The sequence below is a fragment of the Buteo buteo genome, chromosome Z (assembly GCF_964188355.1).
Source record: "Buteo buteo chromosome Z, bButBut1.hap1.1, whole genome shotgun sequence".
NCBI classification, from domain to species: Eukaryota; Metazoa; Chordata; class Aves; order Accipitriformes; family Accipitridae; genus Buteo; species Buteo buteo.
Genome location: NC_134204.1, coordinates 65,503,920 through 65,575,538, shown reverse-complemented (window position 1 = coordinate 65,575,538; position 71,619 = coordinate 65,503,920). Strand labels below are relative to the sequence as shown.

The following is a 71,619-nucleotide window of genomic DNA, read 5'->3' as shown; positions in this document are numbered from 1 at the left end:
TGTCCAGGGCAGAGGTCTCCAGGCGCATGCGGCAAGAGGGTTCACCGGATGACACCTCGTGCCTCCCCGGGAGGCTGCAGGACAAAGTTCCCACAGGCTCTGCCCACACCCCAGCACTGCTGGCCAGCCCCCCGCGCTCCCCTGCTTCCTCCCACGGGGGGTCACAGACAGCACTTGGCTCGCCCTCGGGGGACTTCTCCTGTCTTTCTCCCCTAGCCTCGAAGGCACAAGAGTGATCTGCCTCTGCTTAGCACCCATCCGGCCTCATCCGGGCACTACGTCCTCTTTGGGGTCCTGGGCAGGAGGGAGGCTGACAAAGCAGAGGGGCTCAGGGCAGGCAAGGAGGGTCTGTGGGCCTGGGGCTGCTTCAGCGTGGAGCAGAGCAGGCGTCAGGGCTGCTGACAGCACACGCCAGTGCCCACGGGGAAGGCGTCAAGGGGATGGGGGCAGGCTCTTCCCAGCCCTGCCTGGTGGGAGGGTGAGAGACGGTGGCATCTCCTGGAACTCGAGGGGTTCGGGCTGGAGATACGGAATCAAAACCAAAATCCCCGTGAGGATCATGAAGCCCTGGAGCAGGTTGCTGTATTGGGTCCGGCTGAGATGGAGTTAATTCTCCCCATAGCAGCCCTCGTAGCACTGTGCTCTGGCATCAGTAGCCAGAAAGGTGTTGATAACACACCAGTGTTTCGGCTACTGCTGAGCAGTGCTGGCACAGCATCAAGGCTGTCTCTCCAACATTTTTGCCCCCCTCAGTGGCAGGCTGGGGCTGGGCAAGATCCTGGGAGGGGACATAGCCAGGACAGCTGACCTGAACTGACCAAACAGATATTCCATTCCATATGACGTCAGCTCAGATATAAAAGCTAAGTAAAGGGAGACGGAAGGGGGGGCATTTTTGTCTTCCAGAGCAGCCACTACGCCTACTGAAGCCCTGCTTCCCAGAGGGTGACTAGGCATTGCCTGCTGGTGGGAAGTAGAGAATAACAGCATTTGGTTTTCTTTGCTTTCACGCGTGACCTTTGCTTTCACTTTATTAAACTGTCCTTATCTTGACCCATGAGCCTTTTGTTTTATTTTCTCCCCCCTGTCCAGCTGAGGAGGGGGAGCGATAGAGCGACTTTGGTGGGCACCTGGCGCCCAGCCAGGGTCAACCCACCACAGTTGCCCAGAGAGGAGGTGGGATCCCTGAGCCTGGAGATCAGCCTGCAAGACCTGAGCGGCCACAACCCGGAGCATCCAGGTCTATATTCATTGTTGGCCCCACCCTAGGCCAGTGCAGTTCTTTCCTCAACGTGGCATCAGATGAAATGCCAACAGGCCAAGTACTGGTTTCTAACACTGTTCCTTTCTGGTCTCAGGGGGGCTGCCGCAAGGCACCCTATGGGCCAGCAACTTCTCTGGGCCCTGCCAGACTCTGGTGAGGCTGAACTGTAGCCTCTGAGTTTCTTAAAATATCCAGTAGCGATCAGAACTTCAAAAGTGCTGCAGTTCAAAAGTGAAAAGTCAGGAAGCTTGCATGTCCTCAAAGAGCAAGGCATCCAGTTAAACTGCATGCCATGTACTTCAGGAATGGCCTTGGGAAACGCTGACACACTCTTCTTCCCTTCTCCCCTAGCAGCTAGTGCTGGGACATTTCAGGCAGCCACATGGATTCTACAGACAGGTGCCATAATTTAAGTCTCGACGTTCCAGTGTAGACGATAAGCACAGTAGCTCACGCCAAGACACAAAAGCAGAACGGAAGGGATTAATATTTTTTTTTTACCCTGACAACATTTGGCCACAAAACATCTTTCTCGTGGTTTTGCAACTAACCATTCTACCCTGACATTCAAGACCTTCTTAAGCGCCCACTTGGCGAAGAAAGGTAGCTCAATGCAAGGCAGTCTGTCTGTCTGGACTTGAACGCAGTGGTTCATTCGGTCAGCAGCATTCGGTCAGCGGCGAGGCCAGCAGAGGCAAGGGTAAGCGTGCAGCCCAGCGCCGGACTGAGGCGGAGCGGGAGGTTCCCGGAGCGCCGGGGAAGAGCGGAGGGACCGGCCGGAGCTGGCGGCTCTCGCCAGAGAGGAGACTTGAACGGCCCCGTTCTGCTCAGTAGCTTTCCCGAGGATTTGCCAGGGGCAACCGCGGGAGACTTGAACGGCCCCGAGGAGCACGGGCGAACGGGAGCGCGGCGTGGCAGCTGGCACGGCAGTTCGGGCAGGCAGGGTGCCGCCCCCCTCTTCCTCTTCCTCTTCCTCTTCCTCTTCCTCTTCCTCTTCCTATTCCTATTCCTCTTCCCCTTCCTCTTCCTCCTCTTCCCGGCTGGAGAAGGCCGCTCAAGCGGTGGGCGTGAGACCCAGGTAGAGTTGCCGCTCGGGGGAAAGCCGTTGTCGGGAAAAACGCAGCGACGCAGGCAGAGCTCCCGTGCAAACGTGCAGCTGTCCGGGTCTCTGGCTGCAGGGAGTGCCTGCGTCTGTCACCAACGATGGCGGTCGGCGGGGACGCCTCTTGGGTGAGGTGTGACCGGGTGAACCATCTGCTCAGCCGGGTGGCGGAGCTGAAGGAGGCAGCGGGAAGGTTGAGGAGTATCAGGGAGCGCGAGAGGGAGAGAGATTGGTGGGCCCACGCCCTACCAACCGTCCCTGGGGCAGAGGCAGCAGACGGCAGCTCCGCAAGAAGCGGAGGGCCCCCGGGCAGGAGGGGACCTGAGAGCTGGAGGGGGACGGATACAGGTCCCTGCTCAGGGAGGCAGGCGAATCCCCTCCCGGTCTCCCTCACCTTCCCAGTTGCCCCCTACACAACAGGTATGGGGCTCTGGCACTTGCGGACCAGGCCCGTCAGGATCAGGCCGTAGAGGAAGGCCTACCTAGGGAGGTGCCTAGGCCCGGTCGGGCAGCCCCGCGCATCCTCACCACCTCCGAAAAAAGAAAAGGGAGGGTAATGGTCGTAGGCGACTCCCTTCTGAGGGGGACGGAGGGCCCAACAGGCAGACCTGACCCATCCCACAGGGAAGTCTGCTGCCTCCCTGGGGCCCGGGTAAAAGACATTACCGGGAAGCTCCCGGGTCTGGTTCGGGCCTCTGATGATTACCCGTTGCTGGTGGTGCAGGTTGGCAGCGATGAGACTGCGGAGAGAAATCCAAAGGGACTTCAGGGCACTGGGACGATTAGTGGAAGCATCGGGAGCACAGGTAGTGTTTTCCTCAATCCCTTCAGTGGCAGGGAGATACACTGAAAGGAACAGGAAAACACACCTGGTTAATACGTGGCTCAGAGGCTGGTGCCATCGGTGGAATTGGGGGTTTTTTGATCATGGGGAGGTTTACACAGCACGGGGCTTGCTAGCGACGGATGGTGTCCAGCTGTCTCAAAGGGGTAAGAGGATCCTTGCTCGTGAGACGGCAGGGCTCATAGAAAGGGCTTTAAACTAGGTTTGAAGGGGGTAAGGGATAAAACTAGGTGCACCAGAGGTGAGCCTGGGGGCAGCGTGCCAATGTTGGCAGTGGATTCGATAGCCCAGCTCAAATGCATCTATGCCAGGGCACACAGCACGGGCCGTAAAGAGGAGGAGCTGGAAGCCATTGTGCAGCAGGATAGATACGACTTAGTCGCCATCACAGAAACATGGTGGGACAACTCCCATGACTGGAGTGCTGCAATGGATGGCTACAAGCTCTTCAGAAGGGATAGGCAAGGTAGAAGCGGTGGTGGGGTGGCTCTCTATGTTAGGGAATGTTTTGACTGTACAGAGCTACACGATTCTGATGACAAGGTGGAGTGCTTATGGGTGAGGATGAGGGAAAGCCAATAAGGCAGATATTGTGCTGGGAGTCTGTTATAGACCGCCCGACCAGGTTGAGGAGACGGATGAATCATTCTACAAGCAGCTGGCAGTAGTCTCAGAATCGTGTGCCCTTGTCCTCGTGGGGGACTTCAACTTTCCAGACATCTGCTGGAAATACAACGCAGCAGTGAGTGAACAATCTAGGAGGTTCCTGGAGTGTGTGGAAGATAACGTCCTGACACAGCTGGTGGGTGAGCCAACCAGGGGAGGAGCCTTGCTAGATCTGTTGTTTACGAACAGGGAAGGACTGGTGGGAGGCGTGATGGTCGGAGGCAGTCTTGGGCTTAGCGACCATGAAATGATAGAATTTTCAATTCTTGGTGAGGCAAGGAAGGTGGTCAGCAAAACCACCACTATGGACTTCCGGAGAGCAAACTTTGGCCTCTTCAAGGCACTGGTTGAGAGAGTCCCTTGGGAGACGGTCCTGAAGGGCAAAGGGGTCCAGGAGGGATGGACATTCTTTAAGAAGGAAATCTTAATGGCTCAGGACCAGGCTATTCCCATGTGCCGCAAGTTGAACCGCCGAGGAAAACGACCGGCCTGGCTGAACGGGGAGCTTTCCTGAGCTAGGACTCAAGAAAAAAAGGAGAGTTTGTCATCTCTGGAGGAAAGGGCGGGCAACTTGGGAGGAGTACAGGGATCTTGTTAGATCATACAGAGAGAAAATTAGAAAGGCAAAAGCTCAGCTAGAACTAAATCTGGCCACTATGGTAGGGGACAACGAAAAATGTTTTTACAAATATGTTAACAGTAAAAAGAATCCCAAGGACAGTATCTTTCCTTTCATGGATACGGAAGGGAACATAGCAACCAGTGATGAGGAAAAGGCCGGGGTACTTAATGCCTTCTTTGCCTCAGTCTTTAACAGTGAGTCCAGTTATCCCCAGGGTACTCCACCCCTTGAGCTGGAAGGTAAGGATGAAGAGCATAACATACCCCCCTTAATCCAGGAGGAAATAGTTAGGGACCTACTATGCCATCTGAACACTCACAAATCTAAGGGACCTGATGGGATCCATCCAAGAGTAGTGAGGGAGCGGGCAGAGGTCCTTGCCAAGCCACTCTCTATCATCTATCAGTGTTCCTGGTCAACGGGGGAGGTCCCAGAGGACTGGAGGCTTGCCAATGTGACACCCATTTACAAGACGGGTCGGAGGGAGGATCCGGGAAACTACAGGCCTGTCAGCCTGACCTCGGTACCGGGGAAGATCATGGAATGGTTTGTCTTGAGAGCACTCGCATGGCAAGTCCAGGATAAGAAGGGGATCAGGCCCCGTCAGCATGGGTTTACGAAAGGCAGGTCCTGCTTGACCAACCTGATCTCCTTCTATGACCAGATGACCCATGAGGGAAAGGCTGTGGATGTTATCTACCTTGACTTCAGCAAGGCCTTTGACACTGTCTCTCATGGCATACTCCTTGAGAAGCTGGCGTCTCGTGGCCTGGACAAATGTACTCTTCACTGGGTGAAAAACTGGCTGGATGGCTGAGTCCAGAGGCTTGTGGTGAATGGGGTGAAATCCAGTTGGCGGCGGGTCACAAGTGGTGTTCCCCAGGGCTCGGTGTTGGGCCCCGTTCCGTTTAATAACTTTATCGATGATTTGGATGAGGGGATTGAGTGCACCCTCAGCAAGTTTGCAGACGACGCCAAGCTGGGAGGCAGGGTCGATCTGCTGGAGGGTAGGGAGGCTCTACAGAGGGATCTGGCCAGGCTGGATGGATGGGCTGAGGCCAGTCGTATGAAGCTCAACAAGGCCAAGTGCCAGGTCCTGCACTTGGGTCACAGCAACCCCACGCAGCGCTACAGGCTTGGGGGAGAGTGACTGGAAAGCTGCCCGGCAGAGAAAGACCTGGGTGTGCTGGTCAACAGCCGGCTGAATATGAGCCAGCAGTGTGCCCAGGTGGCCAAGAAGGCCAACGTCATCCTGGCCTGCATCAGCAATAGTGTGGCCAGCAGGAACAGGGAGGTGATTGTCCCCCTGTACTGGGCACTGGTGAGGCCGCACCTCGAGTGCTGTGTTCAGTTTTGGGCGCCTCACTACAAGAAGGACATTGAGGTGCTGGAACGTGTTCAGAGGAGGGCAACCAAGTTGGTGAGGGGCCTGGAGCACAAGTCTTACGAGGAGCGGCTGAGGGAACTGGGGCTGTTTAGCCTAGAAAAGAGGAGGCTGAGGGGAGACCTTATGGCTCTCTACAACTCCCTGAAAGGGGGTTGTAGTGAGGTGGGTGCTGGTCTCTTCTGTCAGGTGGCTGGAGATAGGACAAGAGGAAATGGCCTTAAGCTGAGGCAAGAGAGATTTAGGTTAGATATTAGGAAAACATTTTTTACAGAGAGGGTGGTCAAACATTGGAATGGGCTGCCCAGGGAAGTGGTTGCGTCACCATCCCTGGAGATATTCAAAAAGCGAGTGGACGGGGTACTTCGGGACATGGTTTAGTGGGCATGGCTGATGGTTGGACTCGATGATCTTGAAGGTCTTTTCCAACCTAAATGATTCTATGATTCTATGTAAATAAATGAGTGTAGCAGTTACTGTAGGTGAACCAAAGCACGCCACTTAGGTTGGCTCCTTTGCAAGTGAGCTTCCATACCAAGTCTACTCTAAAAATTCCGTGATGTGGATTTTGCTCTCACTCACAACAGGGTACCTAAGGACAGAATGTAGCATGGAGCTCACAACGTTACTTGTCAAAAATCTTCCTCCTTTTTTTAGTGGGAAGAGTTTTGCATACACTGACATTTATAACATATAATTAAGAAATATGTGCATTAATGGTAGATCATCCCGCGTTACACATTCTGCAGAAAAATGCTCTGAATTTGGCAGGTATTAAAATGTGACACAATTTGTATAATTTAAAATTTTATTACGTAAATGTATTTTTACAATTCAACAGTAATTAAGGAAGTACAAATGAAATATTTCAGTACAAAACCAAATTGTGTTGTTCATGACCTGCCTGTATAAAGGTCTTTTCCAACCTAAATGATTCTATGATTCAGTGATTCTATAAGCTTTAAATGCCTTAGCACATACTTAAAGGAGAGAAGAAAAATGCCACTGATCTGAAGAATGCCATAATTTATTTTTTGGTTTCTGCAGCTACACACTTTCGCTTACTGTGAATTGCATTAACTATAAATAATTTGCTCTTTAAGAAACGGTTCTTCATGTAATTTTGTCAAATTAAAAGTATCTTTGGATGATGTAAACAGATTAGTATTATAAAGTAGTCTGGCAAGGTTCAAGAGCTGAAGATGCCATTGGCTTCACTGCATGCAAGATCAAATTTTTTACTTGCACAAGAAAACAGGTTTGGATACTATAAAACTTGTATCAAAAAGGCAGCAATCCATTCACTTTGAGAGGAATATATAAAAAGTCTTGAGCAAAAGCAGCTCAAAGGGGAAATTACTACATCTGAAAGGTAAAACTTTTTTAAGCAGGATGATGAAACCTTACATCTACCTGGAGAACACCATCAAGGGAACAGCAGTACAAGCTTTCTTACTGTGCTTTGACACCTTGCTTTTACAACCTTGACCTCAAGAAGGTATCCTACAGATGGTATGGTAGATCAGTCCCCAGAGCTGTCTGTTCATCATCTGGCTGGCAGACCCTACCAAAAACCTGTTGGATAGGTCTCCATTGCACCTGACCTGGAGTAAGCTTCTTTTGATTCAGTGACCCAGAGGTCTGAAGCATCCCTTGAGCTATTCTGTCTCCTGATGACTGTTACTCTTAGTACAAACCTTCTTCTCAGAAAGTTAGTTTAGTATATAGATCAAATATATAGACGAAATAGGCTCCAGCAGGCTGCACAGTGCACAGCAGCTGGTGAAGATGAAGCTGCAGGAGCTCCACATGTGCCTCAGGGAAGAAGAACCTGTTGAGGGAGTACCCCATCCACTTAAGTGAGAGGCCTGTGTGGCTGTAACTCTCCTTGCATAGCGTTCACCAGCACAATAAAAGGCTGGGGGAACAGAAGCCCACAGCTTTATGTTTGAAATCGCCCAGATGCCCATCAGAGATCATGACCTCCGCTGACCCTAGTGAAACTTCATAGAGATCTTCCTCCTAACGTCTGGCTCTGACAGCTCCCAGAGGGACTGCAGGGATATGCTCCAGTGCAAGGACATGGTCTTTCTCTTGGTATTAAGCACCAATGTCATGAACCCACTGCCTCAAGAGCATCAAGGACCTGAAGGCATCAATGAGCCTTAATGGCCATGACCAGCCTTGCGTGGGGCCTCCGTCCCTCACCCCCACCCTCAGGCACCGACTGAAGCTCAGCCCTGTGCCTTTGGTCCCTCTAGCCATGGCTCAGGCACAGCCGTGCCTCTGCTTGGACACGGATGTGGCCAGACAGACCCTGACCTGGGGGCTTCTTTCTTCTGCCCATCACCATGGGATCTGCTTGTCAGACGCTGGCTTGGTCTTGACCCTGACCAGCAGACTGGCTTCCTGGCTTCACCTCCGTCCTGCCTCGCCACCACCATACTACCTCATGATCTGTGCTGTGACATTGGATGGTGAGGCCCCTGCCCTGGCTCCCCGGCTCCCCATCCCCCAGGGAGCAGTGGCCTTTGTTGCTCCTTGACAGAGAGGGTACAGCTGGCTCAGGCCAGTGGTCTTTGAGAGGTACGTTTTCTGATGCATTGCACAATCATCTGCAGACTTTCACCTTTTTTGGCCTTACATATCTACGTATGGTCAAAGGGATATTCACAATAACATAGCTGCAAGATGTCTTCAACTCATGCATTGGGTTCCAGCAAAAAAGTGAGATTCTCAAGTGTTTAGGGCAGTAGCTGAGGCACAGATCATGCGATTTCAATTCCACAGAATTTCTCCGTCACCATAAGCAAGCAGTTCCTCCAGCCATGACTACACATGACTATTGGTACAGTAGCTATTGGTCAAGCTGCAAAGACAATTGAAACCCTGGCACTGTGCCTGGCTTGGGTCTGTTCACCCTTTTTGCTCCAGAGTGTCCAAGCAGATGAAATTGTCACTGTCATAGGTGGTGCCAAAGTCCTTTCAGGAGGGTTGCGGGCCTGACCTGTCTGCATGGTATTGGGTAGTGATCAGATACGCAGGACTAGCTGTGTGAGTAGCATTGCTTTTCATCCATTCACCGTAGTAAAGATGTGGTTAGACCTGTGTGAAACCTTAGTGTGGAGCCCAAGTTTTTTTCTTCCTGCCATACCCAAGTCCACATCTAAGTCTAGATATGCCTCCAGAAGCTACAAATGCAACAAGAGTGTGAATTCAGGCCAGTGTCTGAAACACAGCACAGACACAACCTGTGCTTACGTCCCACACCTGCAGAGCAAAGCTAATCACAGGAGAGTCTGCAGGATACAGAAAGACTGTGCAACAGGAAGCTATATGAGACGCAGGGCGGGAAACTCCGTATCAGACTACAGTATGTATTTTTTTCTATTTGTTCTACATGGTCACACTGAGCTTGATATTTTAAATCTTTATTTATTAAAAGGTATTTTAGCGAGAAATTCGCAGTCTATGATAAGCTTCCTTTGCAGTGTGATCATACTAACATGACAATTTGCATTCCCCTTGATTTGGATGTGTTGTGTCCACTAGTGAGACCACATCTTGGAATCTGTGACACTTTTAAATGGAACATTATTCTGCAGTAAGGATATAATTAGGGTGGCTAAAAGGTTCACTTCTACCAAAGCTTTCAAATAGATGGGAAAAGATCCATTTCAGTGATGCTTGTGAAAGTCAGTAAGAACGTGTCCTTGTCCCTCAAAGTTTCCTTATTTCTAGATCAATCAGTGAGCTGAATCGGCTGACCATACTCGCAGGAGCACTTGGCTCCAGCTCAAGGAAAGCAATATGGTAGTGGAAGGGAGCTGGAAGGGGAGGCAGTTCTACAATACCCCAGTCATAAGCCAGACCATGGATCCTGTGAGACCATGCTCTTGAGTTCTGGATTCACTTCAGTGCTCTTCAGATGTAGCCCTTCATTGCTCTGTGCTTCATTTCCTCATCTGTAGAAAAAGGTACAAGCTCCTTCCTTCTTTAAAGGATAATCCAGGGAGCATTAGCTGCTTGGATACAATGAGGATGGAGGTTAAATGTCCATGTTAAGAAGAGGAGATCTCAGAGCTTTTATGATTATGTGAAGTTAGAGCTGCTTTCGCCCAGTACAAGGAATTCAGAGTGGGGAGGAAAAGAGGAAAAGCTTCCAAACACTTGCTTAAATCTTTCCCCCCTTTCACACATGTTTGCAGCATGACACAGGCTTGCCCCAGAGTAGCAGGTTCCTCTGTCATGTTTACATAACAGCTATCTCAATTTTCAGAAGGAACTGTGTTTTTTTCTCTGTGTTAATGTATTAGGAATGCAATGAATTATGGTGATTCTTCCTCTCAAAACAGTTAAAGCTGGGGGGGGACGGGACACACACACAACACAAATGACAGTTTTTCCCCTGACCTGAGATATATCAAATCAGTGCCCTTCACTTTCGTAGTTTGTCAGTTACTCATATTTTAAAGTTGCCTATTTACACTGCACTGAAAGTGATAGCACTCACAAATCATTTGAATCCCAAGAAATAAGACACATATGGCTGTATAGCCCATAAAGACAGAAAATGGTTTGAGACATTAAAAAAAAAAACCAACAACAACAAAAAAAACAAACCTGAAAGTATCTTGTCATGTCGACAATACGACTTGTAACATAGCATGCACACAAACAACAGACTTCGCACATTTAGCTCCAAGCAATAGTGTAATGGGCAACATTGTATTACCTGACTTCAGTCAGTAATGATTTAATACAGGAAATGATCAGCAGATCAGTGAGATCCGAGGCTGAAAAGGGAGTTGGTTCAGCAACAACCTCTACACTCTGGCTTCTCCTTCTTTCCATGCTCTCTATACCCTGATAACCAGGGAGTTGCACTTTTTCCCAGTAGCCACACACTTAGAAAGTAATCACCACCCTGGAAGAAACATACATTTCCAGACATAAAGCAGCTAATATACAGATACTCTTTGGATGATGCAAATAAAAATCATGTAAAATGAAAGCAAGCTTGGGTGCAGCTTGAGGACCCATTCCATAACAAGATCACTTACCTCTTATACAGCCTCTTCCATCTGCAGAAAGCAGTTTATAAAGCAAGTGAGCATCATTAGAAACATTTTACCAGCAAAGAAATGGAAATCCAGAGAAGTCCCTTCACAAGCTAAAGGGGGACATTCCTTAGAATTTAGGTTTCTGCCTGTTGCTTTAGCCCTGAGGCCTTGCTGCTTTATCGCTATTGATGTACCATTGTGTTACAGCTGTACAGCTTTCATCTAGTCTGTAACTGTACTAAAAGCACCTAGAGAGCTTGTCTTCTTTCCAAAGAACAAACTGTTAGTAATATAAAAAGGACTCACAAGCCCACCTTGCACAAACTTGGTTCGTCATAAGAGTTGTGTACCTCTTTATACTGATGGGTAGGATAAATGGTAATCAATGCATTTTACTCAGGCTGGCAGCCTGACACAAGTGGGGTTCTGCCGGGGACCAATACTGGGCCCCGCACTGTTCAACATCTTCATAAATTGAGATTGAAAGCACCCTCACCAACTTTGCTGATGATGCCAAACTGTGTGTTGAGGTGGACACATCAGAATGGAGAGACATCTTCCAGAGAGACCCCAACAGGCTGGACGAGTGGGCAGGAAAGAACAGCATGAAGTTGAACAAAGAGAAGTGCAAGGTCCTGCACCTGGGATGACATAACCAAAGAGCCCAGTACAGACTAGGATCTTTGTGGCAGGGGAGCAGCCTTGCTGAAATAGACCGAGGGATCCTGGCGGACAGCAAGCTGGACATGAATCAGCTGTGTGTTGCTGCAGCAACAAAGGCAATCGGATCCTGGGCTATGTCTGCAGGGGTATTACTAGCAGAGATAAGAGATGTGATCATCCCACTCTACTCAGCACTTGTCAGGCTGCATGTGGAGTACTGTGTCCAATTCTGGTCCCCACAATTCATGAAAGACATGGACAGACTGAAGAAGGTCCAAAGGAGGGCCATGAAGATGATCAAAGGGCTGGAGAAGCTGCCCTGTGAGGAAAGACTGAAGGAGTTAGGTCTCTTCTTCCTGGAGAAGGGAAGGCAAAGAGGGGACCTCATCACAGTATTCCAGTACTCAAAGGGCAGCTACAAAGCATATGGAGGCTCTCTCTTCACAAGAACCCACATGTAGAAGGCAAGGGGCAATAGGTAGAAGTTGCATGGGCTGAGGTTTCATCTTGACATCAGAAAGACATTTTTTAACAATGAGAACAATTAATCACTGGAACAACCTCCCCAGGGACATGGTAGAGTTCCCATTGCTGGTGGTTTTCAAGATGCAGTTCAACAGGTGCTAGATAATCTCATGCAGGCTCCCTTTCCCACAAAAGGTTGGACTAGGTGATCTTTTGAGATTCCTTCTATGATTCTATGATAAAGGTGGGGTGGTTGCCCTAGAGCCCTATACATGAATAATGGAGAAAAGAACAAAGAGAACAAAAGAATTTAGAACATGCCTGAACAGTTCTGATGGACTTGAGGTACATCTTGAATGATGTTGAGAACTGGACAACATGGGAGAACAAAAAAAAAAGACAATGTTTTATACATACATGTGGATGCTTGAGCAGTTTTGTTATCAGCACAGCGAAAGACTGTTCATACCACGTGGGCATCCCAGAAGGAGTTTCCTCACCAATTTTCATGTTGCCACCACCCCCATTAAACCTGTAACCTTGTCGGGCCAGGTTGCAATTTCTCAGTAACTTTCTTTTGCTTTTTATATTAGTGATGTCTAGAAAGTAGACCACATTGAACAATGACCAATCTAGAATTTTCAAGGTGTGTCTCCCTTCAGACTTTAAATAGAAAGAACATTTGTAGAAAAATTAGGAGAATTAAGGAAGTAGATAACATTTGTTGACATTCAGCCAATTTCAGGAGATGCAAACTACAAAACAGTGTTTTCCCACATTTTCATGCAAAAGGGCAAAAAAGAAACATCTGTCTTCACTTTGAAATAGTACTACCAGCTCACAACTTGCATACCTTTAAGGACAGAAGGAAGATGGTGAATGAGTTAAATACAAGATTTTTTATAAGAGGTTTGTCTCATGCTGAGTCAATCCAAAATTGTTTTCTTGTATCCCCTTTCTTTGCAATCAGCAGAAAGGAAGAATTCTTTTTTTGTTGCTTTCTCCTGACATTTTCTGGCTTAGAAAATATTTTCTGGTTTATACATTGTTTTTTAGTTCTCCTTTTACACAGTTCCTAATACAAGATACTGTGGCCTACCACTGAAGTTGCAAGAAAGAACCAGCATGTAAAACAACAAACCAACAGAACTAACTTGCTTTAACTTTGCTCTTATTTTGGTTCTTGTGATGGAGGAGCATAAATCAGAGGTTTATCTGCTCAAGACAGCAGGACAGCTAATTATAAGTGATTATAAGAGAGATGAAGGACCGGGAATTTCTCAGACTCTGCTGGAAACTTTAGGGTTTCCAAATCTAGAAATTGTGTCAAGGAAAATCAAATGTTTCATCATTTTTTCCATAAAATGCAATACCCTATTTATAAAACAACTAGAAGTATATTAGAGTACTAATAATGCTAAGTGCATTGCTATATTGGTACACGTATTATATTACAGGTGCATTGTCAGTTTGCCAGTAGTTCCTGGGATGCACCAGCTGTTTAAGAGTACACAACAGCCAGCCAGGGCACGAGGAACAGCACCAAACAGGCACAGTGTTGCTGGAAGATTTCACGGTTGGATTCTCTCTTATCTACCAAAGTCTCAGCATTGTTTTGGCAGAGGGGGGATGTTCATGATATTTGATTTGTGTGAATTGTCTTTCATGTACCAAGAATAGAGCTTAGACTGTTGTCTTGTCTTTTATTGAAGGAATAGGGTCTCCCTCTTCATATCTTTTCTCCTTTATTATAAGAGAATGTGCATATACTTTGAAGTTTTCCCATATATCAAATGCTGCTGGAAGTTCAATCTACAGTTCAGAAATTGGGTGATAGTAAGAGGAGTACAAACTTAAACTGTTTATTTTGCACTTAGACAACCAAGCTAAAAAGTAGACTATCAAAGGGGAAGGATTAAAATCCTGGGATAACCCTCACCACCACCATCTCTATTTTTTTCATTGTGCTCCACCAGTGAGGCCAAACCAATATTTTGGCATTGAAGGCACCAGCTTAACTTTTTTCCTCTAATTAACCTGCTGTTATGGATCATAGCTCCCCACAAAGGAAGAGGTGGAGGGCTTGAAAAAAATTAACTCTGTGGGACAGCAGGGCAGTGTGGAGGTACATGGGATGCCATAGCAGCTTTCTCAAGGGTACAGTTGCAATCTGATTACTTTACTCATCCACTGGGAGAGATGATGAGGACAAATCAGTGTGTCTCTTAAGTTTTTCTTTGTTTAGGCTGCTCAAATTACATCTGATTTGGCTTACCATTTCAGGCAAATTTTATTTTTAAATTATGGTGACATTAATACGCTTGTCATAAAATTGGTTTCATTTACATAGCTCTCCATGTGTGCCTCTGTTGAAAGGGAGAAAAATTTATTTAGAAACATCCAGCAGAAACTGTTTTTCCCCATTCACCTTTTCTCTCAGGCTGTAAACTTTTGTGATTCTCAGCTGTGTCTTCTGTTACAAAGGCAATCAAATTACATCCCCATCTTCCCAACAGCAATTAAGAGGGGTTAAGTAAAAGTCTACAGAACTCTGCCCTAGAGCTATTTCTGGAGAATGATCAACATATAAAGGTCTTCATGTCACTATCTGGCATCTGTGTAGGCATAAAGAGGAAGAGGCATCAGGGGAATGGAAAGTGGCTGTGAAAGAGCTTAAGGCTAAGGTCCGAGTTTTATATGTCCTCTGGGATGTAGTCCTCCTTATGACATGTATGTCTGGGGGAGAGTCTCATAAAAAGAAATGTCTTTCAGACTCCTTAGAACAGCAAAATACTACAACCTTTGTTGACTGCTTCAGGAAGGGCCTTGGTGAGTGTTGTGGTTTAAATCCAGCCGGTTACAAAGTACCATGCAACTGCTCTCTCACTCCTCCCCCACCTGGTCCGGATGCGATGAGGAGGAGAAAATATAAAGAAAGGCTCATGAGTCAAGACAAGGACAGGGAGGGATCACTCACCACTTATGGTCATGGGCAAAAGACAGGCTCAACTTGGGGAAGAAACAAAATCAATTTAATTTACTGCAAATCAAATCAAAACAAGGATAATGAGAAGTAAAACCAAACTTTAGAACACCTTCCCCCCACCCCTCCCTCCTTCCCAGCTCAACTCCACTCCCAATTTTCTCTACCTCCTGCCCCCCCAGCAGCGCTGGGGGATGGGGAATGGGGGTTGGTGTCAGCTCACCACATGTTGTCTCTGCTGCTCCTTCCTCCTCAGGGGGGAGGACTCCTCACTCTTCCCCTGCTCCACTGTGGGCTCCCTCCCACGGGAGACAGTCCTTCACAAACTTCTCCAATGTGGATCCTTCCCACAGGCTGCAGTTCTTCACGAACTTCTCCAACATGAGTCCTTTCCAGGGGCTGCAGTCCTTCAGGCACAGGCTGCTCCAGTGCAGGCTTTCCCATGGAGTCCCGGCCATCTTGGGGGGCATCCCCCTGCTCCGGCGTGGGCTCCTCTCTCCCCAGGCTGCAGGTGGGCATCTGCACCCCCGCTCCCCTCCATGGGCTGGGGGGGGGACAGCCTGCCGTCTCACCATGGGCTGCAGGGGCATCCCCTCCTCCGGCACACCTCCTCCCCCTCCTTCTTCACTGAGCTCAGTGTCTGCAGAGGGGCTCCTCTCACGTTCCAATCCCACTACTCACTGCAGGTTCCCCTTCCTAAATCTGTTCTCCCAGAGGCACTGCCACTGTCGCTGATGGGCTCAGCCTTGGCCAGAGGCAGGTCTGACTTGGAGCCAGGGAAGTTTCTAGCAGCTTTTCACAGGAGCCAACCCTGTAGCCCCCCCCCCCCCCCCCCCCAAAACCCCACCACACAAACCCAAATCAGTGAGACTCATTTGTTGCAAGTAGTCCTTGCATGTCATCTAATCTTAAACATAACAAGTGCACATCTACTCATCTTATTAATCCTGAAAATACACAGGGAATTTTTCTAACTCAGGATGATGTGTTTCTGTAGTGTGTAAGATGGAATTATATGTGTAATTATTTTTATTTTTAAAATCTGAGACAAAATAAGATGTTCTAATTGACTTCTACTTGTTTCAAAATTGACTCTTAAAAATATTTTACTCACATCAAGGTTTAGTTATTTGAACACCAAGTACTTGCATTCTCCCAGATCAAGACAGACCTAAGAGACATCCCAAATTAACCATCTTGCTTGTCTGTAAGAGGCAGTTGTCAGCAAAAGCTAAGTGGTTGATCAAAATACTAGCATATGGGAAGGTGCAACTAGGTGTCCCTAATTATGCTAGGCAGGCAGCTGTGACCAGCACAGATGACAGTGTAACACTGTTGATAGCAAATCTATTACTGTCAGTTATTTAAAGCTAATGCTATGCACAATTATTGCAATAAACCTCTACCTTCTCTTTTGTGGTTTTCTTGAGTTAAAGAGGAAACAATGTAATGAAAGACATTTTAAGAAATAGTAGGACTAGGTGTATTATAAGCATTTGTAAAATAATCCTTATTTTGTCTTAGTTCCTGAAAATTCATTATATATTGAATAACACACTGATTTCATTTGTTCTGCAAAGAGATCTAAAAGGTTCTGTTTGAAATTTACTTTCTTCTTTACTTTTTTTTTTTTTGAGGAAAGAAGCATTGCTATGGAAGCATGTAAACAAATCACACTTTTCCCAATTTGTAGGATCATTTACACTGACTCATAGAGTACATAACCATATTAAATTCAGGGGGAATGCCATGGGTGTGTGGCAAATTTGCAACAACAACAACAAAAATCATGCCTGTGTCATCTTATGGCAAAACAGTGGCAAACTTAACTAATGAATTAAAGTTTGTTTTGGCTGATAATAGATCTTCTAATTAGAAAATAAAGGCATTAAATGAGACTGCCTGCCTATCCTTCCATGGCTAACAGTAATAGGGGGGTTTATTACTGCTTTTATTTAATTCTATTTCTTTTCACTAAAATGTATCATTGCTTTATAACTAAGGGAGGTCTTCAGAGAGTGGAGGAGCTTTTGACTTGTCACGGAGAGACCTGTTTATTTGAGGGATCCCATGGGAACGCCCTCCCTCCTCCATAGCAGGGGCAGCTCTTTTAGAGACAGCACTCAAGAAGAGGGAGAGGGAATGAAATTGATCCCTTTTGTGGAAGATTGTTCTGATGAACTGCTCAAGAAAAGCCATAAAATTGAAGACTGTGACGCTTAAAGGCAGCTTTGATTTAAAGACCAGAAGAAATCTGGTGGGTTATGAGCTGTTGCTGGAGTAGGAAAGCTAATGTGATGTTTACACAGTACATATCAGCTGTGGCTTGGAAATATTACTACCTTATAAAAATCAGAAATTAACCAAAATCATTAAACTTCTGTATCTACCAATTCATGAACATTGAGATTTATGAATCTTTAATGACCTGAAGAAATGCCCCATTTCCAAAGCACAGCTTTCTCCACCATCCTTGAAAGCTTGGATCTGAAGCCATGTTTTCCAAACAATTATTAATGAATGGGAGTGTATCATTAGTGTTAGGTATAGCAACCCATAAATGTGTAGATAAATGATGTCAAATAAGAGTAACTTCAATCATCATTTTGAGTAAATTGAATGTAATCAGAATGTATACAGTCCCTAGGGGTATATATATTTCTTCCAAGTACATGTATGTATAAAACCAAAATGATTTTTCCATTATTTCCAGTGTGATTTTCAGCATGACCCTAGGGAGTCAGCAGTATCCAATTAATGTTTTCTAGGAAATTAGTATCTAATAAAGATGATCTGGGAACTACTAGCTAAAAAACATCAATAGGAAATAAATTTTGGCTAAAAAAAGAAATTTCCTGTGCAAATTTTTTTATTTCACTAAATAGCGAAGTATTTTCATTTGTCAGTTTGACCTGAACTGAAGCATTTTGTTGGGAAGTTTGTTTGGTTTGTAGTTTTATTTTGCCTGCACCTGAAACATTTCTTTTTAACATCTTTTTCATGCTACCTCTCTCTTTTAAACTACCATGGACAATTATGGGGATTGTAATATGTGTCTCTTTCCTTTTTCAAGTGGTAAGGACTTTGTCCAGTTTACTCTACTGCTGAAGTACCTCAAGCAGCTCCTGACAGAGATATGTAATACACCATTGGAGTCACCAGCTGACTGTGTGTCATGGGAGAGGGAAGTTAATCAGGGAACTCAGCCTACTGGAAGGAACAAAGAAATAAATTATTTGAACTCTAATTGCCATGTTACTGCCTAACATTTTAGAGACATACAATTTAAAGTGAACGTGCTCCAAAATAAAAAAGTGCAGATCTCAAACTGGTGGCAGGATTTTCCATTTTGCTTCATATAAAGTAGTTATTTGATTTTTCATCTGAAGTTATTAGAATGCCAAATTTTCTGTCCCATGGAAAAGCATTATGTCTGCTCTTTTGCTGAGGCCCTTGAAAATAGTCCATTGTGTTGTACACCTTCCCCCACCCCCTCACATTTTCTTTTCTTTAGAGCATACCAAAGTTTGCTTTCTTAAGGTCTGAGGTCTGTACTCTGCTACTCTGTAATCCTCACTCTCCCCAAGATCTTGACCATCACTATGTCATGGTTCCTACAGCCAAGGCTGCCCTCCATTACCACCTCCCCTAGCAGCTCCTCCTTGTTATTGACCAGCAGGTCCAGCTCTGCCTAGTCCCTTCTTGGCCCCTCCAGGACCTATATGACAAAGTTATCCCTGACACCCTCCAGAATCTTCCTGGCAGCTCGTGTGCTGCTGCATCTCCCTTGCAGCTAACATCAGGGAAGATGAAGTCCCCCAGGAGAACCAGGGTAGGTGACCAGAGACTTTCTCATGTTCTTTGTCCCCTTCTCCCTGACCAGGAGGTCAGTAACACCATACCCCCACTCTGCTGCGTCACCCCTATCCCTGCCATCTCTCCCAGCCCTGACCTCCTCACTCTCACCCTCCTGCCACCCATTCCATAGAGAAGCCCCACGTACCCCAAAGTCTCCCCTTATGTGGAGGGCCAGTCCCTCCTCATCATCCCTACTGACCTCTGCTGGAGGGCTTGTACCCATCCATTGTGACACACATCACAGTACCAATACATCTCAGTTACTCCAGTGATACCATGTGTCATCTGTATGTACAGTGCCTAGTTACCGCAGTCCCTTTAGGTTACTGCCTACACCTCAGCCTTATCCCACTAAAATACATAAGAGAAGTGGCTGTCATGAAGCAACATGTGCCTGTGGCTAGGGAAAATAATTATTCTGCTTCCATTCTTTTTATGCTTCTGTTGCAGAGTGATAGTGTCTACTTAAAAGCCTTTTTATGGCTGCAGAACACTGCACGTCCTGGTAAGCCATCACACAGAAGAATATCCTGGACTCGATGAACTCACAGCTTTGCCTCCCTCTGATCCATCATAAGCCACACAGCTGCCACAGGTACAGGAGGTAAAAAAGTAATTCTGATCTGACAAGAGGATTTGGGGATTTTGGATCTTTCAGGAGCTACACACCACAGGGGTCATAATTCTAACACAATTACGAGACACTTCCAGGCCCTCCCTCAGGTGAGGCAGGTGGGGTTCATTCCATTTCTGACAGCCAGAAGCAAGGCTCATTATCAGTTTTCTCCAAATAGTTATTTAAAAGGCACTGCCCAGGCTGAATTACCCTTTGAAAAACTATTTAAAATTATAAAACCAGAAATAAAAAATAGAGAAATAAATATTACTATTATTTAAATGTCAGTGTTTCCCACCAATTATTCAACAATGAAAAAGCTAATGAACCAATTGAAATAGTACAAATTATTATTATCGGACACTATTCATTAAAACAGCCAATAATTCTCATGTATATAATCTAAATTAGCATTTTAAAGTGCTTTTGTTACAGGTTCATAGAAAGCATTTGGGTCTCAAAACAGATGTTCCAAGGACAGGTTCTGAGCCAGATGAACCATAATTAGATTTCAGTTGTTTATTGGAAAACTTTGTGATGCCTGGTGACTGAAGTGAAAAGAGTCAGACAGGTATCTGAAACAATTCTCAGAGAAGTAGCTTAGCAAGAAAGAGTAGCTCAATGCAGTAATGTAACTCTTTTAATTGAATGAAGGAAAAAATAAGTTGGCTTTAGGAGGAGCAATACATTTGGATATGTGGGAAGACCCTAGATATCTGAAATGGACCACGGGCTTCATAGGGCGCCTTTTGGAAGCGCTGAGGTGCTTACAACTTTACAAGGTGTATTAAGTTCCTTGTTCTGTGTATTTCTTCATGATTTGCATGAATTGCAGTGTAAAGCCAAAAAAGCATCTAACACCCTAGTGCCTTCAAGTCATAGAATAATGGAATATCTCAAGTTGGAAGGGACCCATAAAGATCATCGAGTCCAACTCCCAAATGGTTCTTCAAAGCTAGAACTAGACTCATTAAAGACAGATATGTTTTGAGAAGTGTCACCATCAGAAGAACTGAATAGCCAAAAGAAAAGTTTTGTATCCTAGTTCCTTTTCTTTTATCAGATAATGCTTCTGTCTTGGGAAAAGAACAAAACTAGCCCTATCCATTGCTTGATCTCAAAAAGGCTGATCTCCCACCAATCTGAAAGTAGAGTCCTACCTAGTGCCTCTGTGACACCTCGCTATGCACCTCGTCTCACCAGAATTACATTCCCTTTGTGAGTGGCACTCCCTGGAACAGTGATGCATTTAGATGTACATAGGATATTTTAGATATTTTTTTTGCTTGCTGTAGGAATCCAGTAACCACATGCTGCCTGTATTTTCGTATCACCTAGACAGGCTCTGATTCACATCAGAATCTCACATGCATGTTCCACATTAGGAGCTGTACAATCACCATAATGCCTATGACCCTTAAGGAGAGCGTGGATCCCACCTCACCCAACACTCAAAAGAAAAAAAAAAAGCCAGATCATAAATTATTTGGAAATGTGGCACTTAAAAACAATGGAAAAAACCCCACTGTTTTAAGGGACTTACCTGGAACTTCAGGTAGCCAGAGACAAGTCAGCTTTTGTGTGACCAAAAGGATATTTGTGCTACTAATAGTGCCAAGGCCCTGAGCTAGACATTAGTTTTTAGGTCTACCTGTTGCTTACCAGCTGAGGTCAGGAAGCACAACACCGACTGTTCAACATTTTGCCCATGCTGATAAACTGTGTCTCTTATAGTGTACAGCACAATGCTGATGATGAAGGGAGTTAAAGAAGTGGGGGGTTTGTATGCCTATCATAACAATTTTTGCAAAGGTTTTTCTCAAGTGTAACTTAGCATCTAAATGTCTATGTGGGTAGTAAGATAGCTGTGAAAACAACCTCCCCTCTGTGACTGTAACTATTCAGTGCTTTGCAGATTTGCATTTTTTGTTCTTTCAGTAGCATTGCTTGATGTGAAATGTTGGCTGTTCAGCTGATACAAGCCTTAGGCAGAGTTCTCTGTGATACATTTAGAAAATTACTACAAGGACATTAAAAAATAAAATTTAAAAAATTATCATCCAACTGTTAGCTCTGGTGAATCTGGATTTCATTATGACAACATTCCATATTAGAATAACAGAGTGAGATGGTAAGGGACAAGAATATGCAAGAATGAAAACAACAGTTATTTTACAATAACTGGCTGTTATAGAGGCATCTTATCCTTGAGACATATGCTTAAGTTCAAGCCAAGGAATATGTAAAAAAAAAATAAATTTCATTTTTTATGCTTCAATACCCAGCTGAACCAAAGCCTACAACCACTGGAGACACAGACTTAGCACCAGATCAAAAGAAAAAGGAATTCAAGGGCTTAAATTCCATGTGAAGCCCTACAGGTTTTGACAGGCAAAGATCACCTTCCTAGGAAACCTGGCTCAGCAGCTATCTACACTCGCTCTCCCCCATCTAATATTCCCATGAATATTACAGATTTGGGGCAGAATGGGGCATGTCTGGAAGGGCTTTGGGCTTGTTGGTATGGAATAGTTCAGTGTTAATTCCTAAACCCAATCTGGACAAAACCCAAGCCCTTCCCCTTCCTATCCTGTTAGAGAAAGGAGGTCTTGTATTTGACCCAGTCAGTATCCTTAGAGCAAATGAACCTGCAAAGCCTGGTCCCATGTGTAAATCCAGTGGTTACAGGTCTTTCTAGGCTGAGAAAGGCATTGTCAGAAGGACTCAACTCTTTCTTCCAAAATTAAGGGAAGTTATCTAACCCTCCTTTTGAAGCTGTTCAGTTGTGCAGTGCTTTCTTCTCTTGATATACTTACCCCCAAAATGAAAATATCCACCCCTGTACAGTTATATGAGTCAAAGTCACTGTCCACTCTGGTGCTCAGTGAGACATGCAGGATTAATTAAAATTTCATGGCAACCCTGAAATCCCTTAAGATTGCTGCCAGCATAGAATTGATGGGAAAAAACCCCAACCTGAGTAAAACCATTTAACAAGCTGTTGAAAACAAAATGATGATATCGCCACTCAGCTTTCTCTTGCAGCATAGCATTCATGTTTAATATACATCCTTCTTTTAATCTACACAACCAAACTGATAGTGCATTATTAACTTTCAGTGTTTTGTTGTTTTTACAGCAGACAATACACTTAGATCTAAATAGCAGTAGATCAGATGTGATGAGGTAAGATTTTATTGTGAGATGGAGGAAGCCTACTTTGGTTTTTCAGGTTGGTAAATCACTTAAACACAGGTCAAAGTACATTGATTAAGCCTATACCATTGGGGTTCTGACTAAGGATGTCCTTAACTGCTTTGAATTAAGGCCTTAACTGGTGAATAAATATCTAATAAAAAGCGAGAGGTGAACGGAGCCTTCTCTATTATGATTTTGAGGTTTGTCATGTCATAATAATTTTACACTCTCTGACCCGTCCAAAAATAGCCTAATTGTTGTGATATTTTTAGGAAAAGAAACAAGCTTGATGAGTGTTTTGGAGGCTGCTGACAGCTTGATTTGAAAGCAGTGAAAGATAATAAACTCTTTCATAAGAATTTGACTGGCTTCATTTATATCTGAATGATCATTGAAAGCTTCTGAGAATCCTTCTTTAGTACTATGTGTTAGGAGACTAAGATGCTTTTATAATCATTTTTATGATTGATTACATTAAAATAAATAAGAATATGATGTAGTGGGACTGTGGTAAGCCTAAAGAGTTTCATTTGACACGCCCCTTTAGTCTTTTTATTTTTTGCTCCATCTCTTGTGTAACCTGAGTCACCTCAGAAAATTAAGTCATCCAGATAGATATTAACTGGCTTAGAAAACGCAACAGCAGTGCAGAATAATAATAGTAATGAACCAAAAACAGTATTAAAAAAAAAACAACAACAAACCAAAACCAGACAGGAATTATTTTACCACTTTTGTCACTAACTACTTCAGAAGAGTTTTGTCTAATTAAATCATAGAATCATAGTGGGGCAGGGGAGAGCTTTTTTATTGAACCAGGCAAGGATGATTTTCCCTTGCCCTTTATTCAGCACTTTTACTGTCAGATTTTTAAAGGCGGGCATAATCCTCCCCTATATTGATTTGAAATTTCATGCAGAATGTTTATTTACTGTTTCAGTTACATCAGTTTCCAAACCTTTCCCCATTAATGCGCTGGGTCTAGAAGGGGACAGCTGAAGGTCACCTTCCACAGGTCACTGCAGTTTCCTTTCCTTACTGCCTTGTAGCTCTTTACACTGAATTTTGTTAGTACCTACTAACTCCATACGCATGATCTAAGTAGGTTGTTCTGAATTTGGTTACTGCCCTCCTTTTGTATAAACCCAACCTCGTTACATGTCTGCAGGTGGGCTGAGCTGCACTCGCCAGGGGAGGATCACTGTAGGATCTAAACCTTCCACCCAAGATCACCGTCAACGTAAGGAGGGTGAGGTCAATCTCACTGACCTCACAGCATGCTACAGCCACTGTCAAAAAGGCCTTAAAATCGACACGAACAGCAGGTAAAAGAAAGGTGATCTTTATTGCACCAACATGAAAAGGAAGGACTAAGAGAGGATGCATCCTTCCCAAGCCTGTGGCGGAAGACAGTACACCAGGTCTGCTCTGGCACTGTATTAGTTTTACCACTTATCGTCAGTATCATTTTCTAACACAGATTTTGATTTCCCAGGCAAATCTCCAGCCAGCAGATTGGTACTTGAAACTTATTTGGTCCTTCTGTGCAGAACGATCACATATCTTTACACTCAGGCTTTTGCAGGCCCCCTCAGAAATTTGACGGGTTTGACTTCCTGCTCCGCCAGCAACATACAACCAACGTATTCTAGCCCAACCGGTGGTTACACCACGTTCTGCATAGTCCTCAGGTGGGACTGAAACATCACATAGCAGGCAGTCTCGAAGTACCTGTGTAGATGACAATCAGGGAGACGACAGCCCCGGTGGGACAGACTGCTTCAGACTGGAAAACCAGACCAGCTCTTCCAGGAGCAGAAGAGTTTGCAGGCATCAGCTTTCCAAGATGTCTCTTAAGCCAGTGGCTCAACAGTTTTTTGATTGCATACCCATATCAGTAAAAAATTTTTAAGCATGCACACCCAATATAGGTGTATTTATTTATTTATAAATAATATACATATACTACTGTACTGATATACTAGGCACATTATAAAACATTTACAAAAATAGAAATTAGAAAGGGAGGAGGTAAAGTTGAAATAAACACTATTTTTTAAAGCTAATTTTGTCTTATTTATTAGTGGGACAAAAAACATTTTCTGTCTGCATCCCAGTGGGTTGTCCTGCACACCCCCTGGGGTGCATGACCCCCAACTTTGCAGATCACTGTCGTAAGCTACCAAACCAATGCTAAGGTGCGATACACACAGCAAGCTGTCGAAAGCTGGTAAGAAGGGGAAAGGGACCAAAATAGCACTGTTAATGAACATCATGCTTATGTACTACGTGTCTCTGGCTATTCTAGGGATGAGAGGAATCATAGAGTGCTTTGGGTTGGAAGGGACCTTGAAGGTCCTCTAGTTCCAACCCCCCCGCCATGGGCAGGGACACCTTCCACTAGACCAGCTTGCCCAAAGCCCCATCCAACCTGGCCTTGAACGCTTCCAGGGATGGGGCATCTACAGCCTCTCTGGGCAACCCGTTCCAGTGCCTCACCACCCTCGCAGTCAAGAACTTCTTCCTTACATCCAATCTAAATCTACCCTCTTGCAGTTTAAAGCTGTTACCCCTTGTCCTATCGCTACATGTCCTTGTAAAAAGTCCCTCTTGGGCTTTCTTGTAGGTCCCTTTTAGGTACTGGAAGGCTGCTGTAAGGTCTCCCTGGAGCCTCTCCAGGCTGAACAACCCCAACTCTCTCAGCCTGTCTTCATAGGAGAGGTGCTCCAGCTGCCTGATCATCTTCATGGCCCTCCTCTGGACTTGCTCCAACAGGTCCATGTCCTTCTTATATTGGGGGCCCCAGAGCTGGATGCAGTACTCCAGGTGGGGTCTCATGAGAGCCGAGTAGAGGGGGAGAACCACCTCCCTCGACCTGCTGATCAAGAATCATCATTCTTTTGATGCAGCCCAGGATATGGTTGGCTTTCTGGGCTGCCAGTGCACATTGCTGGGTCATGTTGAGCTTCTCATCAACCAATACTTCATGCAAAATATTCAGTTAGTGACAAGAGTTACAAAACAGAGTGACAGAGTCTAGTTCAAAAGAAATCAGCACATGACACACTGTGTTTTCAAAATTTGCCCCTAATTACCTGTTGTATAGAAAAAGGACTCGAATTTAAGCAAGGACTAAAATTCTATTCAACTGGCCGAAGTCCTTAGGTGGTAATCAGTGAAAATGGTTACTTTTAAGACTTGTGTATATCCTAGACAGCCAGGGGCTACTCAAAAACATTGAAAATATAACATTACCTTGATCATTGTCTTCCACGTTATTGGTTACTGTATGATGAAGTTGACTTAGTGGGAACTTTCAACAAAATTCAGCTTTATACACAGTGTCAGTTTGTTCAGTTCAAACTGCTGTAGCTGAAACACACCTTACATTTGAAATTCTGAGGAAGTCAGGAGGTGGTCCTAATGGACCTAAATTATATGAGAAACCTGAGCTTCCTAGGGAGACCTGTGAAGCAGACTGCCATAAACTTCAGATCTGTGAGGAGCCAGGCTTGAAGGCAACGCATACTTCCAAGGGATCTCAGTTCTCAGCAGCTGTGGGACCGAGAAGAGCGTCACTTCCACTGGGCAGCAGCAGTGCCTGTGGGACCACAACAAGAGAAACACAAAATCTGTATGTATGTTTACATCACCTAAAACAGCAGTCGAGTGGAGGCCTGCTGCAGGTTAGTAAGGCTTGATCTTACTCAGTGGCATGATGACAGTTCACTGGAGCCAAATCCTGCCAGTCATAACCTGGCACTGCTGTTCTCTACTGGTGGAAAGACACCCTGTGTAAATTAATGACCTGTTTCAGCACACACAAAAGCTGTTTAGTGAGGAGCAGGTCTTGCCAGGCCGGGGAGGGAGTAGAGACAAATTCTGCAGACGGTGGTAGGTGCCTTTGCCAGAGATCTCGCCCATGCCAGGCACCCACCTGGCACCTGTGGCAGCAGCCATAAGACCTTCATTTCCTTTCACTTTCTGAAGTATTTACTGCAGACAGATGGTCTGCTCCAATAATCTTTTAGATATTCCACATTAGAGGAGTTGAATGTTTTAACACAAAATTTGCTTATTTGCAGATATTTGACATTACATGGGATTGTGATTAGGAGACTGTATGGTGGTTTGACCCTGGCTGGATACCAGGAGTCCACCAAAGCCATTCTATCACTCCCTCCCCCCCTCAACTGGACAGGGGAAAGAAAATATAACAAAAGGCTCATGGGTCAAGATAAGCAGAGGAAGAAAACACTCACTAATTACTGTCACAGGCAAAACATACTTGACTTGGGGAAAGTTAACTTAATTTATTACAAATCAAATCAGAGTAGGATAATGAGAAATAAAACCAAATCTCAAAACACCTTCCCTCCACCCCTCCCTCCTTCCCAGGCTTAACTACTCCCAAATTCTCTAACTCCTCCCTGCCAGCAGCACAGGAGGATGGGGAATGGGGTTTGGGATCAGTCCATCACACATTGTATCTGCCACATCATTCCCTTCAGGGGGAGGACTCCTCACACTCTTCCCCTGCTCCAGCATGGGGTCCCTCCCACGGGAGACAGTCCTCCATGAGCCTCTCCAGCATGGTCCTTCCCACAGGCTGCAGTTCTTCACGGACTGCTCCAGCGTGGGTCCTTTCTACGGGCTGCAGTCCTTCAGGAGCACACTGCTCCAGTCTGGGTCCCCTGCGGGGTCACAAGTCCTGCCAGAAAACCTGCTCCTGCATGGGGTCCTCTCTCCACAGATCCACAGGTCCTGCCAGGAACCTGCTCCAGCGTGGGCTTCCCATGGGGTCACAGCCTCCTTTGGGCACCCACCTGCTCCAGTGTGGGGTCGTCCCTGGCTGCAGGTGGATATCTGCTCCACCGTGGACCTCCCTGGGCTGCAGGGGGACAGCCTGCCTCACCATGGTCTTCCCCACGGGCTGCAGGGGAATCTCTGCTCTGGTGCCTGGAGCATCTCCTCCCCCTCCTTCTTCACCATCCTGGGGGTCTGCAGGGTTCTTTCTTTTACATGTTCTCACTCCTCTCTTTGGCTGCCATTTCTGTGCCCACTGTAACATTTTTCCCTTCTTAAATCTGTTACCCCAGAGGTGCTACCACTGTCGCTGATGGGCTTGGCCTTGTCTGGCAGTGAGTCCGTCTTAGAGCCAGCTGGCATTGGCTCTGTTGGACATAGGGGAAGCTTCCAGCAGCTTCTCAGAAAAGCCACCCCTGTAACCCCACCCACTACCAAAACCTTGCCACAGAAAACCAATACAGACTGATACAGCAATGCACTGAAATCACAACCTAAGCACAATATAGTAATTGCAATATACAATTGAACCATAATGCCAACATGATTCCCATTACTACTCCCTATATGTTCCTGTATTGGGTTTGCATGGCAACGTTTTGGTAGCAGGGGCCTACAATGGCACCTTCTGTGAGAAGCTGCCAGAAGCTTCTCCTATGTCTGACAGAGCCAATGCCAGCCAGCTCCAAGGTGCAGGTGCCACTGGCCAAAGCTGAGCCCATCAGCAACAGTAGTAGCACCTCTGTGATAACATATTTAAGAAGGGGAAAAAACTGCTGCACAACAGCAGCTGGAGAGAGGAGTGAGACCATGTAAGAGAAAGAACCCTGCAGACCCCCAGGTCAGTGAAGAAGGAGGGGGAGGAGATGCTCCAGGCGCCGGAGCAGAGATTCCCCTGCAGCCCGTGGTGAAGACCATGGTGAGGCAGGCTGTTCCCCTGCAGCCCAGGGAGCTCCACAGTAGAGTAGATATCCACCTGCAGCCCGTGGAGGACCCCACGCCGGAGCAGGTGGGTGCCCAAAAGGAGGCTGTGACCCCATGGGAAGCCTGTGCTGGAGCAGGCTCCTGGCAGGACCTGTGGCCCTGTGGAGCGAGGACCCCATGCAGGAGCAGGTTTTCTGGCAGGACTTGTGACCCCGTGGGTGACCCAGACTGGAGCAGTCTGTGCCTGAAGGACTGCAGCCTGTGGAAAGACACATGTAAAGGACCCACACTGGAGCAGTTTGTGAAGAACTGCAGCCTGTGGGAAGGACTAGTGTTGGAGAATTTCATGGCGGGCTGTCTCCTGTGGGAGGGACCCCACGCTGGAGCAGGGGAAGAGTGAGAAGTCCTCCCCCTGAAGAGGAAGGAGCAGCAGAGACAACGTGTGATGAACTGACCCCAACCCCCATTCCCCGTCCCCCTGTACTGCTGGTGGAGGAGGTAGAGAAAATCGGGAGTGAAGCTCAGCCTGGGAAGGAGGGAGGGGTGGAGGGAAGGTGTTTTGAGATTTGGTTTTATTTCTTATTATCCTACTGTGATTTGATTCATAATAAATTAAATTAATTTCCCCAAGTTGAGTCTGTTTTGCCTGTGACAGTAATTAGTGAATGATTTGCCTGTCCTTATCGCAAGCCATGAGCCTTTTGTTGTATTTTTCTCCCCTCATCTGGCTGAGGAGGGGGAGTGATAGAGCGGTTTCGTGCGCACCTGGTCTCCAGCCAGGGTCAACCCCCCTCAGCTCCACTGTCATGATGCTGGGCATCCCCAGTCACTGGGAAGGCATAGGTCTGTTGAAGCCAGCTCAAGCCCATTGCTTTCTTCAATGTCCCTTTTGTCAGTTGTTTGATTTTTGTACTCTATGTTGGGCTAAGCCACATATACACTCCCTTCATGTTGGTCTGGCTGGCTCAGGAAAGTTATACTTTCTGTTGTTTATTTTAAAGAAGGCAATTTAGATAACCAGTTGACCCACTCAACTGATGAAACCATTTATTGACAACAAAGTCACTTGTTGATCCCCTTGGTGTTTAGTTCAGCATCTTTCACAATAGCTGCGGCTACTTTCTGAGCCTTGTGAGCACATTACCCTTGTCTATCTTCTCTGAGCCTTATCCCATTGTACAGGTTTGTAGACTGGTCACAGCTAAGGACAGCACAATAATAAGTGCATGTTACCTTTGTGCCTCATTGCCATCGTAGTGTAAAGGCGTAGTGAGCGACAGGGACGTTTTGGAGTGTTTCGTGCCTGACAGGAGCAGTTGCATGCTCCGCTTTTGACTTCCAGTGTCCAGAGACCAGGAGAAGCTCTTGGTCCCTGGAGGCTGTTGGAGAGGCACCCCTGGACTTACCAAGAGCAGTTAATCCCGGGGGCGGGATGGAAATGCTGCCACTTTCTTCTCTCCTGCAGCCACAGCTCCAGCCTGCGGTGCTGGCAAGCAGGCTCGGGCGCCATGCCCGCGAGTATTTTGCCATCTGGTGGCAGTTCACGGGGAAAACCGCACCGTGGGGTCATGGACACTCAGCTGCCTGGAAGGACCAAAACCAGAATGGATGAGTTTGGTTGTGGCAACTGCAAAGTGGCACTTGGAAGTTTGGCAGCAGCACGGAGCAACCCAAACCCTGCAGAGACCGTTATCTGCCCGGCTGCAGCTCCGGGGTGTTCTCTGTATGCGCGTGGTGGCATCTCAAAAGAAGACAAAGCAGCTGACCACGAAGTGTCTGTGGGATGCTGTAGCTAGTGAGGGACATGGAAAAAAAACCCCAAACTGAATGGCCTGTGCCTCCTGCTGACCTCCTTCCCCAGCAGAGCTGTCACTGCCATGCCTGAGAGGTCCCCCTCCCCAGCCCATGGCCTGCTGCTCCCAGTGTGTGCCCAGCTGCCTGTCTCCCAGGCACCCCGGAGCACTGCCCCTGCCCCTGCTGCGGGGAGGGAGGCAGGAGGAGTCAGCACTCACCTCCCTATAGGGATCAGAGACCTGCCGTGGTGGGTACCTCCGAGGAGGGACCTCAGGAGCAAGATCTCACTGGCAGTGGTCCAGGAGAGAGTCCCTCCAGAGACACCTGCTCAGCACCCACATCTCTGCTGTTTGTGGCGTGGAGCAGGGGGCAGGCGGGATGTCACGCCTGGTGCCAGGGCAAGCCAGGGAAAGGGATGGCGTTGTTTCCCCTCCAGGGACTGCGGGTCCCTCTGGCAACAGCTTGGGCACCACCAGTGCTGTGGCTGCCGCTCAGGAGGGCATGAGAGCAAAGCCCTTGGATGCTGTCCCCCCCCGAAAGCTGCTGGTGGGCAAAAGCACTTTTGGTTGAGAAATTCCAAAGGATGCGATGGCTCAGGGGGAACGGATCCACACCTCCACAGGGGAAGGCTTTTCGCCAGCTCGAAGAGGTTTGTGGGTGGGATGAGGTGGAGCAGGTCTGTGTGGATTGTGGGAGAGGAGCCACAAGGCTTCCGCTCTTCCCAGCTGTGTGGAAATTCAACCCCCAGAAAGATGCCTTTAGCTTCCAGACTTTCTTCTTTTCCACTCAGAAGTGAAAATCCCCCTGTGAAGGGCTTTATAGCCTATTGTAGCTGTTCCAGGTCACTCTTGATGAGCATTGGTGAGCATGCGCCTGCCAGCCATAGCACAAGTTCAGGTGATTTGTATCAGATGAGTTAACCCCTCAGGTGATATCAGCAGGAAGATGTCATAGATCCAAGTCTGTACTGCCAGATGCTGCTAAAACCCCCAAGCTGCCTTTTGCTGGCTGTTTTGGGCTGACTCCTCCTTCAGGGTTTACCTGTGTGCCTCGTAAAAGACTGCAGCAAACCAAAGATTTTCTTCAGCATTGATGCCTACTTGTAAGAGCACATGGACAGTGGAGTGGCTGAAGGGAATGAGATCTTTGCACAGCGGTCCCACCACAGGGACACAATGAAGGATGCTGTGGAGGTCAGACCCATGCAGGTCTGGGAAGAGACAGCCAGTTTGCTCTTCCCTCCTCTGCAGACCTTGGCTGTGCATGAGCCTCCTCCTGGTGCTTGATTGTCTATGCTTTTGCCCTGAATCACAAAAATGTGATCACGGGATGTGACCCCCCAAAGCCCTGAAGTGCTAGTGAGCGCCCTATTAAAACCAACAGCCTATTGACATGCAAACCCATCCCCAGGTAAACCAGAGGGAAGTGCTGCTGGGGGTCACACCTGTGGAGCTGGAAGCAGATGCAAGGAGAGGCAGTGCTACAACCTCCTATGTATCTCTAGGGAGAAGAGTCAGTTTTGGCTCCCTGAGCAATGTTATCCCAATTACAAGTGGAGGAAAGAAGAGAAACACCTTTCAAAGGCAGCAAATGGCAGATTTCCTTGGTTTTTATTCTTATTTTAATGTTAAACACAACTTTGAAATATTCTGTGGATATAATTATCGTACTATGAGACCATAGGATGGCTTTATGCAACTGCAACTTTCAAACACCCTTCTGAGAAACCATAAAAAGTTATGTACCGTTATTATTCTGTCATGTTCACTTTTCGGAAGTGTTCAGTGTAAAACATGCTACATATTTTTTCCTTATGAATCAAACCAACAGGATCTGTTGCAAGCCTCTTTGGCAGTGTTATTGTCAATGTTGGTCTCCCTCCATGCTCTAGGAAGGATGTCCTGGGGGAAGGCAGCTGACTGGAGGATGCTGCTTGTGCTCCTTGGCCAAGGATACTTGTGTCAACATGTTCCTGTTGACACAAAGTAGGACTTCTGAAAGACGTTCTTAAGGTTGAAGCCTCTACTATCCAGCAAGATGATGAGGAATGGTTCCTCCATGGGAGGACCTCCATTACCTGAAAAGGTAATTTGTGTTTTCTTATGCATAGGTGAGATACTGAACAAGATAGACACAGAAGGTTTGCATGTGAAAAAGGATTCCTCCCTGAGCAATCAGATGGCTCTTGTTTGCAGCCTCCTGGAGTATGGATGCCCTTTGTGCACGGCCTGTGAACACACAGGGTGATAGCAAGCTATGTAAGCATACACTGAGTTGATAGTAAACTGCTATGTGGGATGCATTTCTTAATCTGCAAACAGGATCCTGAATGACACGGACCGCCCTTATTAAAGTTAAAGCTGGAAGGAGACGTGTTCTGAAGAGTAAAGCTCATATTTGCCACAAAGGATTACCGCTATTCACAGGATGCACTTTTCTTTCAGCCTTCTGACACTGATAATAAAAGATACATACATGTATTCTACAGATGGAAATCTTTATAGAAGGCAATTGAGGCAATGCCTTGGAAGTCTGCTCGAATAGTCTTCTAGGGACTGACAAGCAAAAATCTCTCTTTTTCAGAAAATTGCTTTTATGGGGGAGGAAAGGCAAGGTAGTTGGTAGGTGTATAAAATAATGAATAGGTGTGATGGGTAGACCCTGGCTGGACACCAGGTGCCCACCAAAGCTGCTCTATAACTCCCCCTCCTCAGCTGGACAGGGGAGAGAAAATATAACAAAGGGCTCGTGGGTCAAGATAAGGACAGGAGAGATCATTCACCAATTACCATCACGGGCAAAACAGACTCAGCTTGGGGAAAATTAACTCAATTTATTACAAATCAACCAGAGTAGGGTAATGAGAAATAAACCCAAATCTCAAAAAACCTTCCCTCCACCCCTCCCTTCTTCCTGGGCACAACTTCACTCCCGGATTCACTACCAACCCCCCCCAGCGGCACAGGGGGATGGGGATGGGGTTTACGGTCATCACATGTTATTTTCTGCCGCTTCATCCTCCTCAGGGGCAGGACTCATCACACTCTTCCCCTGCTCCACTGTGGGGTCCCACCCACAGGAGACAGTCCTGCATGAACTTCTCCAATGTGGGTCCTTCCCACGGGCTGCAGTTCTTCACGAACTGCTCCAACGTGGGTCCTTTCCACGGTGTGCAGTCCTTCAGGAGCACACTGCTCCAGCGCGGGTCCCCTGCGGGGTCACGGGTCCTGCCAGAAAACCTGCTCCAGCGTGGGGTCCTCTCTCCACAGATCTGCAGGTCCTGCCAGGAGCCTGCTCCAGCGCGGGCTTCCCATGGGGTCACAGCCTCCTTCAGGAACCCACCTGCTCAGGCGTGAGGTCATCCAGGGGCTGCAGGTGGATATCTACTCCCCCGTGGAGCTCCATGGGCTGCAGGGGGACAGCCTGCCTCACCATGGTCTTCCCCACGGGCTGCAGGGGAATCTCTGCTCCGGTGCCTGGAGCACCTCCTGCCCCTCCTTCTTCACTGACCTGGGGGTCTGCAGGGTTCTTTCTTTTACATGTTCTCACTCCTCTCTTCAGCTGCCATTTTTCCGTCCATCCTAACTTTTTTTTCCCTTCTCAAAAATGTTATCACAGAGGCGCTACCACTATTGCTGATGGGCTCAGCCTTGGCCGGCAGTGGGTCCGTCTTAGAGCCAACTGGTATGGGCTCGCTCTCGAACACAGGGGAAGCTTCTAGCAGCTTCCTACAGAAGCCACCCCTGTAACCCCCCCGCTACCAAAACATTGCCACACAAAGTCAATACAATAGGAAAGGTTGATGTTTGTCTGTGACAAACAGTGTCATCACCCCAATCAGTTCTCCCTCACACACATACTGAGTCAATGAATCTTGTCTCAGAGAAGACAGGAGATCTGACTTCTTACAAGCAATTCATTATTTATCCAATGTGGAAAAAGGTGCTAAATGTTGCATTTTTCTTTGGTGCAAGACTCTTCCATCTTCTCTGAGTGAGTGTGGCTTGATGCTTTTCTCGAGAACCTTCATTCTGTTTTCTCTCCTGGAGGGTGGTCATGCTGCCAAGAGAGGGCAGCAAACAAGCACAGAAATTGCACACCTGGCCCTCTATTAGGTCACATGGGAACTTAATTTAAGGAATCATTAGCACAGAAGCTCTGTCTTACTACATTACTGCTCAGTGCACTTACCCTGCTACCAGTTCATTCCTACTGCAAAAGCAAAGCTCTGAATTGTTCTCTGTTCTTTGTGTTTTCTTTCAAACAAAAAAAATAAGCCCAAACTTCTGCTGAATCGTTTGAAAATAAGTTCTGTGCCATGGGACCATGGCTAGACAAACACCAGGGATGGCCCTGGGGATGCTGTGTAGAAGGCATAGATCCCGCACCCGGATTTCCACAGCTTTACAGGGGACTAAATGCATGTAACAAACAAGTGTACAGCTATACTGTACCTTTATTTCCATGTGTAAGGCATTTTCATTGTTCATGCTGTCAGCTTCCCACTGCAGGCTGCAGTATTGATAATACACTGCTCTGTTCTCTAATGGGCAGCGTTTTCTCTAAAATCCATAATTCCTCTAAGATCCAGAGCCACCTCCTTCATGTGTAATGCTGCATGATCAGATCACCACATATCCTTAAAGACATGTTTATTCCAATATTTATTGACCTGATCCAGGCTGAACCTGTTTTAGAAACAGAAGTAACCTAGTTGGTTTTAATACGGATAATTATCTTTACCCCCAAAAAGAGCTGCAGTGTTTTGGCCCCTGCTTCCAGAGGCAGTTGGCTCTTCTGCCCATAGGTTTGAGGTTACAACATTAAAACACAACGTTCCCAGCGGACTTTCAGTTAGAAGGAAAATGTGGTGGCCCAATAAAAGTGGAGGTGGAGAGAGGGAGGCTCTATGTGGGCTCCGTGTTACCGCAGGACAAAAGTGCGGTTGCTCTCTGGGGCTCTGCTCTTCCCGTGTCAAACACGGATGCTGGCTCTTTACCTGGTTACTGGCAAACACTTGAAGCTCTACCAGTAAAATAAAACTGCATTTAAAGGCAGAAGAAGAAAGCACCCCAAGCACACTGTGCGGAGCCAGACGGGGCCGTCACAGTGGGAAAGCACGAAGCGGTGGATGACTCCTGCGCCTGGGCTATCGTTGGACTTGAACAGGCTAATGCTGGCTTAACCTTGCGTACGAAAAAAGGACAGGCTGTGGGTCAGACCGAGACCCAGCTGTGGGAGCCCTTGGTGGGCTTCTCGGGGCGGGAGGAGCTGAGGGAGCACCGAGCCCCCAGGGAAGGTGTTCGGCCGGTGTCAGACCCGGCATGCCTCACGTCAGAAACCCCTCCGGCTGGCGAAGGGGGAACACCCGGGGTCCCACCGGTGACCCTACCCGTCTCTCCTCAGCCAGGAGGCTGCACAGCAACCAGCATTTTAGGGGGAAGGAGATCAGAAGAGAGGAGGGGCAGTGCAGGGAATGGGAGTGGTGGGCTTACACCGGGCAGGCACCGCTCTATGTGCAGGTACCACCGCCCTCACCATTCAAGGCCTGATTCTGGCCCCCAATGTCCTCTGTAAACTGGGTGAGGGCACTGGAGCCCAGATTAATTTAAAGACCAATTCAGTTGCCTAAATTCCCTGGAGGGTGTGAGCCTTGGCTGCACTTTCATGCTACAGCTAAATCAGTTTGGCAGCTGCTGAAAGTGGCAGGACCCCTCCTGCCCCGCTGTCCCCTGGGGGGGCGTGCTGAGGTCTGTGAGCAGCATTAGCAGAGTTAAAAACCCCAGCTCCTCCAAATTCTTTGCACAAGGGGAGGATGCTCCTGTAAGTTCCACTCAAGCTGTGCAAATGACGATTAAAGAAATGAACAGGAATGAGACAGCGAAAGGCTGGCCGCTCAGTTTTCGGCAGGCACTGTGCCTTGTATCACCTCCCCCAAGCTGACGCATTGGCTTCATAGTGCTGCTGGCAGCTGGGCAGCCCCTGTGTCGGACTGTCACTGATTTCGGCTGGGGTGAGAGCGCAGATCACACAGGGGGCGGATGAGCTTCCACCCTCCCATCGCTATGCCAACATATTCAGCAGGGCAACTCCCTTTGCAGCATAAGAACCACAAGAGCTGGACCCCCCTGGATGCACTTTCCTGCTGGTGGCAGCTGATGGGTCTCCATGGGAAGTGCTTGGCTTGCCTGCAGGCTGGAGAGTGCTGAGCATCGACTTCATCAGCAAAAAGGGCTGGGAACTATTGAACTTGAGTACTAGCTTTTCTCTCAGCATTTCTGCCTTCGTTCATTAGCACGAGTAATAGCTTCCTCCAGTCAAACAAGTTTGGTATTTAAGAAAGGCACGGAATCCTTTTTTCACATTGTCCTAACACTCAGTAGTTCTTTTGCTTTTTTCTTTCTCTGACCTGTTTTTTTTTTTAAAAAAAGAATGGAGAAAGCAGACATCAGTCACACCAACAAATCATTTTTGGATGTGTGTGTTTTTCGTAATGAGCGGTACTAATTCCGGACAAACCACTCTCAGCAGAGAGCAGCAAAAGGCTAACAGCTTGAGTACAGGTCTAGGAGACCCCAAGCCCATTAATGAACTGTGTAGCCTCTCTGCTGAACTCAGAGAGCCCACAAGCAGGGCTTGGGGATTTTGCAGCAGCATGAGATGACTGAGGCTGTTTTCTTTAAGTTTGTGGTTCTGCACACTGACAATGATGCAGATCAAGCCATACAAATCCAGAACCTGCTGCAGAATAAATTTTGTGTTAAATCTGGAATAACCTTTGCAGCAATGCCTTGTAGTGAATGTGTCTTGGAAAACTTAAGTGATGCTGTGAATGGCTCAGCATGGACTATCATGCTAATGACAAAATTTTCTGAATGGATCTTGGTATGTATTCCAGTCTTTCACCTCCCTTGCTCTTAACAGGATAAATTACAGCTCTGTGATACCTGTGAGGCCACTGAATAACCCACTTACCAGGAGAAGACTTTTTTTTTGTTTTGCAGGCTATTAATGCACTGTAAGAGGATAGTCCTGGCTTTGCAAAACAAGTGGAGAAAATTTTCCACAAGTCTACATACAGGCAACAGCGAGAGATACAGAGGGAGGAAGGATGAAACAGAAACTAAAGCGCTTGTCATGGCGAAAAACTGTGAAGACAGACCATGTTTAGAATAAAGCAGAAGTGATTTTCCTTGGTCTTGTTTTATAAAGGAAGGGAAACCCTTCTTTTGACAAAACTAATGGTAAAGTTCTCCACCAAGGCATGTTAATTAAGTACTGCTGAATGCATACTGTATATGAAGGCATGCCTGTCACTGTGTCTGCTCAGAGGTACAAGATGCTGCCAAACTGAAACCTTAGCTATGTTTGGTTTTATCATGTGGGCTGTGCCAGACATGTATTGTTTTCCTTTAACAATGTACAGCTTTTCACATCTTGTAGCTGATACTGGAAAATATTAATAAAAGAGGAATACCTGACATCACAATGAAATCAATGCATTATGAAAGGCACTCCATGAAATACGCTGCCACTTTGAGAAATGGGCATTTCAAAGATACTTTGTTTTTATTACATTTGGGATTTTTTTCTATAAAGAAAACATTTTCTGATGGCTTCTGTTAGTTTGAGAAACATTTTCTTGGCTCATTCTGACTAAACTTTGTTTGGCACATTCTTTAAGGGAAAACATTAGACAATGATATTGGAGAGAATAGTGTGAGAGACTGTCTTCAAGGCAAGCATTCTGAACTGAGGCTGGAAAAGGAGACCCACAGAAATTGCATTGGTTTGAATTACTTGTATTTTGTGCACTTTGCATACCCCAGTTCTTAAGCATATTTGATCAGATTTAAGATAGATCTTCAGTGTTCTTTTTTCCTCCTGTACTGTACTTGATAGGACTGCTAGCTGTGATTCAGTAAGACAGCTTGCTTTAGGTTTCACTATAGTTTTGTGTTGCTGATGTGGAGTGAAATTACTAAAACAGCATTGGAAATCTTTGCTTTTTCTGGTGGAAATTAAATTAAAACATGATAATTTATTATTTTCTGAATGACTGAACTCTGGCTATTCCGAATGTAAAGACAGTCAGCTCTGAGCAAAAAAATTTGTTCCTTGCTGAAGAGAAAAGGCAGCAAGAGGGGCTTTAGTGTCTGCATCAGCATCGATGCCATGCTTGTGGGAGGTAGCTGACATGATAGCTGTGCCATTGCTTGCATGCAGTGTGATTTTGGACACAATGTTTTGTGTTCTGCCTCTGTTGCCTGTTTTGTAAATGAGGAGAATAACAGCTATGTATCTCTGTCTCAAGACTTCAGGGCAAGAATCAGTTATGGACACATGATGTGCTTCATCCACATGCAGGCTGTACACTTGTGCTGCAGGAAAGCAAATCTGTGGAGCCAGGGGGCTGCTGGGTGTCTGCAGCCCTTGCAAAGCACCCTCAGTGCAGGCAGCCACGGTGCCTGGGATGGCAGAAAGTCCTGAGCGAAGTGGGGGGTTTCTCAGTTAATCACCCCTGGTGTCCCCAGTGCTGCAAGTGATGCCTATCGACGACAGGCGTGCCTGCAGGCAGAGGGGTGCTTCTGACCCCAGCGCTGGGGACCGGGGCACTGCAAGCAGGGGGGGCAGGCCTCGGCTCCCCTCTGCAGCCCTTGCCATGGTGGGGTGGCCAGAGCTGCCCAACTTCCTCGAGGAGAGCCACCAGCACTGCGAGCACGAGTGGAGGGTTTCAGCTGTGGGAGGCTTTCGGAGTGGTGATTCATTTAACTGCTGCCTACAGTATTTTTAACCTTCCCCCCCCAGTGTAAATGTACTTTTTCCTGTGATGTTTAAAATGGTAAATGTCAGACAACCTGTCTACAGCATACAGTCTATAAACCATTCCAATGGGAGGATTATGCAAAGAAGACAGAAGGAAAAGAGAATGGGAGGAAGCCTGAGAGAAACAGGAGGAGATGTGGTCTGTCCTGGGCTGTTATGCAGCTAAATGCTTCCAAAAACGGCAGCCAGTTGTCAGGTTTGGACCAAACCTCAGCAACCCAGAGACTCCTGTTCTTGAGCTATTGAGCTGCTGCACTGTTGTTGTAGTTATTTCTTCCACCTCTATAAAACCAGTCCTTCCAGCTGATCCTGGGAGATACCACTTGCTTTGCTGGTGAGAAGCCCATACTTGCAGGTAATACCGTACTGTGCAGCTCTCGGGCAACGTTTGAGGGTTAAAGTCCCCAAGTCATTTACACTTTAATGTTGTTCTCTTTCAGTAGCTAGTTCAGAAAAAAAGCATCTGCTCATCCTGCCGCATACTGCCTGCAAGAATCACACAGACAGCTTTCTTGTACGCTAGGTGCCTACAAATAAAAATTGCTGTCTCATTTTCATGCAGAAAAGTGTGCCTTGTCACTACTGACCACCACCCATCCCTCTGCCAGTCTTACCTGGATGCTTAGTGTGCTACCCTGCCAGCTGACGACTGCCTGGCCATTAAGCAAGGGTCTGCCTGGGAGTTGCAGACTCCAGCCGGATGAAACTCCTGTTACTTGTCTTAGGCTGCATTCGCTGCCGACTGCAGCTGTGCCATACCTCTCCCGGGCAGCTGCCTTTGTGCTACACGCAGAGTTTTCCGAGCACTGCAGCAGAATGCAGTACATAAAAGGGTATGTGGGAATACTCTGGCAAAGGGAGGAAATTTCTATCCTGTGATAAGAAAAGCCTAAGAAATGTATATGTCATCCAGCTGTGACATGCCCCTGCTCTCACACTTGTGGATGCAAGTGCTGGAAAAGCAAGCTGGGTGACCCTCCCCTGTCTTTGGTATGGTAAGAAAAAAAATGTTCAGAAGGTTTGAGCATACTGCTGGGTGAGAAATACTGCACTACGAACTGAATATATGGAATTACATCTAAAGCTGAATTACTGTTCTCCAGGAGAAGCCGGAGCACTGTTGCCATGACTATCACATTTGCAAGGGAGACTCTTGCCTGCATCTCGGAGCACTCTGCAGCTGGCAGCCTCTGCGCTGTCTCCTCCCTCTGGAGGTCCCAAATGTTGCCTTGAAACTACCTGTCCCCTTGGTGTGCTCTGTCCTGGCAGAAGTGAGCAACAGATCAGACATGGGGAGACACCTCCGGGGTGCTGAGCATCGTGCTGGACTTAAGTGAAAGTCTCCTGGCCCTGGTGGCAGCGGGACACAGTGGTCCTCTGGTTCAACAACAGTGTTTGAAGCAGGTGCGTTATTAATGGTTGGGAATTGGATGTGCCCAAACGGATGAGGAAGGGGAGCGGTGAGGCTGAGGGCTGGGACAGCAAGGCATGACAGCGGAAAAATGCTCTCTGGCATCAGCCTCAGGCCCCTCTCCCCACAGCAGGTTAGGTGCTTGGACATTTCTCTGTGCTTTGCTACGTTCAGCTGTTAAACAAGGACAGTGATCCTTATGTCACAGAAGGCTACATGTATTTTATTTACAAAGTCTTGTGATAGAAGGCATTGTGCAATGGGAAGCAAAGCTGACACACTTCATCTGTCTAATGGTGCATTTGCCTTTCTCTGCAATAGGCTGTGATTTTAAAGTTTCCTTTGCTCTGCCTGAAGGCCTATAAAGGCTTCTGAAAAAAATGTCAAGACTTATTAACTGGAATAAGCCATTTTCTGGTTTTTTTCTTCCTCCTAAATGTACAATCCTATTGCAAAATTTCTGGCACTTGTCTCAGATATTTCCCAATCAACTTGGTGTGTGGAAAACGTGAAGTCTTGTGGCCGCCACCTCGCCCTGCACTGCATTCATCCCTTAGAGAAAGGGCACGGTAAAAGCAGCAGCTTTTCCTTCTCAGAAAACCATCAATCTCATTTGGCGTAATCACTAAAAGGGGGAAAAAAAAGAGAAAAAAACAAAACTGAGATAAGGCAGCTTCTCCTCAGATTTCAGTGCTGGGGATGGTTTGCCTGTGCTCTCTGGCTGACAGCCAGAGTTGGGGAGTACCCAAGGAAAGGACAGTGCCTGAGTACCCGTGGTACTAGTGGCATAAATCCAAGAGATTTATGAATCTTAAATTAGCTAAGGCAATCCATGCAGAGCAGTTTTACTAAGCTCAGTGTGGTTAGCATTAAAAGGCAAGCAAACAGTTCCAATCTGCTCTAACTGAATCTTCTGAGGTGTGCTTGTGAGAAGCCCCAGTGAAGCGTATTTTAGTAATCCAGCCTGCAGAAGAAAACGGAGTAGACGGTCATATGCTGCGGCAGTGGAACAGGCAGCAGAGATAAGGAGGTAATTGGTGACATGGGTGTCTGTTGCAGACTTACTCAGAAATGTGAAACCCCGCTGTCAAAGGCAAGTGCTGAAGAGCTTGCGGGCTTTCCTCAGGCAGGTTGGGCATCTGGAGGGGACGATGCAGGGCAATGCCCAGGGGATGGCTGTGGCCGTTGGCAGCTCCGCAAGAAGAAGAGCCACTACCGAAATGACACCAGTCTTTCTTATCAGAAAGCCACCAGACAGACAGGCAGAAACACCCGTGCACAAGGGAACTGAGAAACTCAGTAGCTGAGCCTTATGTCATTTAAAAAAAACCCACCAAACCTCTGCCTCCTAACCTAGAATTAAGCCAGGCTTGGAAATAGTTTTCCTGTTAGTCCATGCCCTCTGTTTGTTCAGGGTCAAGCTACAGTCAGCAATCAGAGGCAGATTAATGGAAGAGTCCCTAGTCACAGTTTAATAGGAAGCTACTCCCAGTGATCTTTTTGCTAAGAGGTCACACACTTGCCTCTGACCAGCTGCTTATGGAAAAGGTTAGAAGGCAGAAAATGAGAGCAGAACTCTCGAAAGCACATACATTTGCGACTGCGTGTGTGCATACACACAACCCCTCACCACATGGCCAGAAACCACTAGGAACTGGGATTCTTTGCTACAGACAGAATGGTTTTCTGGATATATATGGTGATGTAAAAGGTCACGGCTAGTCTGAACTGCTCGGTGCTTGTACACACTTCCAATGACAGTTAAAGCTGCAGATGACTAAAATGTAGGGACGCTTATAGCACTTGCAACTGAAGCCAGGGACTGAAATACTACCAGCATGCTCCCAGCCACTCAGCAGCTTCTGCAGGAGCTGCAGCACACAGTGTGTTGCAATCCAGACCGTTGCCTAGCACTTGTACTGTTTTGTTTGCTCTCTGTGCTCTTGTTGGCTGGTGCTTACAGTAAATGGAGTATTTCTCTGATTACCCCAGCGTCCCAGGGCTTCTAATGACATCTATTTGAGGAAAAGTAGCTTTACCACATAGATGTTTTCTTGCAACCATTTTGGACCCCCTGGAGCTCAGCGTGGTCCCTGGCTGATCAGCTCCGTAGTTTTTCTCTGCAGTGAATTAGCAGAGGGGTCTGTACAAATGCCTGGGAGCTAAATATGCATATTCCCAAGTACCATGACTAGCCTAGTAGGTTTCATTGTAGGTGAAATGTCTGTTCTATACTTGCAAAGCAGAGGATGTTATGTATTTTTTATTCCACCCACTGTGGAAATCTTGTGAATTCAATAGCTAAAATTCTGTATATCTTTATCAACACTGTCGGGCCCATCTTCTCCTTGGCCTGGGAGCAAAGAAAGGAAAATAACAGGGGGATAATATGTATGGGGTAAAAAAAAGGCAGCAAAAAGAGGGTGAGCAGCCTATTCTGGAAGTTTCACATCTATAATATACCAGAATGGGTATAGCCTGCAGGACAGGAGAGGCTTCTGGTATCACAAGGGCACAACCCAAAGGTTAACAGAGCAAAGGATTAGTCAAACCAATCAGTTGTAAGCAAAGTCACAGTGCATGCCCAATGTATCTTGTTAGAGGATAACACTAAGGCAGAGCACAGTTCGACCCCAGCAAGGCTAGCAATATGAGCATGACTGGCTCTACCTAACAATGGCACGGTTAAAGTATAGTGAGCTGATTTTTAATGGTAAGCTGATCTTTGATGCATTTTTTTTAACTACAGTTTAGCCAACTCTTGACTTAAAACAACTCTACTGATGAATCTGAGATTATTTTGTAAGTTCCAAATGTTGCTTTGCCAGAGAATTTTACTCTGGCAGTTGCTTTTGTTACATTTAAATTCTGCCATGTTAAATTTACAAGTTTTATTGCTCAAGATCTGTTACGCAGCCTAGGGCAGCCTCTCCCAAAATGCCAGGCTACTGTTACTGAAGAGGCAATGTATGGTCATGCACTGGCTAGCAGGAATGCCTTTGGATGTATGAATTCAGACATGCAGGTCTTTTACAATGCATGCTAGGGATTGTCAGGAGAGGAAGAAAGTTTGGTTTCAGCTGGGATAGAGTTAACTGTCTTCCTAGTAGCTGGTACAGTGCTGTGTTTTGAGTTCAGTATGTGAAGAATGTTGATAACACTGATGTTTTCAGTTGTTGGTCAGTAGTGTTTAGACTATAGTCAAGGATTTTTCAGCTTCTCATGCCCAGCCAGCGAGAAAGCTGGAGAGGCACAAGAAGTTGGCACAGGACACGGCCAGGGCAGCTGACCCAAACTGGCCAAAAGGGTATTCCATACCATGGGACGTCCCATCTGGTATAGGAACTGGGGAGTGGGGGCGGGGAATCGCCGCTCAGGGCCTGGCTGGGTGTTGGTTGGCGGGTGGTGAGCAATTGCACTGCACATCATTTGTACATTCCAATCCTTTTATTACTACTGTTGTCATTTTATTAGTGTTATCATTATCATTATTAGTTTCTTCTTTTCTGTTCTATTAAACTGTTCTTATCTCAACCCACGAGTTTTACTTCTTTTCCCGATTTCCTCCCCCATCCCACTGGATGGGGGGGGGGGAGTGAGCGGCTGCGTGGTGCTTAGTTGCTGGCTGGGGTTAAACCGTGACAGTCTTCTTGGAGGGAATTTCAGCTTTCACAAGCTTGGCAAATACTGACCTAAAAGCTAGGTGCACAACTGCCACTGATTTTAACGATAGAAATGTTTGAATTTCTGAAAATTGCAACCTCTGTCAATGTACTTTCAACCTCTTGAATTAGCTTCAGGAGCAGTGGAGAGAGAGGAAAGGAAATTTTGCAGCTTGCATATCAAATACCAAAACAGTGAGGAAAGATGTAGATAAACTGTTTAAAAACCCTGAACTCCCTTTATGAGGATATTTGTAAAGTTCCCTTATTTGTACCTTTTAGAAATACCCATATCATGTGGAATAGTACCTGTCTCCTGTAGTATATTTCCATTACTAAACCATTGTGTGTATTTTAGGGAAGATAATCTATAAACTATTGCCATTATATACACGTACATACATACACACACATGTACAAATGCATAATTGAACAGCTTATAAAATTAGTATGATTTGTACAAGTTTTTCAGAAAGTGTAAACAAACTGATTACCATTTTCTTCTTATTTCCCTGTTTTTGTAGTACAACTAGAGAAAATTAGTGAGCCAAAGATCATTATGAATACTGGGGGTAAAACCCTGGCTCAGCTGACTTCACTGGAAACAAAATGTCATCCTTACACTCCAGGGTGAATAGGCAGAGACACTTATTTCCTCTTGAGAAATGAGGTACTTCCCAGGACCTGACTTCACTGTCTTGGTCTGTGTCCACACATGGGCTGCACTGGGTTTCTGCTCTTGTCTGTGAGTTAAGTGCCAAAGGACAAGGAAAGCTCACAGCTTGCAGGGGTTCAGCAAACCTGCCAAAACTTTTCAGTTCCTGCAGACTCACATCTCCAGCTAGCTTGTAACGACTCTTACAAATTTAACACCAGCCTGCACCAAGTTTGTCCGTTTACGCAACAAGTAATGAATTCAGCTCCCAGAGTTTTGTTGACAGGACAATACAAACAAGAGTTGCCAGTTAAAGAAGAAACTTTATTGTCTGGCTTGCCCACAGTGGACTTGCATATGAAGGGCTGGGGTTTTAGACTAGAGGGTGAACATCTGGATCACTAATGTCACTTAAAGTGAGCAATCGCAATTTAGGAGACTTAGCCTAAATATGCAACTACCTCATGCACACAACCTCCCCAACCCGAGCACGTGTCCAAGGCCCGTGGTGCTTGCTGTCCTGAGGGAGGGAGGAATGTTTTGTGATGCAGCACACACAGACATTGCTCGGGCTCAGGCAGGGTGCAGGGGTGCTGCCGGTGCCTCGAGCCCTCCCCCTGGCCCAGGGGCACAGGTTTGCATCCCCTGGCTGGCTCACGTGGTGCAGGGGTCTCCCACTGCCACAGAGGGTGTCGCAGCCCCTGGGCACAGACATTTCCAGGGTGGGTGTCTCTGTCAGTCCTTGCGAAGCTACTCTGCCTTGTATGAAAATGCATAAATATTCATGGGTAAGAGCGAGTGACAGTGACAGCATGAGCATCACTGCCGGCATCTGTGCCACTACTGGGGCTGCCAGAGGTGTGGGCAAGCATCAGCAGCCAGGAAGGGGCTTTTACTAAGGTAAGTTGATAGCAAATGACAGGAGTTTGCCATCACCATCTCCTCTCCTGGTGGTCAGGGTGCGTCAAGGAAGACCTAGGATTCATGCTGTGCTTCAACAGGTATTTCAGTTTACCGAATAATTTGACCTCAACTCACATGCTGGCATTTGCTCACAGATGCCTTAGGCATCTCTCTGCTCAGCTCTCTGCCTGCTCCAGCTCCCGCTCCTGGGAGCCTTTCTGATCTTATACGCTCTATTCCCTTCCTGACCTAACTCTCAACCAGCTCTGTGTAAGGGACTGTGTGCCAGCTTAGGTAGGACACATGCTACATACACTGTGAAGAGCAGCTGGAGTGCATGTCCACCTCGCAAAATGCAACACAGAGTTTTCTGAGTTAGCTCAGGGCCTAACAGAAGTATAGTCGTGCTGGGGATACTGCCTGGCGTATGATGAAAAGTGGGATAAAAAATTCGAGGTCATGTTAGTGTAGATATATTGCTTCTAGTGCCAAAGCTAACAACTGAGGTATGGTTGAGGTTTCTCTTTGCTGTATTGCTGTGCATAGCCTGCCTTGAGGAAAAAGAAAGCTCTACACCATCCTCTTTTGTCCTTTGGGACATAGGGATAAAGAACTGAAGGGTTGAAACTAAACAATACAGCACTTTACAACTGGATCTCTTGCTGAAAACAGAATTTGGGTCCCAAAATATCAATGGCACTCCTGAAAACCCTCCTGCTGATTCAGATCAAGCACTCCATCAAGCATTGCCTGGTGACATGTGAGTTTTTCCTTATGGTATTACCATTTGTACACAAAGTAAACATCTCTTCTTCAACCTAGAGGGTGCAACAGTAAAACACTGGTCTGTGAGACACAGTGCCACAGAGGCATGACCCAAGCACGGAGGGGAGGACCGCTCCACACCAAACAACAGGTGTCTGCAAGGTAGGTACCACATTAGTCCCTCGTGTATGCAACAAATCCCTTCTGCTGTCTCCTGTGAGTAGCTGTGAGGACAAGAACACCCTGAGGTGAGAACTAAGGCATCACAACACATGTTATTATTCCATTTAACACCATTCTTCACTCACAGCTTTCAAAAACAGACAGTATATTTTGGGGAAGGAAACTGCAAAACCAATAAAGCATCAAGGCTAACTGGTTTTTTCAATGGTATGGGCTGCATTTGGGGCACCACCAAAAATCCCAGTCTGACGATAATACCCCTCTTCCCTGTGGGTATGGGGCTGTTATTCCTACACCAGGATGTGGCCACAAGAGAGGGGGAGGTAAGCCAGATGAAATTGTCCCTGGCACCATGTCCCCATGCCAGATTGACTGGCTATGAATGATTAAAGTTGAAAACTTAAAGAAGGAATCAGTATCTTTTGGTTTTCACGGTGCTTCAGGTGCACTGGGTCAAAACATTTGCTTTTTACCTCTGGGAAGCAGGGCTTAGATCCATTCTGGGAGTCAGAAAGTAACTGCAGTGGAGAAGTGCTGGCTGGGGCCATACCCTGACCTGTGGGTCTCAGTGCCCCTCTGGAGCCAGGTACTGCCAAGCAAGTGCTGCCTCTGTGGGGCAGCATGGAAATGTGAAACATGTACAACAGTGGTCAGGATGCAGGATCATTATCAGACCTCATTAAGTCCACTCATGTCCTGAGAATGGCCTTCATAAAATATAAATACAATTAAATAATTGTTGAAGATGTATGTATATCGAGGTATGAAAGAGAAGGATGGCAGCAGGGCACTTGGGGAAGTATAACTCCTGTAAAATTTTCTTTAATAATTTATTTCTCTGCTTAATTCATAAATGCCTACACCTAGTGACTCTAAGGTAGATTTCTGAAATATCAAGGCAGATCTATTATTTGCCACAGGAAACAGAGATTTTTATTAAATAAGAAGCCTGGTGGCCCAACAGGCTGTATCTAAACTCCCCATCGGTGTGCCTCGCAGCTGCGTGCCAGGGTTCATCTTCTGCCATGGTCCAGGCGGGACGTCTCTGCAGAAGCCATTCCCATTCCCCGCTGGCCTGCCTGCCCAATTTTCCTCCCATGGACCCTGTCCCGGGAACTTGGCCTAATTCAGAGCCGGGAGGGCGTGGGGACATGCCGGTGTTTTATACCTGTAGAAGCACTGCTGCACCTGTTACTTTATAAGTGACCGTGGAGCCCTGTAGTTTGCAGGTCCATCAGTGCTGCATACAGGCTGCCCTGAAAACTCCAGGTTATCATCTCCATGTTCCCTCCAGCACAGAACTGTTCCCCATCATTTTGTTTTCATCTTTCTGGTTCTGAGGTTTGCAGACAAAACAATCAGCAACCTGTGTACCATCTTGCTGGTGCAGGGTACAAAGAGGACAAACAGCAACCCAGGCAGTGAAATATTGCTTCTGTACATAAAAATGCAAATTGAACTGTTTTCTCTTTTTTTTTTTAGTTGTTTGGGGGGGGGGGGGGCTACTCGATTTCATTGCAAATTGATGTCCAAATTACTGCCCATTAATGTCCATAGTTCTCCTCCAAGTTTGTTTGTGCATATGGTGTCCCTCCGTTCTGAGGCTTGCAGATAATATACTTGGTTGTGGCAGAAGTTACATTCCCTTGCTCGGGTGCAGCTTTTTTAGGATCTTTCTCCCTTTTTATTATTACAGGTATCAACAAAACGTTATGTGCTAAGCCCGTAGCAAGCCACGTGCGACGTCAGAAAAAGCGAATCTGACGCCAAACAGCGACGTCGCCCAGAGCCAAAGCATCCTCCACGCTGCAAAAATCGGGCATTTCACCCCAAATTTATTAACCGATGAGGCGTATCCCTCTCCTGCCCCGCGGGGCTGCGCTGCCCCCGCACGCGCGGACCTTCGCGCGCCTCCTAGCGGCCAGCTGCCCCCCTCGCCGCCGCCGTTGAGCGGCGGCGTAGTCCCGCCCCCAGCCCGTCTGCGAGTGGCTGGCGGGCGCCCGCGCCCTTTTATGATTGGTCCCGGCCGCGCCCAGGAGGCTGCGCCGCGCCCCGGGCGCAGGGCCGGTTTTGGGTGGCGGGGGCCGGCTGTCATGGAGGAGCTGGACGAGGCGCGGGGGGCCGCGGCGGGCGCTTCCCTGTGAGGCCGGCTGCGGCGGGAGGGGGCCGATAGCGTCCCGTGAAGGTAACCCGCAGCCCGGGGGTCCTTTGTGGCCGGCTTCGGGCGGGCGGGGAGGCCGGGGCGGGCTGTGAGGCAGCCGGGAGCGGGTTTGGGGCCCTGAGGGGAGGGAGGGTGGGGGAGGGTGCTCGCTTTGAGGAGGGGCGGCGGGCCTCTGGGCGGACTGAGGGTGGTCGTGAGGGAAAAGGCAGGCTCAGGCTCTTCCTACCGCCCGAGACTCGGCCAGAGCGCGGCGGCCGCGGCGTGCGTCGCCTTCCCCGCCTGCCTTGCCGCCGTGGGGTGCGTGTCTGCGGGGCTCCTTGGGGGAGCCGTGGGCTCTTTCCTGAGACTGCGCCTCGGAACAGGTCGGGGGTACGGCTCGTAACGCTGGGAGGGAGAAAAGGATTTTTCTGCGGCTGGTGTGGATAACACGCTGGTAGGATCAACCCCTTCTCCCCCCCCCCGTCCCCCCCGCAGCAGCTTTCCTCAGGGGCCACCGTGTAGCCCGGGAGGGTCCCAAGGAAGGCAGCTGGACGTCGGGAGGTGAAAACATCCAGAACTCTTTCTCTTGCAGATTTACAGCAAGCACAGCTTGTGCTTTGTCAGGACCCCGTTCAGGGTCTCCATGTTGTCCCATCTAGATGAAACTGACCTGAGAAGAAGCTGGGGACATTCTGTTTGGGCTGTGTGTTTCCAGTAAGCTTTTGACTCTGAAAGAGGCAGGTGTGTATCCTTCAAGAAGCAGAGAGGTGCAGACTAAATGGATCTAAAGACAGCAGTGTTCAACGCAGCTCGTGATGGCAAGCTGCGGCTCCTTTCCAAGTTACTGGCAAGCAAAACAAGAGAAGAGGTAGCCCTACTCGTGTCAGAGAAAACCAATGGTGCCACACCACTTCTGATGGCAGCCCGTTATGGTCACCTTGACATGGTGGAATACTTGTTGGACCATTGCTCTGCATCGATAGAAGTTGGTGGTTCGGTAAATTTTGATGGTGAGACCATTGAGGGGGCTCCACCATTATGGGCAGCATCAGCGGCTGGCCACTTAAAGGTGGTTCAGTGTCTGTTAGATCATGGTGCCTCTGTCAACAATACAACTCTGACAAATTCAACCCCACTTAGAGCTGCCTGTTTTGATGGTCACCTGGAAATAGTAAAATACCTTGTGGAGCACAAAGCAGACCTGGAAGTATCGAACCGTCATGGGCATACGTGCTTGATGATCTCATGTTACAAAGGCCACAAAGAAATTGCTCAGTATTTACTTGAAAAAGGAGCTGATGTTAACAGAAAAAGTGTTAAAGGTAAGCCATTTTTTTTTACTTTCCTTGTGGTAAATAGGGGTAAATTTACTCATTTACCTTTCTTTTGGAGGCTGACATCCAAAAATACTTTTAGTCTCATCAAGTGGATAAGTAAGAGATAAAGTGTATTTAGCTATGTTTTTACTGGTTTTTTTTCCAACGTTCTCCTTTGTTAACATGGGTTGTATAATTTCATTCTAAAGTGATGCATTTTAGTCTTAAACCCCTAATGCTTAAAAAGACTTAGTCATATGAAATATCATAGTTATGCATGTGCGAAAAGCTAATAAACTTGCTGAGAACGCCTCTTTGTAGTAGGTTGGTGTAGCAATGTATTCAAATATATAAGTGTATATTCGTGTCTTACTGTTTCTTAACAAACCAAATATGCTATACATAAAACTGACCTGTGCTCATAAGGCTAGTAAAAGGAAAGATGTATAAAGGAGAAGAATTCTTTTCTACATTGGAAAGTAATAACTACTTTGCTCTTCACCAGCCTCTCACTCCAAATTCTTGAATAATTTTGGACCTTTTTTCAGTGCTAGTAAACAAAAACTTATATTAGGATTAAAAGATTGAAGCTGCAGGTGACTGATTCCAACAGAAGGACTTCCAGTGGTGCACGGATTGCAAAGGACATCTTTTTGCCCCTGTTTACAGTTACCCTGGTGTTATCATTCAAAGCAAAGATTTATGTTGCTTTTGCTGTGATCATAATTATGTGGACCTCTTGGTTTAACCACTGGGTTCTTTATTACATCTCAAACTTGTATGTGGGTGTGATATTTGCCTGAAAAGCATACCAATTATTGCAGGTTACAGTTAATTTTTAGCTCACTGAGCCAGCATTGTGTTTCAGCAGCTTATTTTTAATACATATATTACTAATCTGCTAATAAACCTTTTTGTAGCATAATACTTCCACTGCCTCTTTCAGGCGAATTACATTTGTAACAGTGTACTATGCCTTACAGTTATTTCTCTTGAAGTATACCTTGTATGTAGATTATTGTGTGACACTGGTAAATACCAAATATGAGAGTAATCCTTGGAAAAACTATTCAGTTAAATATGCCTTTTTTCAGCAAATCATGCAGATATGTGGGTTTAATGTAGAGAAAGCGAAACTACAGATTTGTCATAGAGGTGGGCAGAGCAAAATAAATCTTCCTTTGTAAGGATTTAAGGTTGCTTATGAATCATCATGGACTTGTGATAGGATAAAAATGTCATTTTTTTAGACGGGATTCTTGGAATAACAAGCTAAATATAAAGTGTGTATTGTTTTTTAGTTTTAAACCTGTCCGTTTATATGATAGGTGTGAACAGAGCAGCACTGTAAAATATCTGATATAACAGGGGAAAAGATACATCTCTGCGGCTCTTTTCCCCCCTCATTTTATGTTGGTGAAATAGGCTTTACTTCACTGGTCCTAATTGATCACTTTACTAGTCCATTAGTGTTATTTGTCTTTGTTTAAATGACTGAGCGACAGCCATGCACTCCTGAGGATTTTCTCAGTGCTCTCAGTTTCTCTATTATCTTAATTCCTTCCTCTCTCTGTTTCCTTTAGTTTCTGTATGACTCGCAGCTAGGCACACGGGCAAAGGTTCGTAAGGTATAACTGATTCTTATTTAAATTAAACTTTTAAAAAAGTTGGATTGGATATGTTTTAGCTCATTAAAATTCATTTTGTGCTTTGAACTGCCATATGTACAAATGGATGTGTGTACGTAATGGATATCTATTGGTTGAGTATGTGGAATACGGTTTTGTATGTGGAAATCCCCTCAGATATGATGTGAGCATACTTTTTCTTTTTGGCGTCTTACAGCAGCCTGATCTCTGAAGTTACTTAATAAGCTCTGGTGAGGTAAAGGAAGAGAGAAAGAAAGTATTATAAACCCTGAAGGTGAAAGTCAGCTGTGGAAAAGCAGAAGAACTGAGCAAAATTGGTAGCCTGAAGTATTGCAACAGTACAGGTGCTGCAGTGGCTGACAACAACTAACCTTCTCAACTTTGTTTTCAAGACTGCTTAGTACCTGTTAATTTCAAAATTAGTATTTCCAACAGGATTCATTCTACATTGTCATGTTCCACCTCAGAGTCTCTGTGTATTATTTTCAATTTCTACTCCTCCCTGCTGTGTACTGAACAGTTGACGGTTTGCCTGTGCTTGTAGTAGGGAGATAGAGAAAACCTGAGGGCCCTGCTCTTGAGTAGTAGAAGTTGTTGCTATCCTTGTATCTGAATTCTTTTTAGATAGGCCCCTTCCTGGGCCATGTATGGAGGAGCCTGCTGTTCTGTGAAAGATGTAAAAGGTTTAGCTACTATAAATTTTGCTGCATCTAAAGTTACAACTCTCCTTATAAGAAAAAACTATGTAACTTCAGTAGAGGTGCTGTTGTGTGAGATTACTATAGTTTCTTTTCTAGATACTATTCTTAAAAATGGTGTGGGGGGTGGGGAGGGAGGGAACAAAATTACTTGAGCTATTCCTTGTGTTTTTCCACTGGATTTGCATATTGTAAGGCAGAACTTTATTCACATTTTAAAACCCAGGAAAATCTAGAGCTGAGAAAGATATGAAAATGTTTTGAAATGTTGGCAGTTCCACAGAAAAATCCAAATACTTTGAGATGAGAAAATAGCTGAGTTCACAGGTATCTGAAAGTCTGGGTGATAACTGAGGCAGAATATAAAAGAGCAGGTGAAAACATGTGATGAAATCCTGCTTCTAAAATGCAAGCAGAATCCCGCAACTGTGTTTTGGACTATGGAAATTCGGAATGCAGAGGTTCTTGAAAGACAGTTGTGGAAGTACAAAAGTACAGCTACGAAATGATTAAGATTTTCATAAAGACCTCAGAGTCTGAGTCAGACAAGATGCTACACCGAGGTAGACTGTAGGTCTGGCACTGTCTTACAGGAGATGGTGGTGAAGAAGGAGGTAACAAGATGTTTGGGGTAGATAAGTGCTGTACTGGGAAAGATGGCCAATGGTTCTGAATTTAAAGTGCAAGCCTTTGGTTGTCTTTGTTTTCTACTGTTTTGCAGATCTGAACTTCAACAGTTTCCCCAAACTTTATGAAGCACATAGGCAACAGAAATGTAAACAAAGGATTTTTAAAAAAAATATTTTAGGTTGCTTGAACAATGTTAGTGAGGGGAAAAAGCTGATACCTGAGGTAAGAAGGGTGGGTTTTTTTCTCTTAAAATTGTGGAAAACAGCAAAGATACTTGTAGATATTTTTTTCCTTTTTTTTTTTTGGTAGAAAAGCAAAAAGCAGCCAAAACAACACTTGCAAAGTAAGTTAATTCACCACTGTCTTCCCAACTCAGAGGCTTCTCCAGTATAGCTTAATAAGTTGCACTGGTAGATAATAGTATCTCAAATGGCAAGTTGTTGTTTTTTTGGTTGGGGTTTTTTCTTTTTCTTCAAAAAAACCCCCACTCTTAAATATCTTAAAGCTTTTATGCTTCTCTTAAAAGGAGGAATGGTGTGGATAAATGCTACAGTAGCAGAAACCTGAATTTTTTCAGGAGGAGGTAGAACCCTAGAGCTGAAGCTCAGGTGAAGCACAGACCTACCTTTGTGCTGGATGAGGAGGATGTTCTGTGTTTGCTGCATGCAGTTTTCTTTTCTACTGCATTGCAAAGCCTGCCAGTGATCTGTTAGAGTGGTGTTCCCTTACTATGTTCAGAGTAGAGGTCTGGATTCTTAAATACGGTGTTTCACTGATGCGTTTCTGTGCACAGTGTTTGTTTGGCTGCTGTGTATAGAGAGGGAAATGCTTACTCTTGTAATTCAAGTGGTATCAGTCTTTGGGCCTTCAAATTACAGATTTGAGCTCTCTTGGGGATATACCTGGGGCTGTGTTTGTTGGATTTTATATTTTAAAAAAAAAATTTCGTATAATTGCCCCAATAAAAGTATTTTGCATGCAGACCATCTTAAAAGGTTCTTACACTTCTGTTGTAACTCCAGGCAGAACACTTAGATCCTGCTTTTTGAAAATTTGCAGTGCACATTTTGTTAATTTGTGTTATGATTTATCCTCCTCCACCAGCCTTGCTGCAATAATAGATTCATTCCCTTCCTTTCTGCAATTAATAAGTTAAATTATAGATAAAATACACACGTACTGATAGTCAGGATGGTCTCAGTGTAATGGTGTGGGGCATAAGGACTCTTTTCCAAAATACCTGCTTGAAAGGCAGATGTTTTTTTCTGAACATGCCTTGTAAGTCTTTCTGTTGCTCAGCTGCTTGGTACGTGGTCTCTTTCTCTTCAGGGTGATATTCATGGTTTTTACTAGTGATCTTCACTAACTCTGTCCCTCTTCTGTAGTTAGCAGACTTGTTTGCTAGTCAAAAGACCAATTTTTCTCCTCCTAAGTGTTAGAGAATTCCATAAGAACTGCTGGACTAGGCATTGCTTTAGGTGTCTCTTGAGACCTGCACGGGAATGTTTGGTTGCAAGCCCTGATTTGTTGTTGTTTATGATCCTCCATGCTACCGTAGCAGTTGAAGGGACTCAGGTATTTTGAAAATACAGAATAAAGCTATGATTCAAAATCTTGTTGTTCTTAAATTCCACTGGCACAGTATTTGATTAGGATAGCTTTGTAAAATAATATGGAGGACAAGGCTTATTGACTTTGCTTCCTCATTTTGGAAAGTGTAGAAGCATACAGTCTCTGTGGGTACTGTATCAAGGTTATACATATAGTAGTACTATATCAAGGGCTAGTGCTATTTAAGTATTGTCATTTATGTGGACTACTGGAAAGTGTAACACTCAAACCTGCTGGTAAGGGAAAAAAGTCTTTTTACAGACTTGGCAGACCCAGAAATAGGGGGATTAGAGAGATTCATGCTATTTGCGCTATGATCAGTGTGGTTTAGTATGAGTTAAAAATACTTAATTTTCTCTTGCAGTAAACATTAAGGAGTCTGACAGGTTTGTTCTCTTCTGAGGTTTTTTTGTCTTGTCTGCTTGCCAAGATTCATTTGGGGAGGGGGCAGAGGAGGGGAAAAAAAACCCAAAAACAACAAAACAAAGCTCCCCCCTTCCTTTTTTTCCCCCTTTCTTTTTCCCCACCTGTGAAAAAAACCTTGCTCTAAAAGTGTTCTGTGTCCTTTTGTTTGTTTGTGTTTTCCTATTTTGGTCAGTATTAACATGGCACAGCACGCTGCATTTTGTAGATATTTTGTGTGTGACGCTATGTGGAAACTGAACTTCAGTAGGAATGTCTGTAAATAAAATAAGGAAGATACAGTTTAAAGGAATAAATTCTTTAATTTCAACTAAATGAGTTTCTGTTGAAATTTAATTATTAACAGCATGCTTTGTATTGGTAATCTTGATAATACAAGTTCTTGTGAAGTGCTTTGGTGAGCAAGAGAGCACTTACTCTGTTAGCCTATGGAAACTAGATTAAAATAATTTGTTGAGATTAGCAGTTCTTTGCAATTTTTACTTAATTTCTTCTTAAATGGAAGACATACCTGTAGTTTTTCTTTGTCATACCTACTAAGGATAGGGATGTATAACAGTTTTCTTGTGCACTGCCCATGTTTGTATGTATGTATGTAGCAATATTTTTTTTTTTTAAATCAGTAGAACTCCTGGAAGATTTCATTACTTCAAGTGTTCTGTTAGAAAAAAATCAATGTTACATGAACAACTTCACTTTATAAAAGTGATGATGTCATCTGTAAGGCTGCAAAAATATATACTTGTTAATTTTACATGCTGATCAGTCATTTAAATTAAATCTTTGTATTGTGTTTAAAGATCTTGGATATGAAATCAGATTGATACTAAATTTTAATGTAAGTTTCACTACCCAGAAATTTGATCAAGCATTTTATATTAGGATGTGGATGTACTTAGTTGGTTGTAAGTCAAGTCAAATCACTTTCTGTGTCATTGCTTCATTTTCTTTCATTCCCATGTCAAAAGCTACCAGTCTATTTTGGGAATTATTTGCTTCTGACATAGAAGACATAGAAAGACATGGCCTCATTATGAATTTGAACACCACCACCACCCCCAACCCCAAGCTTTTGGTAACACTGGATAGTTAGAGAATTAGTTCTGTGATATGTGAAGTGTTTGTATAATGTTCATACCACTTTTAAAGGAGGACTGTAACAAAAGAATAAACCATGAAACTATGATGTCAACTGACCATACCTTTTTCCTTAATTTGTTTTTACAAGATTTGGAAGGACTAGAGGTGGGGTTATTCCATTTCTTTGTTGCTGTTTTTAATTAAAGGAAGTTATTAGGTAATGTGAATACTAAAGTTTTATAAGATAGAAATGTTTTTTAAGCAGTATTAGCAATACAATATAGTGGCACTCACTTTCTAGTGGAGAAGTATTGTGACTACTGAAACATTTCCAGTCCAATTTTCTTTCTGGGCAAGAACAATGAGCCTTTCATGTTGTTGTAATATTAGCTATCTTCTATATGTGATTAAATTCCTGCAGAGCATTTTGGAATTAAAAATTGATTAAGAAAATTTAATGAAACCCGTTTTGAAATAATCATTCACACCTTTAAAAGAATACTTTAATTTGACCAACATCTTCATATGTGTCCCTTGGAAAACTGCGTATTGAGGAGAATGACTTTCAAATTACTTTTACTTATTTTCAGCCTTTTTCCTTTTCAATACAGCAATAGATATAATGTTGATTTTTAGTTTGTTACTGAATAAATAATGTTAAAAAAAAATCAATTTCTGAACTGTGTTCAGCCACTGTTCATTCCTTTCATTATAGACAATACAGTGTTTTTGAAATTGACAGAATTCACAGAATAATGGTTGATTTGCCACACTTATTGAACTGTTCAGTTCCTGGCTGTCCTTGTTTTGGCTGGGATAGAGTTAATTTTCTTTCTAGTAGCTGGTATAGTGTTGTATCTTGGATTCAGTATGAGAAGAATGTTGATAACACACTGATGTTTTCAGTTGTTACTAAGCAGTGTTAATACTAAGTCAAGGATTTTTCAGCTTCTGATGGCCAGCCAGCAAGAAGGCTAGAGGGGCACAAGAAGTTGGGAGTGTACACTGCCAGGGCAGCTGACCCAAACTGGCCAAAGGGATATTCCATACTGCGTGGTGTCATGCCCAGTATATAAACTGGGGGGAGTTGGCTGGGGGTGGGGCGCAGATCACTGCTGGGGAACTAACTGGCTGTCAGTCAGTGGGTGGTGAGCAATTGCATTGTGCACCACTGGTTTTGCATATTCTAATTATTATTGTTATTCATTTCTATCCTGTTAAACTGTCTTTATCTCAACCCACAAGTTTTACTTTTTTTTCTAATTCTCTCCCCCATCCCACTGGGTGGGGGAAGTGAGCAAGCAGCTGTGTGGTGCTTAGTTGCCAGCTAAGCTTGAACCACCACACTGATATGTGGAACATGGACTTTGAATTAGATATTAAGGCCACTCCATGTTCTCTTTCAAGTTCTTCCTGGAATATAACACTTGATACTTGCTAGGGATAGATGGCTGGTAATCTTTTTATTCCTTACGGTTGAGGTTTATGGTTTAAGTTGACAGCTCTCAGCTGTCTGTGTACCCTGCCCACTTATAGTCTATTCAAACTTGTTTTTTTATAATGTATCCTTCCCAGTGCTGTACCTGTACCATCCAGTCAAACTTAAGTGACGTGCAGCCACTAAAAATTAGTGATGGCCTTCCTTTATTGGTTTGTATGTGGCTTAAAATAACTGTGGTTATTTTAACTCTAAGGGCTGTGACAATATAAGTAGCTAAAAAATTACAGTACTTCTGATATGTTGTCAGTAACAGCTGTTTAAGCTTAAGTCAGTTATTGTAATATGAATTAAAAAATTATTTTTTTTTTTAATTAAGGACATCCAGTTGGACAGAGTAGTGAAGTTCTTTGGAGTTTTAAGCATATTTTGACATGGTCTGCATAGCTCCATTGTAAATTAATGACATACAAACTGTTGAATTGGACCTGAGTTTACCCAGACAATGGCCAAGCTTAATGTGTGTGGATTTTTTTAGTATTAATGTGTCATAGCATACATATGTGGCAATTGATAAAAGAGTGTCAAGAGCAGCATTGTAAGGTGATGGATCTACAAGGTGTAATATGAATAGCTGCCGTTGATCCTATTGTTAAAGCCAGCTAAATGTGTATTTATAGTTGTGAAGCAATAGTAAGAACTTTGGTATTACTAATACCTTTTGGTTTATTTGCCTTCAATATGCTTTTCTGTTATGACTTTTTAAATACCTTAAAAATATTGACTTGAAGGTAGGAAATAGGTGCCAATTCCAGTGTTTCATGCTGTGAGGGACAGCATGTGGACTTGAATGCACCCTGAAATGGCTGTATTAACTGGTGGCTCAGCCAACACCCAGATGTATCTGGTTTTGCCTTCTTCACTGAGTGCAGAAGTGCAGGTGGTCTAAGGAACCAGCCAGCTGTTAGTTCTGGATTGACTGCAGTAGTTGCATTTTAACTAGACTTTCTCCAGCATAGCAAGAAGACTTAAAATGTATGTGCGTTGGTGAGCTTGTGTATTTGTCTGCTTTTGACACCTTCCTATCTTAGGAATTTAAAGGTCTCTTGCTCCTCAATATTTAGATATCGACAGTTTTCTGGTCTGTGATGTGTGATAAGCACAAAGGGAATTATAATTGATAAACTATGCATGCCAAATTTGCCAAACTTTTAATCCACCTAAATTTGGTTAAATCTGTGTTCCTGCGATTGGAAATTTTGTTGGTCTTGGTAGAGACTGTAGTGTGGCCAGACCTATAGCGGACTTAAGGCTCTCTATTAGTGATAAATATTGCCCAAGGTATTAAAGATTGAAAATCACTTGCCATTGTATGAACTAGATTTAGCTATGTGAATCTTGATCTAACAGATAATTTCAGGTGCCACTTTGTGTTGCGGTGTCTTCCTCAGCTTACTTGTTAGTAATGATAGTGAAATCACTGGCTGCTATTCAGAAATGTTTCGGGAAAGGAATATTTTGCAAGTTCACTGCCTGTTAATAAAACAATCTGTTACTTTTTGTGTTTTGGTTTTGTTGGTTTTTTTTTTATGTTTGGAACTTGCACTTTAAATACTGGTTTGGGGGGACAAAATACATTCATAGCTCTGTTATAATTGCAAAAACCTGTTAAACTTGAGTCATAAGCTTTTGAAAATAACTTTTTACATATCTTTTGTATGAATTTGATTAGTGTGTCAGCTAAACTTTGGTATCTGCTGAGCCTGGATTGAGACTCACTTTGTCCTGAATAAGCGCCATTCCTCCTTACTGCTCTTCTTCTGGTTGCTGGAATTAAGAGCAACAAAGAGGCCTTTGAAATGTGCTGTCAGTTCATCTTAAGTTGGTCCACAAACTAGTTTGAGGCAGAAGCAGCAGACCAATTTACATGTAAAGTTTTGAGAAGTGAAAGATTAGAAGACAAAGAGTGAGGAGGGGATGACTGGGATACTAGTGGGGAAACCAAGGCAAAATGTCCAGTGCCCATTTGAAAATCTTTATCTAAACAGGCTATGAGTCTCAGCATACTACTTCCTCTGCATACCAAAACTAGCAAAAGCATCTGGTGAACATTTTCTTGTCTCAGTGGCTTGCCAACAGAAGATAAAAACAAGCTACTAATTGATAATCTGCTAATGCAAAACACAGAATAGAGGTCTACATTGTGGATCTGAGGTATCTGGTGCTTCTGGTGACAAGCAGGTATTGAAGTTAGAGGACAGTCATTACAGTTTTACCAGGTATTTCTGAATTTTGCTTTTATGTTTTTTCTTCAACTTTATATCCTCTTACTGTGTCTTGTTAGAAAGAAGGTGTGCTATGAAGTCACATATGTAAAAGCTAGAAGATGTCAGAATTATTTGTATAGACCTACATTAGGTTCTTATAATTGAAATGAAAATGGAGCAAATTTTCTATTTCTGAAGTGTATTTAGTAAGTATGAATCTTTTTTCCTTACATACATACACATGGACTAACTTAAAATGTTTTGCTTTTGAATTTATTGTATTTAAGACAGTATAAACTGTATTCTTGGCAGAAAGACTGTATTACTGGAAAGGCTTTACCTCCATTTTAGTTTTATTTCTGTACAGTGTTCAGCTTTTAAGACAGATCTCAGGCACGCTTTTGATTTGAGTTTCATTAGCTAAATACTCTAGTAAGAGTGAACTGCACATTCTAGAGATCAGATACCGGGGGAAAAAAAAAAGTGTATGAAGATAAATACAAGCTGTTTAGATCAGTAGACTATACAAATACACACTTAACCCAAACATGAGCTGAAGATTTCAAGACTACTCCTTTTGTTTCCTAACCCACCGTAGTCTTGTTAGGGACTACAAATACAACAGCAAAGTGCACTGTGAATTGCTGTCTTGTTGGCATTAAAAAAAAGCCTACCAAAAATACAAATAAGGAAGTTTCAGGAAACTTCAAAGCCAAATCATATGACCAAATGGGCAGAGAACCCTTAGAAAAGAAGGTCTCATTTGTGAATGTGGAAACTTGCTGAAAGTGTAACAGAAAACTGATGGTCTGATGGGCAATTAACTGGAATTTGCAGAGGTAATGATCTAAGAAATCTTAATTGAGGGGGGGGATTTTTACATGAGCTTTCTATTAATAATTTACATATTAATTTAGTGGGAGGCTGAAAAGTTACTATGCCTGAATCTGTAGTATGTATAATATATTATAAAGAACAAAGTAGATTTAAGTTACATAATTTTAAAAGCAGTCAACCACATAAGAGACTTTGCTGTGTTGGGAGGGGACTAGGAGAGTTTGTCTCCATCGTTTTCCTTCTCCTCCAGTGAAGTGCTCATATTTGAAGTTAAGCAAAATTTTCATCTATTTGAAGCCTAATAGTTAACTGTTTAACTGTGGTGTCCAATGCTTACTTTCTAATTTTCTGCGAATAGGGTTTTCAAATAGGTGGCACTAGTGCTTACTAGAAATTTCCCCACATGGTGTTAGAATTGGAGTGCCTTTAAATAGAGACTGTGCAATGTCATGCTAATGAGAAATAATCTGCAGGCAAACGATAAGACTTATAAGATAGATGGCTGTGTGTTGTGTGTTGAAGGCATTTTTTTCTTCTTGGCTTTGGGAATCCTAACCAGAGAAGCAGAGGGATTAATGTGGTACTTCAGGATAAAGACCTAAGAAAGCATTAAGAATAGTTCGTGTGGACATATACGTGTGCTTGACAAAACATCCAGCTCCCTCAGAATATACTGGCAGTCTCAAAGGCCCCAGCTGAGATGAAGGGCCTGTTGTGATGGATTGTATTTTCCGTTGTGTACAATTACTGCTCCAAAATATGTAAATCAAAAGGGTTGACAGGTGGAGAGAGGAAGAGATACAGTGTAGAGGCAAACAAAGCCCATGCTGAGTTAGCCCAACTTTAATTTTCACATATATCTCATTTTTTAATCGTTGCTTGAGATGGAGAGGAAGGGAAATTTGACAAGAGAAGAAGGGAATGTAAAGTGACACAACACTGAGATAGCAAGCTTAAGTTTCTGTTTCATACTTGAAAGCAGATACAAAATCCCTTATAGGCTATTTCAGTTGGAAGGGACCTACAACGATCACCTAGTCCAACTGCCTGACCACTTCAGGGCTGACCAAAAGTTAAAGCATGTTATTGAAGGTATTGTCCAAATGCCTCTTAAACACTGACAAGCTTGGGGCATTGACCATCTCTCTAGGAAGCCTCTTCCAGTGTTTGACCACCCTTTCAGTAAGGAAATGCTTCCTAATGTCCAGTCTGAACCTCCCCTGGCACAGCTTTGAGCCATTCCCAGGCGTCCTGTCACTGGATCCCAGGGAGAAGAGCTCAGCACCTCCCTCTCCACTTCCCCTCCTTGGGAAGCTGTAGAGAGCAATGGGGTCACCCCTCAGCCTCCTTTTCTCCAAACTAGACAAACCCAAAGCCCTCAGCCGCTCCTCACAGGACATGCCTTCCAGTCCTTTCACCAGTTTTGTTGCCCTCCTCTGGATGCATTCAAGGACCTTCACACCCTTCTTAAATTGCAGGGTCCCAAACTGCACACACAGTATTCAAGGTGAGGCCGCACCATCACGGAATACAGTGGGATAATCACCTCCTTTGCCCGGCTGTTTATCCTGTGTTTGATGCTCCCCAGGATGCGTTTTGCCCTCTTGGCTGCCAGGACACACTGCTGACTCATGTTGAGCCTGCTGTCAACCAGCACCCCAGATCCCTTTCTGCAGGGCTGCTCCACAGCCACTCCTCTCCCAAGTTATACTTGTGCCTGGCATTACTTCATCCCAGGTGCAGAATCTGGCATTTGTTCTTGTTAAATTTCATGCCAATGATGATTGTCCAATGCTCTAATCTATCTAGATCCCTCTGCAAGGCCTCTTGTCCCTTGAGAGAGTCAACAGCACCTCCCAGTTTGTTATCATCAGCAAACTTGCTAATGGTGCATTCAACTGCTGCATCCAGGTCATTGACAAATGTATTGGACAGAACTGGCCCTAGAATTGAGCCCTGAGGAGCACTGCTGGTGACCAGTCACCAGCCAGATGTAGCCCCACTCATGACAACCCTTTGAGCTCTGCCCTCCAGCCCGTTCTTCACCCAGCACAGCATGTACCTGCTCATCCCACACATGGACAGCTTGTCCAGAAGGATGCTGTGAGGGAGAGCATCAAAAGCCATACTAAAATCCAGAAGAACTACATCCACCACTTGCCCTTCATCCAGTGGGTGGGTGACCTTATTGTAGAAGGATATCAAATTAGTTATACAGGACTTCCCCTTTGTGAACCCATGTTGACTGTGCCTAATGATTGCATTGTTCTTTAAATGCCTTTCAGTAGTATCCAGTGTGATCTTCTGCATAATTTTTTCCAGGTACTGGGGTTAGACTACCAGGTCTGCAGTTTCCTGTGTCATCCCTCATGCCCTTCTTATAAACTGGACTAACACTGGCTAGCTTCCAGTCAGCAGGGGCCTCCCCAGACTCTCAAGACCTTGGTAGATGATAGAGCGGGATCCTGCTGTAACATCCGCTAGCTCCTTCAGTACCCTGGGATGAATCCCATCGGGCTCCATGGACTTCTGAACATTCAGCTGATACAGCTGGTCCCTTACAATTTCAGTGTCCATGAATGGAAAGTCATTGTTCCTGCAGTCATGGCCCTTCTACTCTGGGGATCAGGCAGCCCCAGGTATCCTTATCCTGAGGCAAAAAAAGCATTGAATGCCTCCTCTTTTTCTTCATCCCTGTTAGTCAGATGACCATCTTCAAAAAGTATGAGTCCAGTGTTTTCTTAGATGTCTTCTTGCTATTAGTGTACTTAAAAAAGCCTTTCTTGTTGTCTGACACAGCACTGTCAACTTTCAGCTCTAATTGAGCTTTGGCCTTTCATGTCTTCTCCCTGCATATATGAACCGTGGCTCTGTAATCTTCCTGCGAAGCCTGATCTTGCTTCCAGAGAGTGTACAATTCCTTTTTCCTCTTGAGCTCCACAAGAAGTTCCCTGTTCAGTCAAGCTGGTCTTCTGCCCTGCTTCCTTGACTTTTGATGTAATGGAATTCCTTGCTCCTGTGCTTTTTTGTAGTGGAGAATTCAATTTTAATTCTGTTTTTTGGTTTTGTGTTGTGGGGGTTTTTTTGTGGTTTTTTTTTTTTTTTTTTACATAGTGAGACAAAAGGGTCCTTAAAACCTGTTTAATTATTTCAGTCAATAATATCAAGCATTTTGATTTTTATAACTGCCTGGCAGCCTTGATACTTAATCAGATCTTGAGTATTTTGACTTGTCATCTAAGCCTTTCATAGTCCATAGATGTCAAAACAGATATTTTTTTGAACTATTAATATTTGGGTTTTTAAAATTATTTTTTAGCTATTAGCATGGTAGGGGTTTGGACGATAATTTGATTACAACTTGTGTAATTGTGTTTCTTCTCTTGCAGGAAACACCGCATTACATGACTGTGCAGAATCTGGAAGTTTGGAGATCATGAAGATGCTTCTCAAGTATTGTGCTAAAATGGAAAAGGACGGTTATGGAATGACTCCCCTTCTGTCAGCTAGTGTGACAGGCCACACAAATATTGTGGACTTTCTGACCCAGCATGTACAGACCAGTAAGGCTGAGCGCATAAATGCTCTGGAACTTCTAGGAGCAACATTCGTGGACAAAAAGAGGGATCTGCTTGGTGCTTTGAAATACTGGAAACGAGCTATGGAAATGAGATACAGTGATAGGACTAATATCCTGAGCAAACCTGTGCCACAAACACTAATTATGGCATATGATTATGCTAAAGAGGTAAACAGCTCAGAAGAGCTAGAAAATCTTATTGCAGACCCTGATGAAATGAGAATGCAAGCACTATTAATTAGAGAACGTATTCTTGGCCCTTCTCACCCAGATACGTCCTACTATATTAGATACAGAGGTGCTGTCTATGCAGACTCTGGAAACTTCAAGCGTTGCATCAACTTATGGAAATATGCTTTGGACATGCAGCAGAGCAATCTTGATCCCCTGAGCCCTATGACAGCCAGCAGTTTGCTATCATTTGCTGAACTTTTCTCCTTCATGCTGCAGGATAGGGCAAAAGGCCTCCTAGGTACTACTGTCACATTTGATGATCTTATGGGTATACTGTGCAAAAGTGTTCTTGAAATAGAACGGGCCATGAAACAGACACAGTGTCCTCCTGATCCAATACAGCTGAATAAAGCCCTTTCCATCATTTTGCATTTAATTTGCTTGTTGGAGAAAGTACCTTGCAGCTCAGAACAGGAGCATTTTAAGAAACAGACTATTTACAAGTTTCTTAAGCTTCAGCCTAGAGGGAAGCATAACTTCAGTCCACTTCACCTTGCTGTTGACAATAATACTACATGTGTGGGTCGCTACCCAGTTTGTAAATTCCCCTCTCTACAAGTTACTGCTATCCTGGTGGAATGTGGTGCTGATGTAAATGTCAGAGACTCTGATAACAACAGTCCATTACACATTGCTGCACTGAACAACCATCCAGACATCATGAATCTTCTTATCAAGTCAGGTTCACACTTTGATGCCACAAACTCACATAAAAAAACTGCTAGTGATTTGCTGGATGAGAAGGAAATAGCAAAAAATTTAATCCAGCCCATAAATCATACTACATTGCAGTGTCTTGCTGCTCGTGTAATAGTGAATCATAACATATACTATGCAGGGCACATCCCTGAAAAACTAGAGAACTTTGTTTTGCTCCATAGATGATAGCGTGGAGTCCCAGAGTACTGTTTCTGAAGCACGACTTGGTGATGATATTTTCCTTGAGCACTGTTGTGATACACCAGCGTTCCCTTAGCTTGCTCCATCTTGCTCTCATTGGCTAAAGCATTGTTAGCATCAGATCTGCAGAGTTGGTTACCCAGTATTTAATATGAATATGCCATATAATATATTTTGTGGATGATTTAGAAATGTAATGCCATATTTAGACTCTTAAAATTGTCTGCCAAAGGCTTGTCTATTCTGGTCTTATTTGCCTGTTGGGTGTTTGGGACTGAGTTGAGTATTTTCCACTGATGTCTTTTTACTATAACCGTTATATGGATTTTATACAGTTGGAAGGTCATCTTTTTTTGGTTTTGCTTGAGCATTTCTACTCTTACTCTTTTTTTTTTCCTATGGACTCATTGCTAAATTGTAGAAGTTGTATGGACTTGTTAACATTTGCAACTACCATAAGTGCTTTTATCTTCTCTATGCACTGGCTTAAACATGACTGTTGTGTGTGAGCATATTTCTATGCAGCACTTGGCCAATGTCAACTTCAATGCCAATTTTGTTTTGCAGTTTGTTTGGAGCTCTTTTGAGAATGCTGCCTTCATAGCATGATGAATTTTGGAGTTACTTATCAGCACTCCAAACTTGGGTTTGACTTTTTTGACTGCTGTAACTGAGGTTGCTTTCCTTTTGATCCTCTGGAAATTCGTCCTAAATTCAGGAGAAGAAAATCTCGCTTTTTCTCATCATAGTCCACTTGAACTTCAAATCTGAAAATCATTTTATTGCATCGTGCAGTTAGGGGAAGAGTCCTCATTATGTACAACTGACACCTTCCTCTTTGCACTAATGTCTTGCTTGTGCTGGTTATGTGACTAGATGTGAAGTTTGCTCAAAGTTTAACCTCAAACTTAATGATACACTCTAATGAGAAATAGATCAAATGTATGCTGTAGTTTAAAATTTACAAATCGACTTTAGCTACAAAAGAAACTAAAGCATGTTGGTGGCATGATGCTTATCAGTCCAGATCTAGACGTCATCTAATATAGTAAGTGGCTGTATGCCGGGGTATTGGAAGTTCTATAGCAGTGTCCTTTTTTCTTCATTTTAAGTATCTTTATAAATACTTGCATGGATTTTTCATCTCTACTACGTCAGCTGTACTTAACAAAAAGCAGAAGTTCTGTTGTGTATATAGCTCCTAATTAAAGTACCTATTTTTATAATATTTGCACAACAGCTTAGCTTTTACAACAGAAAGGGCTCTTTTGACTTGATAAGAAATCTATAAATGAAGATCATAAATGTGAGTGCGATTCAGGTAATTAATATAATTCAGCACTTTACTGTTGATTAATAGTAGAATTTATTATGGCACATTTGCCCTGCAAATGTCTTAAAGAGAAATTCATTTCTGTTGGATAGAATACAGTTTACTTGCAAGTTTAGTGGTCTAGCATATTGGGTATTTTTCACTTGATGTTTCATTTCGGCAGTGGGCAGTAGGTGTACCTATGGGGTTCTTGTTCCAGAAATTCAACAAGGTGTTTTAGGCTTTTGTCAGTGATAGACATATTTAGAAGCCAAATCAATTAGATAAAGGTAAAGTTGTTTTAGGAGGGTCTTTTTTAATATTTTATTTTTATTTTTTAATTTGATGTTGGAAAATTTTTGTCACTTGTGAATGAAGTTGAGGACGAATGTGTCTTGGGAGTATATAAGAATAGTGCTTCCTTGCTTTTGGGCTCTTCTGGCATTCCTGTTAGTGTACAGCGTGGTGCCTACTAGCTTAGCCGTTTTTAAGAAAAATAATGGGGATGTATTTAAACAAATGTATGTTGAAAGCAGTGCTGTTTGTGTATTACCACTTTCAGACTCTGTATTTTGAAGCAACTTTCACTTGTTTGTCTCATGCTGTGTCTACACTGTATGAAATTATGAGAATGAGGAAGCCCTGTTAGTTTCTCTTGCAAATACACAGGAGTAAAATTCTATTCAATTGGCTGAATTCCTCTGATCTGTAATGATTAAAACACATGCCACCCAAGTTGTCATTTGTGAGAACACGTAGTTTGATTTTTTAGATTTTTTAAATTATTTTTTATTTTTATGCTTTTCTACTACTCTAAGTGGGGATAATCAACAAATCACACCACGCTAGAAATGATCCACATTATACTTCAAGTCATAAAAATAATTGTTTTTCTACAGGTCACAGAGAAGGGGATTTTTAGATTTTTAGAGTTTTATACTCTGGAATCTGTATTGCTTTTCAGTGTTTTTAGTTTAAATTTCTGTCTTTGTAACTGTCAGATATCCTGTTTAAAATTAGTTGGACATTATTAGTCCAGAAATATAATCTAAAAGTTGTTAATTGTTAGCAAATTTTTGAATGGAAAACATTGCCAAAAGAGAAAGCATATCACTATTAAAATCACTATTTAAAAACAAACCAATTTAATAAGATGTACTCATTTATTGGATGTAGTTCTGTCTAAATATCTATCAACATGTATCAGTCCTAAAGACTATCATCTCTCTGCAGAATTGTAATTTTTTCATGGTGATGAGGCTATCTGCTGAACTCTTACCTTGCTAGATGCTTGGGCGTAGGTGTCCGGGCGCATGAGTTCATGCATTTAATACTACTTTCCATTTAGCCCTGTGTGTTTACATTACCCTGTTTAATTTTTCTTAATTTTAAAACAAATTGGTACAGAGCCTGTGCTAGGTAGGGATTAGTTCAGGATTTGCTGATTGGGAGGGAGAGTTGGGACAGCAGGCCCCGTCTGAGATGCATGTGCCACTAAGGCCAGTGCTAATGGGTAGTAGCAGTTTTGCCCCCTTAGCCACTGATTCAGACCAGTTTTGTCTCTACTTCAGTATAGATACCAACTTTCTGGACCAGATTTAATTTTTTTTATTATTCTTTTTACTATTCAGAGGTGAGAATAAGTTTATTTTAGTGAAACTTATTGATGCTAAATGCAGTAGTGTTGCTAGCTGGACTCAGCCTGTGGTAAGGACAAGGAACTAAAGAGCATGCAGAACACAGAATTGTTTTATTTTTGTCATATTTTTAACTCATACTTTTCCTGTTCTCCTCTTTTCTTCCTATTTGGGCTTTTCTTCTGATGAAATGTACTGCTTCTTGAGCTATGGATGCAGAAAAATGTTGAGAACACTGCAGAAAAAATTATATGCCCTGCAGGGGTGAAACAGGTTTTAAAATTGATTGAACAATTTAAATTGTTTTTAAAGGTATGGCTCCTTAGAGACAAAGACACTGATACCTCCTTGCCTGTTGAACCTCTGAAGTTTTTGGGGTTGGGGATAAAGGCTTAAAGCAGTTTTTCTTCTAATCATCTTGGGTTTCCTCTGAAATAGTTCAGCCAGGAAGATGAGTATTCTCATAAAAAAATGAAATGCTTTCTTACCTAATTCTAAAACTGTATTCCTATTTTTGTATCACTTAGGCTGGTAACAAGATTCCAGCTGTCTGTGCTGTCTCTGTTCTGTTTGTTAAGTGTAGTGTTAAGACACTTTCTGAAATGCAAGGCAACAGTGTGGTTAGTTTTCCATATATACTTTACAACAATCCCTGGATAGGAAGTAATTTTGTGTATTTTCTAAGTCCCCAAAGAGCACTCTCTTAATGACTGCTTTGCAACTGGTTAAAATTAACCTCTTTCCATTTTTACAAAACACTACTTTAGAAAAGGTATAGAGTGCTATAGCAAAATCTTTAGAGGAGGATTTATAAAAAGGTAAAAACCTTATGAGGAAAAAATGTGCCTCTCCTCAGTTTTATATCAACTGCAAGGTGACAGTGGCAGGATATGACTGCTCTTGAAATAGCTTCCTCATGCTTTGAAATACAGAGTGGAATGCTTGTTATACTCTAAAATGTTGACAAATGTAAGTAGACTAAACACTAATTCCTGTCTTCTGTGACTACAATGTGACTACAACTGGTATTTAATGCTTCAAAGTAATTTTGGGAAAATTGATGGGAGACGCACTAGACTGCTCATGTCTCTTGGCTTTGAGTGTGACAGTAACTGTTGAACCCTCAGTGAGGGCAAAATGAAAAGCTGTTGTTGGTTTGGTTTTAACTAACATTGTATTTGTGTTCCATTCTGTCACAAAGACTTCCTATGCAGGGCTAGCTCCGTGTATGGAAATACTGCAGTTTCTTTTTTACGTGAAGTAATTTAGCTTTAACAGTAATGTAAAAAAGGAATAACAAGCATATTTCTCTGCTCTTACTCTCCTTAGGCTCGAAATGCAGATTACATTAAAAATATGTTTTGGAGAACACCTGTCTGAGTCTATCTATCTGTTTTCTTTAGGGTTACTGCAATACTGGTTGGTAAGCAGCTTTTTCTTTTGAGTGTAAATAGTTAAATGTGAATGCTGCAGCTTTAGACTTCCATCTTCATGTCATTAAGAATTGTACCTTACACAAAATGTCATGTTTCATCCTCTTTCTTTCTGTGAATTGGTGGTCCAGCCAAGCCTTTAAATTCTGGTAGTGGGTAATAGTAAAGAAAAGTCTTAAACCGGATGATAGAGGAGACATTATTTTCCCAGTTTCTAGCAAACGCAGTTAGCTGTGCTATTAACTTTGTGAAAACACAGCAGTTTTAGTTTATAGCTTCAAAGTAGTTAGCAAGACGTTCTAAGAATTAAGCAACAGACACTTTTTCAAGAAAGGTGCACAAATTAATTCTCTCCTTAAAGCTTTTGAAGTCTCTTCCCTATTGTGTGGACAATTTAAAAAAATAGAGGAATCGAATACGCCAAGGGTGAGAGAACAAGTATTAGAAGATCCTTATTAAAGGCAGCTAGCAAATGGAAGACTTGGAAGAACATTGCCGTTGTAATTTTAAAAGATCTTTATAGTTAGGCACAGCAGTCACAATCCTATACTTAAAGGTAACATACACTACAGAGAGCTGAAATGTTAGATTTAGGCCTAATCAGTAACAAACAGCATCAAAAAAGATGAGGTTCTGGACGAGGAAAACTGATCCAGAGCTTTCACACTAAGATAATTGTCACACCAATGGCTTTAATGAATTGAATATAGATTCTCTTAATTAGGAAAGGGAAGAACCGGAAAGGATCACTTACATCATTGTTCATCCCTCTGCAGTTGCAGATGATGAAAGATGTTTTCATCTAGAAGTGTCTGCTGGTTACCTGAGCTGTATACCCATGCAAAAATGCTTCTTGGCAGTAGCAAATGCTGGCTATCAGTTGAAGACCAAAATTCAGTGTATAAGGTAGCACAGGAAGAGGGCAAAAGAGGCCAAGTGTATGGTATGTTACTCTGGCAAAGGCAAGTGTTTGTTTCCCACGTAATATTCAGAGGGCCATATGCCATCCACAGTGAAAAGCAGAAAGCCCTTCCCCCTCCCACAAAGTCAAAGCCTTGCAGTTGGTCTCCAACATTCAGAAAAATTGAGAGGAGAGAGTTTCTAAAATCGGAAAGAAGTTATAGACAATGATGTTGAATTATGCACAAAGGAGGAAAAAGAATTGCTTTTCGATGCCTGCAGGTGCCCATCAGAAGCCAGTGAGTGTGAGGCTATGATGCAAATGGCAACCACGTCTCCCATCAGATCATAAGACATGTGGGTTCCTATTTGAAGTTCAAAGGGTTGCTTTTATCATATCTCCTGAAGATTTATCAAGTTACAAGTTCCGTGCCAAATTCTTTTCAGAAGGCTATTCAGAACTCCAGTCCTTCAATAATTAGGAACTTAATTCCTATTTGATATTTGTTTTTTCACAGTTTTGTGTTTGATCTTTTCATAGTTTCAGCACTTGTCTGTCCTTCAGAGAGAGTTATCCTCTCTTAATGTTCGTGTGGTTAGGCTAAACCAACTAAACAAAAGAAACCCAAGCTGTAAGGGTGAGCAAAGAACAGAGAATAATCCAAAGGTGAGTAAGCTGACCTAATGGTTCAGTCCTCTCTTTTCCCCTCTCTTGCTTGTATGTTACCAAAAAAAAAAAAAAGATTCACTGATTCACTAAACATTTTATGCTGATGAACCTGCAATTTAACTTTGCAATTCTTTCCTTGTTACAATGGGAGGGTTTTTTTTACAGTGAACAGGGTCAATTGTTTTCAGATACTTTAGCTTGTATTGT

General features: G+C 44.2%; 2 protein-coding genes and 1 long non-coding RNA gene across 4 annotated transcripts; all 3 read left to right on the top strand.

The window, feature by feature from the left end:
• Positions 1–36,071: 36,071 nt before the first annotated feature.
• Positions 36,072–38,279, top strand: TICAM2 (TIR domain containing adaptor molecule 2). Its single transcript, XM_075019973.1, is given in 3 exon segments — positions 36,072–37,115; positions 37,117–37,240; positions 37,242–38,279. Coding segments are annotated over 3 exon segments (453 nt in total). The 5' UTR covers positions 36,072–36,912; the 3' UTR covers positions 37,368–38,279.
• Positions 38,280–43,008: 4,729 nt separating this feature from the next.
• LOC142027118 (uncharacterized) lies at positions 43,009–48,485 on the top strand. The gene is made up of 3 exons (XR_012649023.1): positions 43,009–43,202; positions 46,532–46,636; positions 48,354–48,485. It is a non-coding gene; the product is annotated as an uncharacterized LOC142027118 (long non-coding RNA).
• Positions 48,486–48,714: 229 nt separating this feature from the next.
• FEM1C (fem-1 homolog C) lies at positions 48,715–69,778 on the top strand. 2 transcript variants are annotated; one of them, XM_075021232.1, is made up of 3 exons: positions 48,715–48,842; positions 49,390–50,119; positions 64,136–69,778. In XM_075021232.1, exons 2-3 carry the CDS (start codon positions 49,576–49,578, stop codon positions 65,443–65,445), a joined length of 1,854 nt encoding a protein of 617 aa, XP_074877333.1. In that variant the 5' UTR covers positions 48,715–48,842; positions 49,390–49,575; the 3' UTR covers positions 65,446–69,778. The 2 variants fall into 2 exon arrangements, with proteins under 2 accessions (XP_074877333.1, XP_074877334.1); XM_075021233.1 differs by lacking the exon at positions 48,715–48,842 and adding an exon at positions 49,050–49,251.
• The last annotated feature ends 1,841 nt before the right edge of the window (positions 69,779–71,619 follow it).

Coding starts and splice junctions, on each gene's coding strand:
- FEM1C (XM_075021232.1), top strand. CDS start 49,576: ATGGATCTAAAGACAGCAGTGTTCAACGCAGCTCGTGATGGCAAGCTG. Junction 50,120..64,135: donor TAACAGAAAAAGTGTTAAAG/GTAAGCCATTTT, acceptor CTTCTCTTGCAG/GAAACACCGCATTACATGAC.